Source organism: Erythrolamprus reginae, chromosome 2 (genome assembly GCF_031021105.1).
Source record: "Erythrolamprus reginae isolate rEryReg1 chromosome 2, rEryReg1.hap1, whole genome shotgun sequence".
Taxonomy (NCBI): Eukaryota; Metazoa; Chordata; class Lepidosauria; order Squamata; family Dipsadidae; genus Erythrolamprus; species Erythrolamprus reginae.
In genome coordinates, this window is record NC_091951.1 from 208,350,273 (window position 1) to 208,422,361 (window position 72,089).

A 72,089-nucleotide genomic window follows, 5' to 3' on the forward strand; every position below is an offset into this window, starting at 1 on the left:
GGCAGTGATAGTCCTTGACTTATGACCACTATTGAGCCCAAAATTTTGATTGCTAAACAAGAGTGTTGTTCAGTGAGTTTCACCACATTTTATTCAATCCATGACATCTCCTGGCTCTAACAGTCATGCAAGCAAAAGGTTGCCAGCAAAGTTTCAGGTCAAATATAGAACGTATCAGCTACATTTGCACAAAAAGCTTAACAATGGGGTTAGCAGGTGATACAAACACCTGAGCTTAACCAATAGTGACTAACTTTAACCCAAGCAGCCTGGCATTGTTCTGGTTTCCACTGCTCTTCTGTACTGAGGCCCATCTTGAAACCAGCCAAATACAGCCAACTGCAGGGGAATTGCCAAACCTTGCCAGTGCCTATGTGGAGAAAATAGGTAAGAGTCGCAGAGCAGCCTCTTTCCCAAAGGCAATACCTCTTCATTGTGGCTATTCGTGAGATTTTATTCCACCTTTCTTCCAAAAGCTTAAGGTGATAAATTTTGCCTCTCTCCCCCCCCACCCCCCGTAAGCATTTTTTGAAGCATCACTGAGGAAGGACTTGAATGGAAGTCCGTAAAATCTCTTGTCATTTGTTATGTTGAAGGGAAGGCAGGGACTGAAAGAGAGGTAACACAGGCAGATGTCCTCTGCCCACTCAAGAATGGCTGGAGGGCATTTTAACTCCCTAGACAGGAAAGGCCCTTCTTTTGAAGACATTGGCTTCTTTCCTGCCGTTGAGTCTCGGTAGCCATCAATAGACTATGCAGAGGATTTCTTGTCCTTCAGACAGCAGACCCCACTCATTTACGGCAGAAAAACCAAAACTAGAGCTATACCAGCCAAGGTTTTACAGGCTGCTCCACCATGTTTGTGAAATGTAAATTCTCTACAATTCCTGACTAGTTGCTTTTCGTGTCGCCAGTTCCAAGAACAAAAGTTGAGGCTATTTATTACGTGTCTCATCTGTTATATATTTCCTCTTCCACCTTGTCTATTGTGTGCTTCAGTGCTCACCCTGAATCTACTCCCAATTTACTTCCTGAGGCAGCTTCTGGATTTTATAGCCAATTATCCCCCCCCCCCATCCCTCAAAGTTTCCATTTCAGGTTCAGTTTTCAGTTTACAGTATATTGGAACTGCATTAGGCTGATAGGCCGGCTGTGAGACTAGTGGAAGCGACACCAAAACCCTAGGTTACCAAGACACTGGAATGTGGGGGGGGGGGGGGTGTTCTCAGGAAACCTGCTTTCCTTAGAATGGAAATGAACTGGAGAGGGCAAGACCTTGTGTCCCTTATTTTAGAAACAAGGAAAAGTTTTATGTCCTGAAGAAGCTGGGAAGCTTCCACTCCAGTCCGATAGGGAAGGAAAATGGGAAAATTCTGATTGGTCCCCTGCACGATTGGCTCCCTATTTAAATCCCCTGCCTTTTGTATACTGTTGCTGGAAGTTACTCCCTGTATCTGAAGCCACTCCACCAGTCTCCTGTCTCTTCAGTATTGGAGTTCAACAAAAAGCATTATACGAAAGAGGCAAGAAGTCCCACAGAACTCTTCCTTGCTGCCACTCAGGATTCTAGAAGCTTCTTAGCTGTTGTCTGGTTTTAATATGATAGAGTTTTAGTTATTTCTTTTAATATTAGTATTTGTGCCACTATAATATTGTTTTTATCATTGTTGTGAGCCGCCCCGAGTCTTCGGAGAGGGGCTACATACAAATCTAATAAATTATTATTATTATTATTATTATTATTATTATTATTATTATTATTTTTCAAGAGAACAAAAAAACAAAACAAATAAAAGCCAATTCTACCTGCTAACATGAAAAAAGTAGCACTGGCAGGAAAACTTTCTTTCAAATCCCTGTAGCTCTGTTCTTTCTGGTGCTGCTTGGCTGTGTTCTCTGTGCTTTGCCTATGAAAAAAAAAGCCTATGTAAATGACTGTAACAAAAGCAAACATCACTGTTTGTCCCTCCAGTGAAACAGAAGCTGTGCTCAATGCTCAGATGAACTTGGCAGTGCCAGTTTGGGTCTATTTCTACTCCCGTCTTGGCCCCAGAGTTCCCATGCCTCTCCTTCCCCCAACAGCCTCAATCCGTAGATAAAGGAACCATTCAGCATGATCTTCAATGGAGGCTGAAGTTCTCCCAGAAGAGAAGATTGCGATGAAGAATGACAAACTGGGGGTTGAGAGAGAGCCGGGCCGCCAAAGGCAGGCATCTTGGCTATGCTATTCAATTCCCTTGTGAGGGAGGCACAGGCTGGCTTGTACTCTGCCAGGACTTGCTGTGGGTATTATCTGAACGGCTGATATGGACATGGAAATGGCACTTTGCCTGAATTATACAAGTGTGGAAAACAACAGCTGATTGTTGTTTTCCACATTCTATATTGCAGAAGGCAAAGATTTCAGATTCCTGAGTCTGATGTCTTCCATATGTTGGAAAACTCTCTTAATCACCCAGCAGACTGGCTAACTAGCCCGTGACTTGGTCCAACCCCAGATATTTGGCTGGGGAAGTGTGGAAAAATGGAAATCCAAGAAAATATAACACTTCATTCTGAATCAATCTATTATCATTTGTATCGGTCTGTTTATCTATCTCTATCTTATGGGGCAGGGGTCCCCAAACCTTTTACACAGGGGGCCAGTTCACTGTCCCTCAGGCTGTTGGAGGGCCAGACTATAAAAAAACCCCTATGAACAAATCCCTATGCACACTGCACATACCTTATTTAAAGTAAAAAACAAAATGGGAACAAATACAATATTTAAAATAAAGAAGAAGTAATAAGTAATTAATAATTAAGTAATAAAGTAATTTATACTTCTTTATTAACAAGTAAATTTAAACTTAAATCAACAAACTCCATTTCTCCTTCCTTCCTTCCCTCCCTCCTTCTTCTCCACTTCTCCCCTCTTCCTTTTCTCTCATTTGTTTCATTTTCCTCTCCTTCGTTCTTTCCCTCCATCATTTTCTCATTTCTCTCTCTCTCTCTCTCTCTTTCCATCTCTCCCTCTTCCTTTAACTCTCCCTCTCTATCAGAAAGCATGGGGGGAGGGGCTTTTTGATCAAAATAAAAATATAAGCCTCAATTATTTCAGTTCAATTTTCATATCATTATGTTCATAAATGTTCAAACTAGTTTTCCAGTGGAGAAAGTTTTCAAAAAGACCAAATTCAAGTACCTTAAAAAAATCATTTTGGTCCGGGTCTATATGACCGGAAACAGTCAACGTGATTTTTTTTTTTTGCCCAGAAAAAAATTTCCCCCCCACCCCCACAAATATTTTTATGATGATCAGCCATGTTAAAATGAGTAAATGAATGCATAAGATATTAAAAATATTTTGGATTTGAAGCCTGCGTAAATATAAAGTGAAAATGGTTGCAAGCAGCCAAGGGGGGGGGGGGGGGGCTTATTTCTGATGTTAAAAAACCAGTAAGAATCATTTTTTTCAGTTCCTTTATATTTTTCTTATATTCAGAAATGTTCAAGCTACCAATCCCACACCAACTGCAGTAAAATAGAATGCATTTTGCAAGCAAAACTATCCATAAATTGAAAAGGAATTCACAAAAATGGGGGGGGGGATGCATTATATCAGCAAAATAAACCAATAAGATTTACTTTCTTCATTTCAATTTTCATATCATTGTGTGCAGAAATGTTCAGACTACTTTCCAAGTGAAAAAAGCTTTCAAAAAGACCAAACATAAGCACTGCAAATGAAGAGTTTTCGGTCCAGGTCAGGGTGACCCGGGAACAGAAGAAGTGTGACTTTTTTTGCCCAGCAAAAAATAAGCCCCCCACCCCCCCAAAAAAAAATTCTCATAGAGAGAACCCCTGAAATGATGAAAAGTCATGAAATTTCAAGTTTCAGATATGCAGGGAAAATTTTTTACAGGGACTCAAACTTGGCTTTGGGTCACATACGACCCGAACAGAACAGCAGGGTTAAAACAACTTTCATGCCATTCTCCCTGCCTAAAAAACAAATGTGCTAGGAAAAGGGTAGTAGAGCTCTCTGTCATCAAGTTTTGGTGTTGCAAGAAGTGTGATGGGAACATGTTAATTAGAAAAGTTCTTTTTGGGTAAGTTCTTTCTCTTGGGTTCAGAAGAAAAATAGTAAGTATTATTGTAGATTCCAAGAGTTTAAATGCTAATTTCTTTTTATGAGGATACAAAGTATTTCTTCACCAAGTCAAATTTTTATGATTTCAGGAGAGTTGCTAAGTCATCACTGGGAATCACTTCTCAAGCTGATTCTCCTGAGCCACATACAGTAACAAAAATCCTCATCTCATAAAAAAAAGAAAGAAAAAGCAAACTGCTCACACACATTTTCTTGAGGTTTGCAAGAAAGAAAGCTGACAACCTTTTGTGGTGGCAAGTTATCTGAGGGAAGGTCAGTTACAGTAAAAAAAAAAGTGAACAAAAAAACTGACTGCTTCTAAAAGATTCCTGGCTGACTTGCTGCCATCCTTTTGTTGCTTTTTAAAGCTCCTGTGATTTTGTGGTGAAAGAACAGCAAGTCAGCCATTGTGCAACAAGGGTGCCTTCCCCATTTACTGTGATCAGGAGTTGCATATTGCTGGCTTGCTTTAGATTAGGAGAGAATGACAAGGATATTCAGAAGTCAGTATCTTCCACAAAAGAAATAAATAACAAGTCACTTTGTACATATTTTTGTTTTCTGTATATATGTATCTGTATGTGTATGCATATATGTACAGTATGTATGTATGTATGTATGTATGTATGTATGTATGTATGTATGTATGTATGTATGTATATGATTGTTAGTTTATATGAGTATGTTTTGCAAAACAATAAATTTTCTGTAAAACAATAAAGCCCTACAGGCTTAGGACCAAATTATTTACGGGACTGTCTTCTGCTTCACATATCCCAGCAACCAGTCAGATCCCACAGAGTTGGCCTTCTCCATATACCATCGGCCAAGCAGTACCAGCTGGTGGACCATGGGGAAGGGCCTTCTCTCTGGCAGATCCGTCCCTCTGGAATCAACTCCCCTCGAAGATTTGCACTGCCCCCACCCTCCTGGTCTTTTTGAAAGGCTTTAAAAACACATCTTCGTCGCCAGGCCTGGGGCCCTTGAGTGATAACACCCTGCTCCATTCAATAGTGTGTTAGCAGAACAGATGAGTGATGGATGAATGCCTTTTAATATTTTGGGGGTTTATACTGTATCTTTGTCTTATTTTTGTATGCCGCCCTGAGTCCATTGGAGAAGGGCAGATTATAAATTCAAATAATAAATAAATAATAAATTATTCTATAAGAAAGCAATACATATCTGTGCTCTGTCTTCCCAAGGAAGCTCATAATATTGTAATAACTATTTATTAAAAAAACAATACAGGTTAGGAATGAGTTAGGAATGTAATGGAGTCTGCCAATTACATTCATAACCCGAGGATTTGTTGGAGTGAATCATGTAAAATTAATGTGAAAATTCCCAATTCCCAAATGAATTGGGTTGAGTGACCTCTCAGGGTGAGGAAGACCATGGGGGGGATGCTTCAAACCACACAAGGCGTCCCCCGATCCACTGAAATACTGCTTGCTCCCCACAATTGTTTCCTCCCCCATCCTGCTGCACCAGATCTTCACAGGCACTGGGCCTAGGGAGACTCATTGAGAAGATTTGGCCAGCTGTCTCCTCTGTGCTTGTTCCTGGTGCTCCAAAAGTGGAGCGGTAGAAACAGAGGGAGAGCAGGACAAGTGCAGCTTGCTCAGCTTTGCTGAATCACCGAGTCTGCCCGCCACTTCTGGAGCATGGTGAGTCTCCCCCAAAGATTTCCAGTTTCAGGGCACAAAGTGTTTGCAAACCGATGGGGCGCTTTGAGGCAGTGCGATTTTGCTGCCTCAAAGCCTCTTGTTGGCTTGCAAAGCCTTTTGCCACAGATCTCATCCAGGCTTTGGTCCTATGCAAATGGAGGCCTGGATGAGATCCAGGACAAAAGACTTTGCAAAGGGAACCTTCCTTCTCTTTGCAAAGCCTTTTGCCGCAGATCTCATCCAGGCCTCTGATTGCAGAGAACTGAGGCCAAAAGTACTGCAAGATCACACAGCACCAGCTACCGATCTTTGCATGACCCCACAGTACTTTAGGCGAATGTACCAAAGCAGGCACAGAAACCAAAGGCCCCTTGGATCTTCAGAAGATGAGTCTCCACAGGCGCAATGGGACCCGGCCCCGGCCAGAGTGGGGTGTAGGGAATAGATAGGGCGAATATTGCAGTGCCTCCATGGTCAATTCATAAGGGTGAGACTTCATAAGGCTGCCACGGTGCTGCAACATTCATATTCTTGGGACTGTCATAAGTACTTTGCGAGAAGGAGAGTATGTTGCAAATTTGAACGTTTCCTAAGTTAACTTCTATAACTTGAGGATTATCTGTAGTTAACGTATTCTACAAATTTAAACAGCCTGCCACAATGAGAAAAAACCCCAAGCACAATTGCTGTTAAAATCCAGCATGGTTCATGCTACAAAGAATTTGTAACCATAGCTTGGCTTCAGGCAGAGAATAATTAAGCTCATTTCATTCTCACCTACGTAATGAATAGGTGTGCTGTAAATTACAAATAACCTGTCTATCTTTGCCACTGTAGTAGCCTGTTTCTGTAGTTGCCAGCTGTCTAAGCACTTAAGTGAAAAAGCAAGAGCTGTGACTTCATTTGTTTTAAAGTTCCAGAGCAGTGCATCTTGTGACATATTGGCTACATTTAACACCAGAATCTTTTTTCCCACAGCCTGTGGTCTCCAACTCAGGCAGTACAATCTGCAGTCCAACTATTACAGATCACAATCTCCCAGGGATTGGACACTCTTTTCCTTTGTGCTGGTTTATTAAGTAAGAAACAGACATGCAACTAGGGCCCAACTGACGCTTAGCTGGACTGCATTTGTTTTAATGTGTCCCCATTACATTTCGTATTTTTTGCATCCTCACCTGAATTGCTGCTCTTCTTTACTCTGTTCCAGAGTTTGCTTCCACTCAGGGCTTGATTAATAATTAAGCTAAGTACACAGAAACACAAGGCTAACTCAAGGTCCTATCATTCAGCAGTTCCACAGTAGCTTCCCCTAGTTCTTTTTCATATAGGCAAAGAATAGCCTTTCTCAACATGGGTTTCTCCAATGTCCAGTGTTTACCCGCCAGGTAAAGGCTTGCATAGGGAAGAATTATAAGAAGTTCTCAACTTATGTCAACAAATGGGACTGTAAAAATTGATTAAGTTGTTCAATCATTAAACAAGACATCACAAAACTGCACCTGATTATATGAGGTGTTTTGTTGTGATCATTAAGCAAATCTGTTTGTGATCTTCCCTGCCAGCTTCACCATTGAGTTTGCTTTTTGGAAGCTGGCAAATCAGTGATTATGTGATTGTAGGATGCTCTAACTCCTGTATCCTTACAATTTATATTGACTGGTTCCTAATATGATTTGATTGCTTAGATGTACCCAGACTATCATTAGGTATTGTACATTACGATTCTTGACAAATTTATTTACCACTGCGCCGGGATGGTGCAGTGGTTACAGTGCAGCACTGTAGGCTACTTCAGCTAACTGCTAGCTGTAGTTCAACAGTTCAAATCTCACCACCAGCTCAAGTTTGACTCAGCTTTCCATCCTTCCAAGGTGAGTAAAATGAGGAGCCAGATTGTTGGGGGGGCAATATGCTGATTCTGTCAACTGTTTAGAGGGCTGTAAAAGCACTGCAAAGCGGTATATAAGTCTAAATGCTACTATATTTTATGTACACTGAGAGCATGTGCACCAAGACAAATTCCATGTGGGTCCAGTTACACTTGGCCAATAAAATTCAATTCAATTCAATTCATGAACTAGTTGCCAAGCACCTGGATTGTTATCACGTGACTGATGACAATCCAGGTGCTTGGCAACTAGTTCATATTTAGAATTGAATTGACTGCTGTGACATTTGTCATGTGTGAAGAGAGTCATAAGTCACTTTTTTCAGTGCTATCATAACTTTGAACAGTCACTAAATGGTTGGGCTAGTCTCTGCTCCCCTCCACAATTTGTAGTTCCAATATTTTGCCTGCTTGGAGTCATGCTCAAGGCAATATTGTACCGGAACTTCCTGAGTAACCCACTGGAATGAGTGGTGCTTTTTTTGAGTGGACAGACCGGTATGTAACACGTTAGGAAAAATAGAAGTGGGCAAGCAGCAACAGTGGTGGGGTTTGTTAGGATAAATATTGAGGAGCCAAGATTTTTCAAGGGTCATTTGGGGTATTTGTTTTAATGGGGGAAAAATGTAATTTTTGTGAACTTCCTCTTCTCATGGCTCTGAGTTAAATAATGGAGGCTATTAAAGAAATCTCTAGATCCTTTTGAGTGTTTGGTGATGTATTTTCCCTTTTGTGATGCATATGAGCAGAAGCAAACCTGAACTGGATTCAGTGCACCTAAAAATTCTTATTTTCAAGTAGTACAACTAAAGAGGTATTTTGTAAACATCTGTTTTTAGATTATAACCAGTTGTGAGCTACGAGCCAGAACACTAAATTGTGCTTGCTGCCATGGCTCATAAGTGCTTGTGGGGCCAGCACGATTTTGCTTCTCCACCTGTGGAGGTAGCAAAATCGTGCACAGAGCCGCAGGTGCACCCTTGTTTCGGCATGCGTGGAAGCAAAAAACCTCGCCAAAACATGGGTGCACCTGTGGCTCTGTGCGTGATTTTGCTACCTCCACAGGTGCAGAAGCAAAAATCGCACTGGCCCCGCAAGCAGTAATGAGCCGCGGCAGCGAGCACAATTTAGCGTTCCGGCTCGTAGCCCACCACTGATTATAACTATCTCCCTGTTTTAAATGTAGTTCAAAACCAAACTACAGGGACCCAGAATAAGAATTGTTCATTCCCTTTTTTGCTTATTCTTAAGCAATCAATTTATTTTGTAATAGCTAACACCACCGAAATGTTGAAGCATCATTGAATTACATAAGTCTTTCAATTCTATCTCTCAATCATTTTTTAGTTTCTCTGCCATCCACCTATGTCTAGTAATAACTAATGAGCCAACACAAATCATTGCAAGGCAATGTTGTGAATACCCATCCTTCTTTCTCTTCTCCTTTCCTAAGGTCCTTTGAACCTTAAATTTGTGAGTCCTTGTGCAAAAATTCCCTGAATTTGTAAACACTACTCTCTTATGCACAGAGGCTATTTCCTGCTTGCTTCACTGAAATTGGTAACATTCTGTTCATAAAAATATGTCCTGAGACCCTGGTTCCTCTTTGGCCAATACTGCAGCTGTTTTCAGTGAAAAGTGTGATTAGAGGGAATCATGGCTGGAAAGAGATTACATATCTTTAGAATCACAAAGTTGTCTTCAATGAAAACTAAGTACCAGTATGTTAGGAATGTATTCTGTTTCAGATACCAAAATCATACATATACCAATAATAAACAGAAAGAGATTTGCTCATTTTTAGCGCTCCACACACTTGGCTGACAAGAATACTCTGAAGTCCAGAAAAGGTTATTTCAGGATTATAAACAAACTTTTACCCACTTGCAACCATTAAATTATGTGATTGTCAGTACCTTTATTACAAAAACACCTTTCACATTATAAGGAGCGGAAGAGATCAGGTTTGGAAGAGAGAAAGGTCTCATCAGGTCTTTCATGACTTTTTCTATACCAGTTTTCTGCAATCACGAGATAGTTAGGTCTTGACTTTTAAAAATTTGGCCACACGGCTGTGTGATGCTATCCCAACATAATTGGAAGATGCCTAGAATGACTAGGTTGTTAGGTACTTTCTTCCCATCCTATACTTTCAGAGCTTAATTCCTTCTTAATTCCTTCTCTACAGTAGTACATTTCTGCAAGTGACTTTCAAAGCAGTAGAAATGCCCCATTAAAACAACAGGTACTAAATATTCCAGAGTTGTCATCCTTCTCCAAGCAACACTATCTGATTGCATACTTCAGGGATGAGATCATCTCAATATCAGTAAAGAGGAAGGGCAAGTCTTCCTGAATAATACCGGTTTGTAAAAAGTGGATTTTTGTGTTCTGAAGGAAAGCCCAACAGGAACAGCGATGTGGACATGGTGTTTTCCAGTAGGAGAGAGGCTCAAGAAGAAGCGTAGAGTGGTCTAATATTTTCCGATCCCAATGAAAACAAGGTTGCCCTGCAACAAAGGGAGGGGAGATCTTCAGTGCACCAATAGCTGCTCCTCCTGGTGCTTCCAGCAATTGATGTAGCAGTGGCTGTTGATACAACAGTGATCAAATGCTTCTAAGTAGCCCCAAGCTGGCTATGACTGTGCCACTGTGCCAATGCAATTTGTTTAGAAGTGAATGTCCAGCTAGTTGCTCAGTTGGTTGAGGTCCTGCAACTAACAAAACACAAGTAGTCTCTGTCTGCCTTTGAGTCTTTCCTAGCAATCCGTCTGATGGTCTGAGTTGGGACTGTCCAAGATGCTTGAGGGCATGGGATGAGGCTGCTGCTTGCAGTGAAACATGCTGGAAATATAGAAAGCCTGAAAAGGAAAAGATGCGAAAAATGGCATAAACCACTATGAACAGTAACAATAAAGAAGGTCAGCACAGTTAAGAGACAACATCCAACTCCACTATTAAACTGAGTCTATAGTTTAAATCTTTGGCCAAAATGGCCTTTTCCAACTTTCTGATACAGCTATTAAATATATCCATTTTCTGATTTAGCCCAGGGGTCTCCAAACTTGGCAGCTTTAAGACTTGTGGACTTCCACTCCCAGAATTCCTCAGCCAGCAAAGTTTAAGTCCACAAGTCAGGTTTGGGGACCCCTGGCTAGACTATTAATATCAGAAATAGAAGACACTGATAGAAATGTTATGAATGTCAAATTCCCATAAATTTGCTCTCAGTTTGCGTCTTCCTACATAATTTTCGGAATTTCAGCACATCTCAGCCTTATGCTCACTTTGTTGTGCTGGAGGCAGATGGGAGGGGCTGGAATCACACAATCTGGCTAGGAAATGGAATGAGTTCCTCCAGGCTGTCTACAGACAATACTTACAAGGGTGTGTGTTTCCTGGCAGCTAGTGCTAAGCCCGGTGTCTTTGCTCACCAGTTCCTTTTAACTGAGCTAACCCTCATCCATTTCCTCCGCATCACGGCAACAGAATCCTTATGGATTTTAACAAGCAGGAAAGGGGTAATGAAAAAGAGCAAGTTTAAAAATTAAAGAATTGGAGGGCCTATCTTACAAAGGACAGTGAAGGCATTGTGGGATATTTGATCCGGAGGGAAAAATAGATAATATAAAAGGGAGCTTGATTGAATTTTATGAAATGATACCTATCTGCTATAAGTTCAATATTCAGTCCCTCTCTCACAATGTTTAGAGCATCGTGCTGATTATATTCAAATATAATTGGTATTACAAATAGAGTTGGCAGAAAAACCTTGAAGAGTCACTGCCAAAATGTCTACTAGCACTGACAACCCGAAAAGTGAGAAAAGACAACAGCAGACTCATCAAAAGCAATTTTCTGTAATACCATAGCCAAATGAAATCTGTACACTGAGAATCCACTATTGGGCAAATGGGAACATAGGTCAGTGGCCTTTGAGCTGAGCTTGTGAGTGTGTAGAAATCCCAGACAGATGTCTGACCTTTGAAACAGGATACAAAACCGGATGAGCCTTTGCTGTACTATATAGTTGCCCAATCAGCATGCAATTATGTATTTAGTGCGTAAAAGTATTTATTAGCTGGTCCAAAATAAGGAGTATTTATTGCACAACCCTGCAGACCAGAAGCATGTCTGTGGGCTTTCCTATGAGAGCAGAACTAACACATGCACAGCAATTGGTTGAACAATCAGTTCAACTGCAAATTAGGAAGCCTGAAGCCTGCGGAGAGCGAAAAATGGCTGAAAAGAAGGCAGAAAATCAGCTGGCCAGCGCATGTATGCATGCTGGAATTGACGCAGGGCAACACCTCGCGTGCCTTCAAATGTGGTACAGCATGCCACCTGTGGCATGCATGCCATAGATTCACCATCACTGGTGTAGAATTTAGTATAGAATTAAAATAAGTAAGGCCAGACTCTGCATGCAAGAACATAAAACAATGGAGGTTAGAGAGCAGCTTTCCCCATCTGTTCACTTTCAGATCAGCTGGGCTATACCTTCCATTATACCCAACCCATCATGGCCTATTATTTCCTGGTTTCCTGTCCTGACCCACCCTGTCTTGCCTTGCTCTTCTTTTAGCTTCCAAAGAGAAGCTGTTATCTCCTGCTTTATTTTGGCAATAGCCTCAGTTGAAGTTAAGTTGTTCTTCAGCATCATCACAATACAGGGTCCCTACTGTCCAATATGGCTAACCTGGGCACCTCTTCTTTTCCAGTGGGTCAACAATATTTAGTCAAATAGGAATGACAAATTTTCATCACCCTTACAGTTGCTGCAAAAGTGGCTGGGACACTGTTGCTCACTGCCTTTTCTTTTGTTTGACTGTGAATATTGTTTGACTCAAACTTTTGATTGACTGTGAAATGTGATACACCATTCCTACAGAGGTCCCATTTGGGGTGGGGGGCTATTTTACAACTTTGCTTCAACAGCCAGATCAGAGGGCCCTCAGCTGTCCACAGTCTGTATATCAAAGCTGACATAAGATTTAAAAATGCTTAAAAACTAAACCTCTTAAATCCAATGCTGATTAGGCCTAGCTGTTTGCAAGACATGCTTCCCTGTATCCCCAACCTCCTTTAAACACGTTGGGCAAAACAAGACCAGACTTTATGTTAAGGGAGGAATAGGTAAACCAACCTTTCAGAGTTTAAAAAAATGGCCCCAAAAAGCTTCAAAAACCCTCAAAAATGGACTGGGAACCCCCCCCTCAAAAACAGCCCATAAAGCCTAAATTCACCCCCGAAAAGGTTGAAGAAAGGCCTAAAAAGGCCAAACAAAGAGGCCTGAAAACGAGGCATGTGGAGCCCCAAAATTGGCTAGCGTGTGAATGGGGGCTTCAGCAGTATTCAGTCTATAAGATACAGACATTTTCACCCCCTTTGGGGAAACAAAAAAGTTCATCTATAGTCTGAAAAATACGGTGGTTCCTGCATCCTACTGTTCATCATGCAGTTTAGCCTTCAAGTCTCTTTATCATCTTTGTTGCTCTTCTCTGCACTCTTTCTACAGTCTCAACTTATTTTTTATATCATGGTGACAAGAAATCTACACAGTATTCCAGATGTCGTTTTACTACTGCGCTATAAATCAGTCCTTCACATGATCGTGAAACTATCTCTGTGTTGATACAGTTTATGACTGCATTGGCTTTCTTGGTAGCTGCAGCATCCTGCTGGCTCATACTTAAGTGGTTATCCACTAGGACACATAGGTTCCTCTCACAGTCACTACAGTTGAACCAGATACCACTTATTCTATACCTGTGCATTTGGCTTTTCTTTCCTAAGTGCAAGACCTTACTTTCCCCACCATTGATTTGCTCTTTGCTGGATAGGGCCCATTATTCAAATCTGTCAAGTCTATTTTTCTGTGAGTTCTCCTTCTATCCTCTCATCTAAATCATTTATGAAGATGTTGAAGAGTATTGGGCCTACTACAGAAGTTTGAGGTACCCTACCTCATGCTTCCTTCCATTTAGATGTACTTATTGAAGAATACATGTTGAGTATGGTTGATCAACCACTTGAAAATCCATCTGGTGGTGATGGTGTTTATCCCACATTTTTCTATCTTACCAAGGAGTGTGTGGTCTACTTTGCCAAATGCCTTAATGAAGTCTAGGTAAATAAACTATGTTCATATTATTTCCCCGATCCAATAATTAAGTCACTTTGTCAAAGAAGGCAATAAGTTTTCTCTGGTATAATCTGTTTTAACACACTCCTGTTGGCTTCTGGTAATCACGTTGCTAGTTTTTAGGTGGTTGCAAATCTGCTGCTTGATTATATCTTCTATGATTTTCCCAGGTATTAATGTCAGATATTGATCAACTAACTCCTTCTCCCTCTCTGAAAGGCAGGCAGAGAGGCAAAAGAGGGTCAGACAGACTGTCAAACACAGGTTGTAACTTACCACCCAGTAGGCCACAAGTGCTCCTTGCAGCAGTCCCACAACCACATCAGATGGATGGTGCTGATAGTCTGAAACGCGAGTAAACCCCGTGTACAAGGCTAGCATCAGTAACACAAATTGGACCAGTGGCCGTAGCAGTCGAGCGCCTTGCCAGGTGAATCGCGCCTGCAGGTAGAACTGGGGGACAAGCAGTGGAAACTGAGTATTTAGCAAACAGTAGCTCTACAGAAAGTCCCCTCCCCGCAATTTGTTTCAATCTTCACTCTGGCAGAAGCAATGACAATTATCCAGGAATCTCAGAGTAAAACTCCAGAGAAATTGGAGAAGTGAAGGAAGGGGCTGGCTAGATTCAGCATGGAAAGACAAATAAATGGACCTTTTTACTTATCATAATAGATTAAGTCTTCGGAGAGGGGCAGCATACAAATCCAAATAATAATAATAATTTAAAAAAAATTAACCAATTGATGCCTTATGCAATTACCTTGATGCCAATTTCAGTCTATTATGAGAAAAGAAAGCAGGGATAAAGCAACAGCTTTCACCCTTTTTACCTTCTATATTTTCCAGCTGTAAAAATGAATAATGGCAACATTCTTTAAAAAATTAAGTTACACGATTTATGCAGAATTGAATTTTTTTTTTCAGATTTCATATTGCCTTAAAAATTAGTTGTTCATAACACAGGGGGGTAACACAGATGTGAGAGGGAGATCAGTAGATACTACTGTATTTCCTACATAAGTGTGCTACATTTTGTAGACCCCCTGCATAGTATGACAACAGTGGCAGTGACAGATTTTTAAAAGGTTTATGTTGGACCTATTAGGAAGATTCTTTTCCAATAGTAGAGATGGGGCAACTCAAATGGGCTTCTCGTTGGCACCCACATCAGATCAAGATCATAGTCTGTTTCTTTGGGACATGATAGCCCCTTTCTCATTTTTAGAAAAAAGTCTCAGGCTGGCAGTCTGGTCCATTTCCTCTGCAATTTCCACAAACAACTCACATTTCAACTTGAACATGAATTGGCTGGGGTCACTTGAATGAGCCAAACTCAAATAAATCTATAGTACTGCTATTTTGTTTCAAATTAGGTTTAAACCATTCTCCATTTATACGGCAAATTCATACAATAAATTGGGTAGCGTGATGTTTTTCTCCATAATGGAAATGGCAATTTGGGAGGAATTAGGTTCTGCAAGCCTAGCTTTCCATCCAAATTTCAATTTCAAAGTTTTCTGGGAGGAGATGATTAATATTAAAAACTGAGGAAGTTTGTGGATAGATCTGACTCAAGACATGGGGCCTGATTGCCATCTAGAACAGTGGCCCCCAACCTTTCCGGCTGAGCAGACTAGCAGCACAGCGATGGTCTGCAGGGGAGAGGGGATGGTTTTGCATGTGTGACTGCCGCTTGCACAAATGGAGCTTTGTAGGCTCACCCGCAGCTTGTGTGGCTCGGTTCCCAATGGGCTGCAGACCAGTCCCAGTCTGTGGACCAGAGGTTGGGGATCCCTGATCTAGAAAACCCATCTCCAAGCTCTTCAAAACTTATGCTGGAAATGTAATCAACAAGAGGACATTTTATCACACTTGGTGAATGGGTAAAATAAGCCAGAAGATTTTGGACTTAATTAGATATAATAATACAGAAGATTTTAAGGATTCATATACAATTAAAGACAGAGACTTTTATTTTGGGATAGAAAGATAAGCTGCTGGAAAAAAAAATATGGAACTTTGTTTTTATATTTGATGACGCAAGCAAGATTATTATATGCATAAAGGAAGAAAGGTTTTATTTTACCAACAATGAAGGAATGAATTTGTTGAGCTGGCCAATTGACTGCTGTAGATTTAAATGTCTAAATGTAATGATTGAGAACCTTTTATTTATTGGAAAATAGGAAAAAATGATGTTTTATGGAATTGAAGATTAGAATAAAAATAATATAGAAAAATGTAAACAATGCTGTAAACACAGAGTAAGAAGTTATTTTGTGTTTTGTATCAGGTCACTTATTTATAATTCTTTTTTTCCTTTCCTTTGATTACTGCCCATTGTTTCTGCTATTTTTTCTTTCATTTCTCTTTCATTCTAAATATTAATTCTTGTTAATTTTTATTCTGTCTTAATTTTTTAATATTTATTTTTTAAAAAGTATATAATACCTATCTCTCTTCTCTGGAAGAGGAATGAAAATATGCTTTCAATGTATTTAGACACTGAAAGCTTAAAAACTAAAACCAGAATCTGAAGCAAGAAGAGAGCAGACACTTCAGGATGCCGGCTAACTCAGCACCAAACATTTTTTTCCAACTAGACTCTAGAAATTTCTGTTACCTAGAAGGGTTGTGTAACTTGCATTTCTGCCATTCATATAGGCAAAAACAAAACAAGCTCTGCGGAGATTGCTCCATAAAGCAAATTCTTCATATGATATATCTTCCAACTGTATTTTGCACACCAGTATAAACTGGTGCTTGTCTTAATTGATAATTTTGAAGAGAGCACCTTGCACCTGTGCCACAAGGCTATTCCTTCCCTGGGTTATGCTTAGGCAGCTACCACATAGGGCTTCTGCCTGCATGAGCCTGACTCCTTTATTTCCCCCCTGTGGTTCATGTAGTGGGGTGATGATCTGCTTTCTTCCCAAATATCACGACTGCAAACCTGAAGAGAGGAACTTACCACTAAGTACATCATGCTATACATGGCAAAGGAGGCATGGCCAGAGTAGAAGGATTTTCTGAAAGAGAAAATAAGATATTTCTCTGAAGAGGACATAATATGTACTGCTTAGTTTGGTATACCTTGCACTGACTACACTAAACCATTTTCTTCTGATGTCCTTTTGATAGTTTGATGGGCATCCTTAAAAGCTCCAACCCCACCAACATTAATCATAATCCCTGGACTCAAAGCATTTATTTATTTATTTGATTAATTGATTGATATGCCTCCCCTCTTCGGGGACTCGGGCTGGCTTACAACTATTAATTATTTCATTAAAATCCATTATTTTAGGGAGGCTTACATTCCCATACATTTTCATCAGGCTTAAAGTTTGGAGAACAAATTATTTTGATTATACGGAGAAAAGATTGCAGCGGTACCTTTACCTAAGAACGCCTCTACTTACAAACTTTTCTAGATAAGAACCGGGTGTTCAAGATTTTTTTGCCTCTTCTCAAGAACCATTTTCCACTTACAGACCCGAGCCTCCGAAACTGTAACCGGAAAAGGCAGGGAGAACCCTCCGTGGGGCCTCTCTAGAAATTTCCTGGGAGGAAACAGGGCCGGAAAAGGTGGGGAGAAGCCTCTGTGGGGCATCTCTAGAAATTTCCTGGGAGGAAACAGGGCCGGAAAAGGCAGGGAGAACCCTCCGTGGGGCCTCTCTAGAAATTTCCTGGGAGGAAACAGGGCCGGAAAAGGTGGGGAGAAGCCTCTGTGGGGCATCTCTAGGAATCTCCTGTGAGGGAACAGGGTCAGAAAAGGCGGGAAGAAACCTCAGTGGGGCCTCTCTAAGAATCTCCTGGGAGGAAACAGGGCCTTCACCCTCCCTGTGGTTTCCCCAATCGCATGCATTATTTGCTTTTACATTGATTCCTATGGGAAAAAATGCTTCTTCTTACAAACTTTTTTTTACCTAAGAACCTGGTTACGGAACGAATTCAGTTCGTAAGTAGAGGTACTACTGTATTTGCCAGCAAAGGCTTCTGAAAGTTCTCTTGGCTGCCATCTAATGGCGATACAGATTTCTGTAGCCCAGGTAGATAGATTTAGTATAATGGAATGTCTAACAGTCCCTGAGACCATACAGAGAAAGGGGCAAATATGAGAAAGAGACTCAAGACTAACTCCAGTTTAAGTTGACCTAGAGAAGTGATTTGACAGACTTCTGAGAATTTGATACATTACCCCTCTAGCAATAAAGGTTTTTCCAAAAACCCAAGAGATTCTTGAGTTTGTCAGCCTTGAAAGGCTTGATACACAGTGAAAGCTGAGGTCAGTTTTTACTGTAGCTTTTGGGTCAAGCTAATAATAAGACTGCAATACAATAAATGCATTGTTCTCTAAAAGAAGCCTCAAATGATCCAATTTATCAGTCCTCCCTGTTTTTTTAAAGCATTCTGTCTCCTCTGCTCATGACTACCATCATGATTAAGCTGAGAGCAAACCTATTCAAATCAGAGATAAAGCCAAATAGGGATAGATCAAAGAAGTTGGAGAGAGGTAAACTGCAGGTAGAAAACAGATTCTGCATATGTTTTGTTTGTTCCAAAATGAAATCTGATCCCATTCTTTCTCTGAGGCTGGGATAATGACAGGCTGAACTGCACAGACTTCCCCACCATTCCCTCTAGTTCTGTCTGGATTAACTGCTCATCATCGTTCCAATTTATATGTCTCAGTCCACATAATCTCCAGAATTTACATGGAACACATTTGATGGAGTGTTTCATGTAAGAACCAGAAAAGAGGAATGGAAATGGCAGAGAGGTAGGTTGAATGTTGGGAGAAATATATAATGTTAAAACAAAAGAAAAAAGATGTTTCCTATTCTCAAAAGATAATGCACTGCCTTGGATGGCATAAGAATTGCCTTCTACCCTGATGGCTGGAGCTTGCAGGACTGAGTATGGTTGAATGGGAAATCCAAGGTTTTTTCTATTTGCTTGGATTTGTGTCTCTTGCATGGGATATACCACTTATATCCAGTGATGGGCTACCAAAATCTTTACTACCACACTGTGGGCGTGGCTTATGCATTTTGCTTCAACATCTTTCAGTGCAAATTGGGTGCTCTGGGGTGGAGCTCCAAATTTTGCTACCGGAACTGCATTCCTGACCGTTCCCGTAGGAGCCCATCACTGCTTATATCCTTCTCCACGGGCATAGACAAACATTTTGCCACTCCTTGAGATTGTCCATCCAATTCAGTAGTCTGATTGAACGAAACAAGCTATTGGGGTAAGAAAGTGGCTGCCTCTCTTTTATATTTCACTTCTAATGATCCTTGTGGACAAGCTTTAAAAAAAATTGCTTAAAACTCTCTTCTTTATTATACCAAAATTGTTCTCTTTCTTGGGTTTTGGCTTCACTTTCTCAATTTTGAGATTTCTCTCTTATGGTCTGTGATAAAATAATAAAAGCCAATGGGACCCTCCATACAGAAGTGGGTTTCAGCAGGTTCTGACCAGTTCTGCAGAACCAGTAGCAGAACTTTTGAGTACTTTGGTCAACTCTATTCTCAAGTCCCAGCCGATTGGGAGGAAATGGGAATTTTGCAGTAATCTTTTCCTGGAGTGGGGTAGCAATGGAGATTATACATTATCCTTCCCCTGTCACACCCACCAAGCCAAGCCATGGCTAAAGAACTGGTAGTATTGTTTTTTTCATTCCACCATTGCCTCTGTACCTATTCCAACTTGAGAGATGAACCTGCAACCTTAGTGGCAGAAGCAACTAAGTTGAATTCAGGTTCATACCCAGCACTGATGCCTATAGTTATTGACATCTCTTTGGAAGTTGGAGCTTATTTGTTCTCCTTCACAGTCCAGATCAAACATGGACACATTTTTTGTGGCCGATAGTAAATTTTACATTCTCAGATTGAAGCACATAGTTTTCAGTCAGGTCCTCCATTCTGGAGAGAAAAATACTGACTGCTGATTGGCTAGACTGTCTGGCAGCTCCCTATAAAAGGGCTGGCTGTCAGACCGAGCCTTTGCTGGGGTGTAAATAGTTGCCAAATAAAGAGCTGTTGTTTTGAAGCCACTCAGGTTGCAGGTTCATCTCTGTCTGCCTCTAACGGTCATGCTTTTTCAAAGCTTTTGAGGCTGCAGTTGCACACATTAATAGGTATTTTTGTTTCTGTTGGGGAATTTTTTGGTGGCTCCAGGGCCTACTAAAAGGTACTTGGGACCTGCAGGCTGCTCTTATATGTTGCACACCTTTGAGCTAGACTTACCCAATTCTTATCTTTTCTGGCTAGTGTGTCCCACTGCCTGGGTTGTAAACTAACTTAGCTGGAGGTTATCAGATCAAGGCAAGTTACTGCATGCAGCATCAGAAGGAAAATGGGAAATGGAGATTCATTCCTTTTTCATAAGCAATTTGGTTATGATGCATGTGAAATAACAGGAATAAAAAATATACACACTATTCCTTTCCTGTGGATCATTGTCAATATGCCACTGGGGGGCTGGGCATCGAGAGACTGTCGTAATACATACCTGGCCTCCTTTACCTTAGAGCGGCTACCAGTGCAAACATAGTCCTCCAGGTATCCAGCAGAGCAGACTATTTGAGTGAAATTAGGTTGACAGACAGCCAGAAAATGTGGGCGGAGGCGACCTACAGCAACTTTTGCCATGTTAGTGAGCGACTGACCCACACAGCAGCCAAAAAGGAAGGACCCAATTTCTTTATAGAGTGCAGCCGCATAAGGATGGGAGAGTGCAGAGCGTGAACTGTGAGGCAGATGATACACATGCAAAATTTCACCTATAATGATCTGCAAGAAAGAACAGAGATGTTGTTCTATAAGCAATTCTGAAATCTGGGAGTAGAGATAAGAGAATAAATGTTTCTTAAGTAATGGGATATGCACTGGGAAAGAAAAAGGGGGACCCATCTTTAATGAAAAAAGTAGGGAGCACTGGTCACTTAGACCAGAGGCCATAGAATAATAGGGTTGGAAGGGACCCTGATGGTCTTTTAGTCCAACCTCCTGCTCAAACAGGAGACCCTATACCTGTGATGGTGAACCTATGGCACAGACATTACAGTTGGCACGTGAAGCCATATCGGAGAGCATGAGAGGCGTTGCCCTATGTCAGCTCCAGTGCGCATGTGCGTGCTTGCCAGCTGATTTTCGGTCTTGGGGAAGGCTGTTTTGCCCTCCGGAGGCTTCCGGGAAGTTTCCCTGAAGCTTCGGAGTGCAAAAAACTACACAATGGGCAAACTGGAAGTTTGGAAAAACAGACTTTCAGTTTGCCCATTGGGTTGATTTTTGCACTCCGGAGGCTTCAGGGAACCTTCCTGAAGCCCCGGAGTGCAAAAAACAGCCCAACGGGCAAACTGGAAATCCGTTTTTCCAAATGTCCGGTTTGCCTGTTGTTTCACCATCCCAGGCTTTAGTGAGCCTGTGCGCATGCGCAGAGATGCACAAGGGCAGCACAGGGGGTGCACATGCATGGGAGGGAATGGGTGTGGGCATGTGTGTGCATGCTAGCACACACACACACACATCCTTTTGCTACTTGAACCAAAAAAGTTTCGCCATCACTGCCATATACTATTCCAGACATATGGCTGTCCAATATTTCTTGAAAACTTCCAGAGGCCATTATGTTTAGCTCTTGATGAAGGAAATGTATCCAATTACACAGTTCATTCTTTGATAATTTGGCTATGGGAATTCTGTAGTCAAGAGCTGTAGGAAAAGGCCTAGCATTCCTTCCCCCTTGCCTCCCTGCTGACTCACTGCTAGGAAGGAGATCAGGGTGCCTGTTGAAATGAGCACTGTGTCGTTGATGGTCTCATGATGCTTCAGGGGGTAGCTGATGCTACTGTCATTGCAGAAGAAGCCACGATGCACTGGAGAAACGAGGCTGAATTCGCAGATGAAGAATGGGATGGAGGCTACAGAAACAGGACAAATTATTTTTTCCCCCTTTCATTGTTACTTATTATTTTAATTTTAAATTTGCTTTATCTTTTTTTCTTTTATCAGCATATAAACACACGCCACAGAGCAACAATTTAGTGTAGCTTCTAATATTAAGTAATTAGCTTAAGACTGAAACCATTAGCATCTATTTGATAATTTGATATGAGTTGCAGTTCTTTTTTAATGTTACGTTTACATTTGGATGGAAAAAAACCAAATAATGTTATGGTTGTAATATTGAATACTAAATGATAATTAACATTGATATATTTTCCATTTCCTTACTCTCTATGCCAGTAAATACCATAATACAATGTTAATATTATTTAATGATATCATATAAACATCACAAGGCAATGTATAGAAAAATGTGAATACCAAACTAGCTAACATAAATGTTGGTAAGGTTTGCTTTCAATTTAAATTATAGTGGCTTGCCCTCTCAGTGTGAATGGGAGTTATCTTGGAAGGTTCTTTAGTCGGGCCACTTACTATTAACTATGACTGATGATGTTTCTTAGTTTAGTAATGAAACCAGTGGTGGATTGCTACTGGTTCGCCCAGGTTTGGAAGAACTGTAGCGGTAGGAGGAGAAGCCTTCACCCACCTGCCCAGACGTCATCATGGACGATCTGAAGGTTCTGAACATGCGCAGAAGGGCCACAAGTGAGCTAAGTAAGCACACATGTGCATTCACAGCTCCACAGTTACCGGTAGCAAAGGTAAGTGAAACCCACTACTGAATGAAACATTTGCAAGAAAACAACCAAGCTCATAGAGTACCAAAGACCCCTCACAAAGGGAAAAGAAAACAACACACGTGTACTTTCCCAGTTTGTTGCTTTTCCAGAAGTACAGTATTAGTATTAGCTGTCATGCACTGAAAACAATTCTAGACCTAACATTTTATTAAATTTTATTTATTTTACTTCATTAAACTTTCTTTATGAGAAGAATAAGATATGGATCCATATACATGCAAAATTGGCCTAATTCTTGGGGCCCTGGCTGATCCCCAGTAAGCAGACAGAGAGAGTCCCTGTCTCGGTTAAATTCTTCATGTAGAAAGAAACAGCCAGCATGTATTTCTTGCTCTGAGAAATGCAAAATCTGCCCTGCGGTGGGATAGGGTGAGGGTGGGGTGATACACAGGGAGACAGTATCTACATGGATATGAAATAGATCCAACAATGTTCTTGCAACTCATAGGACCTTCCTCCCAAGTATGCAGCATCTGTAGCCATTTGGACATTTTGGTAATAAATAATACATATAAGAGTTTTAGAATACAGAATAAGCATAGGAGACTGAGAAATGACCTTGGACGTCTTCTAATCCAACACCCTATTCAAGCAGGATTTTCCTTTGGAACTTTAAAGTAAATCTCTCTCTATATGTTATATTGTGGTTTACTCATTTTTTCCTATTCCTTCTGTACTTGAGACCCTTTTACTGTCTAAACCTGGATTAGTTTTCAGGACAAGCACTTCTGCAACTTAAGTTCTCCTCCCTCCCTGAATGCAGCTGCAAAGGAATGAAAAAAATACAGTTTTGATTTACTACTTCTGAAGATGTCATCAGATACTAATCTGAGACAGGTCTCAATGTACAATACATTTTACCATAATTCAACAAACCACAGCTTAAGACTAACAACATTTTATCTGGGATGAGGTGATAAGGCAAACGATTGTTTAAGAAAAGCAAAACTTCTAACTTTTTTTCCTGAACTTCATTGGGAGAAAAGGAACAATAAGTCTGTGGTTCACCATCATAAAATGCAAATGCATTTTTCATCTCAGTAATTAAGTGTACACAAGGTAGGTTATTATTATTAGAGTGAGTTAATGAAATGAAGCTGCTGTTTCCTGATTCGGTTTGCATGGTATGTAAGACCAAATGAAACCAAACCAAACAAAACCACATTGTAGCTGTAATTTGTCTCTCTAGGTCTCATATGTTTTCCGTCACTTGCAGATAATTATCAAAGTGGTGAATGTATCTCATTCAGCCAAGATCTTTTTGCTTTCAAAAACAAAGTGAGTTTGAAGAATGCCTTACATTTGTGGGAAAAAGTAGCTCTAATTGATGTCCATTGGTTATGTTCAGGTTAGCTATGTCAGATACTAGCCTAACAATGCTGCAATTTGTTCTCTCCATGGTTAGCTTTCTATTGGCACTGAATCTTGAACATGATACAAAGGATTGTATGTATAAACCAAGAAAATGGCCTTATTTAGTAATCTAATTAAGTGTATTGTTTGAGTGGAGTCATAATATTATCAAAAAGCCTACCCACAATTCCAAACCACTTTTTTTTTTAAAAAAAAAAGGAACAAAGGAATGAGTGGATGCATTGAAAAAAAAATAGGTAGGTGGGAAACTAACCCAAACCACGGGGAAAGAAATAAGAATAATGATAGAAGGAAAATTTGCTGGTGAAACGATGGTGGTTTTATAGTCTATGTCCTGGTTCATACCTTGTGCTAAGCCATTTTTTAAAAATCATGATATGTGGAATAAGGCCTGCCCAACATGCTATGCATAAACAAGTCTTGAAGACACACTTCTCATAGAGCAGACCTTTACTTCTCAACCTTGGTGAATCGGAAGAATTCTGGGAGTTGAAGCCCACACACCTTGCCATTCGCCAAGATTGATAAATGCTGTCATAGAGCATAGACTTTATCATGCAAGACTCTTTCCATCAGCAGCTACCTTGAGAGTGATCTTATGGCATTCTTATCAGGGGGATTTGACTGAATGGAGAGGACAAGGAAAGGGTGCTTAACATTAAGAAGGTTTTGGAGTGTCAGCAATGGGAATGGGCAGAGTCGAAGGGAGAAGGATTATGCTCCTCAAAGTCAGTGCGGCATCTCTGAACTGAAATGTTTACAAAGAACCAACTGCTGCTAACTCGGCTTCCACCCATCCCCTGCCCCTGCTTCTTCTTTCTACTCTCATCAGATTCCCTGGGTAGGACTGATGAATTCTGCTTTCCCCAAATGCATGTGTGTACAGGCCAGCTGATTTTTGGCTTGCACAGAGGCTCTGGGGGGGATGGGGGAGGGCATTTCCCCCCTCTCCCCGACTCAGGAAAGCCTTTGAAGCCTGGGGAGGATGAAACATGAGCCTACTGGGCCCACCAGAAGTTGAGAAATAGGTTATTTCCAGCCTCCAGAGGGCCTCTGGGGGGTGGGAGAAGCTGTTTTCGGCCTCCCCAGGCATTGAATTATGGGTTTGGGCACTCATGCATGTGCGATACAGCACATACATGCTCTTTTGGCACCCAAGGAAAGAAACATTCCACATCACTGTTCTAAACCAGGGGAAGGCAAAGTTGGCTCTTCCATGACATTTGGACTTCCACTTCCAGAATTTCTCAGCTAGTATGATTGGCTCAGGGATTCTGGGAATTGAAGTCCACAAGTCATAGAAGCGCCAACTTTGCCTACCCCTGTTCTAAACCATTATATTGATATTTCAGCAGGGAGAATTGGAAGAATAGCAAAGGCAGGGTATGTGAGGCAGCCATAAGGGCATACAGCATTTGCACATCCATGTTGTCCTGTCATAACCATAGGCCACCTGTCCAACCACCATTTCTGGATAGCAGAAACAGATGAGGTCATCTTCAAATGATCAGGAAGGAACTGGGGATGGATAGTCTAGTGAAAAGAAGGGCCAATGGGGACATGATAGCAGTATACAGGTACTTAAGGGATTGCCATGGAGAGGAGGGGGGTCACACTATTTTCCAGGGCACCAGAGGGCCAGACGCGGATCAACGGATGGAAGCTGACCAAGGAGAGATTCAACATGGAAATAAGGAAGAACTTCCTGACGGTCAGAGCCATCAACCAATGGAATGGCCTGTCAGCGGAGGTTGTGAATGCCCCTAACTCTGGACATTTTCAAGAGGAGATTGGACTGGCATTTGGTTGGGGAGGTGTAGGCTTTCCTGCTTAAGCAGGGGGTTGGACTTGATGACCTGCAAGGTCCCTTTCAACTCAAATAAACAAACAAACAAATAAATAAATGAATAAATAAATGCCACTCTCTTGGTGTTTCCTGGTTACACATTGAACTTTTTTTTTGTGGCTTCTGCCCATTGGACTGATGAGGTCCAAGTTGCTTGCTTCACTTTTATTTCTTCTAAGTGAGCCCTTGCATTTTTATTAGTTGCTGTGTGTAGCAGCAGGAATGCTGGGCCACCATTTTGGATCTGTATGCTACTCTCACCAGTGTAACTTCCTTTCCTCCCATTTCAAAACAATTTGTTTTGCTTCTGTTTAATTACTTTTTGAAAAGCTATTTTCAAAGTTAAAGTATCAGAAAGCACACCTATAAAGAGATTTGGAAAAATTGTAGTTTCTTTCTTGCATTTCTTGCAACTTTTGTTTCGTTTTCCCTCTCCCTCCCATGGAAAATAAAGCGATTGGCAATGTCTTTCCTGGCATGGGAAGCTGGGAGGGCACAGCAACGGGGGAACTGTCTGGGGCGAGAGTGTGCATAGCAGCCAGCAGTCCAATCTGAATTCCTGGCAAGTTGCTGTTGAAATGTCCCAACCTGCATAGAATTTCTTCAAATTAGCTTAGAGTTCAGCTGGCATCAGCACAGGACAACAGTAGTGCAGAACTGCCCTTAGGCTTGAACTTGGGAAACAGTTTCCCAAATTTGTGGTTTTATCACAATATTTAATAGATTCACTTTTGGCATGTCATTGATTGAGTTGACAAAAAGCACTAAGCCACAATTGGGACTGAATCAACCATAATATTGAGACTAGATTCATTTGTTATCTCGGGGAAAAACAACAATTTACCAATCACAAGATTTGGTTTGCCCAATGCTCAAAAACAAAGGCAAATCAAATGCACCATGTGACATGTCTGAACTGTGTTTCTCTGCCTAATAGAACTTGGAGCCTCCTAGGAGCCAGAATGGGATTCAGGTAGACGAAGAAAATGAGGTTTGCCCAGGACCAGAAATACCTTTTGCAATCCACTAGGGTCAAGTTGCAGACAGCTGGGACAGAACAGTCATCAAGGCAGAGAATGCCACAGAATGACCATCAGGGTTTCTTTGTCAACTACCCAAGCCTTGAAGGGACAGCTGAGCTAGGCATATGCATCCAGGCATTTCCCCAACCCACCAAGTAATCTCCCTTTCTCTAGAATGCCTTGATAAGGCTCCAGTTTGCCAATTGGACTCCTCTGGGAATCCAACTCTCTTGTCTCTTTTAGGAGTAGCAAATAGCAGGAGGCAAAACATGAAGGCAACAGTACATAGAATATGATGGAAGTGAACCAAACAAAAACCTCAGAGACCAGAACCACAAACCTAGAATTAAGATACTAGAAAAACAAGGCAAGGCCTGTGCCGGTCCCTTGAGAGCTCCTGAGCATATTCCTTCATTGAAATGCAATGGAATCAATCTACCCACCTCCCCAGCTGCTGGTTGAGGTGGGATAGCTAGCAGTAGGGTTTCAGGGATGACATGTGGATTATCTGGGGCGGGGATAATAACAGCCCCTGATCCTTTGAGGTCAAACACCAGCCTGCCTCACATGTTTCAGTTATGCCAATATGTGTCTTTTCAATCTTTTAATTTTATTTGACGAGTATTTCTAAGAAGCTACACATTCCCAAGCCTTATCCAAATGCTCCTCCTACCCCCTTTCCTGATTTCCCGAAGGTCTTGTTTGCTAGCTCACAATAAGGTTTCCAGATTCCCACAATAGCCATCTCTTGCAATCATCTCTCTCCCCCCCCCCCAAAGCTCACCTTATATGGTGCCCCAGTCCTGCCATGCACGTAGATCTTCCCTGGCACTTGGAGGGAGCTATTAATATCCACTTCTCTTGGCGCCCTGAGTATTCCCATTGCCTCTCCTGGCCAACTGCCCACATGCAGCCCCAGCAAACAGTGAGACTGGTTGAGCAGTTCCACCAGGTTGAAAGTCCCCATCTGAAGAACTGATTGGATGCACACATGACCTAAGGCACAATGTATTCCATTTTTCTGCTTAGAATAAAGTAGATGGGGACATGGTTTGCCTGTTTGTGTGTTTTGCTCTCCTCTAACAGACTCACTAGAAGTGCAAAACAAGAGCAGCTAAAAAAGTGGGGAAACGAAGTCAGCCAAACAAGCCAGGGGTAGGTTCCTGTTTGTTTTACTGCTGGTTCACTCAGGGACATGCCATGGCGGTGTGCATACTTCACAAAAAGTACTTAAAAAAAGGTTCTGTGCAAGCGCAGAAGCAAAAAACAAGATGGTGGGGTGTGTCAGGCCTGGGTCTCTTCTGGTTCTAGCAACCCAGGCTGCCAACTTACTACTATAGAAGTGGTCCGAACTGGTAGGAACCCACTTCTGAAACAAGCCACGGCTGTTTTGCTTCTTTGCAAGACATAGCTTCCTCAACAAACTAGCTTCCTCAACAAACCATGATAGAAACAGTCTGTGGCTTAGCACAATGCATGAAACCAGCCTTCAACTACAAAGCAACTGTCTCCTACAGAGGGCTTGCTCTGAGCCCTGAATGATAACTCTTTTGACATTATTTGGCAGGGTGTTACTCCTGGTCTCTGAAAACAGGAAGCAGCCTGTCTGGTCCCCTCTCACAGCAACACCCAGGACAGCAAAATTCAGCCTGTGATGTCAGGGAAGGAGGAGAAGGTTCATGAAGAACTGAAAGTAGGAAAGCAATGGAGAGAGGATGGAGGATGCTCACAAAACTGTGTTGGGAACAAATGCAGATACAGAAGCAATCTGGAAATTCCAGCTGGGGATAAAACCAGAATCTTTCTTCTCTTGGAACAGATTTTGCCTACCTACTACAACCTGAACTCTTTTTGTCCCAAGTCAACCTGAGCTTTTATAGCTACAAGTACTTCTTGGTCACCATTTGAGGTACAATCCAATTCTTATCTGAGATACAGTACTTTCTGAATGCCTCTTCCTGCCCACAACCTCTGAGCCAACCCTGTTATCACTGCCAGTCTGCCAAGTTGCCTGAATCCTTGCTCTTTCCAGATCTCTGTCAAATTCTGCAGATGAAGTAGTGGCCTGAACAAGTCAGCTCCTTACTAGCCATTCATATCAGTCCACCTAGACAATTCTAGTGCTAATTTCCTTCTTAGGGTCTGGCCAAATTTCCCAACAAACTGGCTCTAGCATATATCTAATGCTGGGCTAAAACTGTGTAGAGCAGTGATGGCAAACCTATGTCATGGATGCCACAGGTGGCACGCGGAGCCATATCTGCTGGCACGCCAGCCATTGCCCTAGCTCAGCTCCAACATGCATGTGCCAACCAAATGATTTTTGGATCATACAGAGGCTCCTGGGAGGGTGTTTTTGCCTTCCAGAGAGCCTCTGGGGGGGATGGGGGAGGTCATTTTTACCCTCCCCCAGCTCCAGGGAAGCCTTTGGAACTTGGGGAGGGTGAAACACAAGCCTACTGGACCCACCAGAAATTGGGAAAGAGGCTGTTTCCGGCTTCCAGAGAGCCTCCAGGTAGCTGGAGGAAGCTGCTTTTGCCCTTCCCAGGCATTGAATTATGAGTGTGGGCACTCATACATGCATGATAGCATGCGCACATGCTCTTTCGGCACCCGAGGAAAAAAAGATTCACCATCACTGGTATAGAGTCAAAAGAGGATTATTGATAGAACATGAAGGATGAAAAGACACATTCCAAGGTTATAGGAAAGATCACCCAAACTTTCAACTGACCTGCTTTGGTTAGACAAAGTTTAATTCTACTTTTCACCCAGATCTGCCCCAAAGGCATTATCTTATCTGCCTCTGACTATAGATATGCACTTGCCTGAGAAAAATAGACATTTATATTTTATAATATTCTTTTCAAACATAAAAATTCTAGAACCAATGAAATGTATCAAAAAGTTCTGTACTACTTTCTACAAATACTATATCACATGGTGCACACTATTACATAGAATTCCTGCTTTATTATTTGATAATGGGTACCCAGACAGAACAACTATCCATCACAGAGGTTAGCAGCAATAGCTAAAAGTGAATCCTCCTTATTCAAAGTGTTCCTTGACATTTCTGATACTGGAGGGCAGCAGTTGCCTTGTGGTTTTTCTAAAGCGACCATTCCTGAACAATTTCCAATTTTTTAAAATAAATCTTTGCACATGCTAGTAGTTTGACAGTATATGTGCCACAGGAAACCTATTTATGAATGAAATCTAAAACCGGCGTGTCTATTTCCATCTGACATATGGCAGACAGTGTATCATTTTCTATCTCTCTGATGTTTATGAAGGTCCCATTCCTAATTCCTACACAAGGAGAAACAGCATGTTCATATATCTTTATGAAACTGGGCTATATATTAGGGAAAGGGGACTCTTAAGGAAGCATTGATACTTAAGACTAGTTTCCACAGTGATAAAAGATATTTTGGTCTCTGAGATAGAAAGTCTAGATCCAATCTCTTACAATTTATGAACAAGTACAGTCTTCTAGGAAATTTATCTGCAAACATCTAATTCAGAGTTGTTACAAAGACAATAGCTACTCTACCTAAGGACAAATCAGATTTCTCCCACCCCTCAAGCTGTGACTAAGTACGGTATGCCTAAAATCAGCTAATCTTACTTTATTTTGATTTCTGCAGACATTCTCTTCTATAGGCTGTTTGTTGTATACTTATTAAAATGATATTTTCCTAATGAATCTCATTAGACTACAATCCAATATTGTTACAATAATTCCAGAATTCCCACATAGAATTCCTATTAACCTATATTGGGAAAATATAATGGTGCGCTTATGCGTACCGTCCCTGTCCTATTGTTTTTTTTGTTATTTTTTATCATTACTTATCTAATGTTTTATTTGTACAAATTACCACTCTATAATTGCTTGACAAAATAAATAAATAAAATAAAATAAATAAATAAAATAAGTCTATCTAGTCTGAAATTCTCTCAGAGACCTGGTCCTATTCACAGCTAATTCTATGGGAGAAAAAAATGGGTACTTTCCTAGTATCCAATTTTTTTCTGCTTCACTTGTAAAGAGTCACATTTCAAATGTGGTTACATACTTTATAGCTTGTTCTGCTGTAGTTGTGAACTGAAGTGATACCTTTGATCTCTCAAATCTACAACTAGCCACTAAAAATTCATATCTGCCAGGAACTCATTAGGTGACCTCAGACAATTTCTTCTCTTAGCCTTATCTGCATGATGGGGATAACAAGATTGTTCAAAGAATTACAAGATAAAAGATCTGAGGGTCTTTGAAGACTTCAAAGCAGCCTCACAACCTGCTGCCTCCATGATGGAACATCATTCCCTTAAAGTATGGTTAGCATGGGTGTGTGTGCTGATTGGGGAACATGGGAGTTGGTCTTGTCTGGACAATATTCTATATTTGCTTGTGATTATTATTAAAATCAGACTGCTTTGAAGAGGTTAAAAGACAGGCTTCCTTCAAGTCAGTAAAAACTGATATCACTACAGTGGCAACAAACAGTGAAAATAATTCTTTCCCTTTGCTCCAGTCTGCTTTTCTTGTTTTTCCCTTTTGCTTTCCCGGGCCCCACGTCAACTTGGAACACAACAAGCCATCTAATTTGGGCTATGTTTTCATATCAGAACTTTTTACTTAAAAAATAAAAATAAATTAAGGCTTCTTTGGAGACCGACCAGATCACTTTCTAAGTCCCTTAGGAATATTTTCAAGGACTTCAGTAACATAAGGGAGCATGTGTGTGTACACACACACACACACACACACTGTAACTGGGCTCAGCTTTTGTGTTTTGAAATACAACCCTTCAGCCTTCAGAAATGTACAAAATAGTTCAGAAAAAAAAAGTGGCTTATTGAAATGGAAAAATGGAATATCCCCCCTGGAATGAGGACATACGCATTTAAATAAGGGCTCCCGCATTAGGCAAGGGATGGGACGAGGCGGCCTCCAAGGTCTCTCCCAGCCCTAGGATTCTGTCTTTCTATTTCTATCATTCCCTTGTGCCATTCTGATGAATGCCCTTTCTGATGGCTGTACATCTGTCTCCAAGCACCAAGCACTTCTCTTTGTACCGAGCTCACTCTTGTCCTTCTCATTGCTGAAACCCTGCCAGGAGGTGACTGAAAAAGGAAGCAGCCAAAATTTTCTGATAGGCTGGATTTAAACTGAGCTTTCCCTCCTCATCAGTTCTGTCTGAAAGTTTCCTTATTATTCCGATTCATCTAGCATAAAATTGAGGCTGTTTGTGAGCACAAAACCTGGTACCAGGGTATAGAATTTAACTTCCTGGAAAATGCCACATTCATTTTAAAAAGTAGCCTCTAGGGCTGGAGGCAATAATAAATGTGTGGGTAGAGCCTTAGGAAATGTCAGAAGGCAGAAATATGACTGAACTGAGTTCACTGGAGTCTGGACTTGACGGTACCATATGGTTAGCAGACGTGGAAACCTAATCTTTGCCGCCACGAGCAGCAAAAGTGGGTTATCTTAAACTATCACTTGGTCTCCTGCAGCTTCCTTTTTTTTTTAGTCTATGGAGATTCTCAGTCGACCAGGTCATGGCTGCCCCAAAGGTGCTTTTTCAAAAGGCACCTGGACTTTAAGAGGAGGTGGTCGTTTGGCAGCTTTCTTCACAAGCTTCTTGGATGAGAAGCAAAACATCTTCAAGGAAAAATAAAATCCAGTTCCTTTTTTTTAAAGGACCACATCTCCTGCAATAATGGCTCCAAAAATTTTACCCAACCCAAATCCTTGGCTTAATTCTGATGGGATTCAAATAGCCCTTTGTTTTGACCCAAAACTTCCCCAGGTGTTCCATCATATGTTATAAACAAGATTTGCTTCCACAGGGAAGAATCAGATGTTACCAAAAAGGGGTCCAGACTCTCTTGTTTGTTATTAATATCCACGTGGGTTTGTGGATACTTGCAGAAAGAGCTTTGTGGAACAAGGTTTCAAACCTCTTCCAGGCTTAACTATAAGAAAAGTCCAGTAGGTGGTCGGGGAAATGACTAGGGGAGAAGCGATTCAGTGGGTAGAGGGCAGAATTAAGGCTCTGCATGCTGTGATTGCCCATTCTTCTCAAGAATTTGTTCTCATCTCTATACAATTATTAACCAACAAGCAGAAGATCATTAACCAGGAAGCACAAATCTGCAGAAATATTTGCTGTTTTGACTTCCAAACAGCCATATCCCCTTGAATAAAGGAAGAGCTCCCTGTGCCTGAGAGTTCTTAGTACTCCTAAAAGTGCCACATGTAGCTATAAAGTTGGCCTCCCTCACAGACGTCTTCAACATCCAGGGAGCCCTTCTTATAGGTGGTTTCTGAGTTAGCGGAAAAAGCTTATTGAATGTTTATTGGAGGCTAGAGTGGGCAAAGTGACATCCATTGCAATCTCTCCTGATACTGGTCCCCACATATCCCCACCCCCATCCACTGTTACTGCTTTCCCAACATCAACCTCTATAGCAGAGCACATTGCAGAGCAAGAAAGTAGAAGTGAGCCTGATAACTGAGTGTCATATACTTAACACCCTATCAGAAAAGCTATTTCAGAAGACTTGACTTTGCTCAAGAGCTGTCTGCTCCGTCCTAGCCGGGGACCAACTATGATTCATGGTAACATAATTTACACAGCAGATGCTAAGGACTAAATTAAAGTCTTCTGTGGAGGATTAAATGAATATCCAAGCAGTGGTTTCGGCTGCAAGTTCCGACTCAGAACAGCCTTGGACTGATGTAGACATAAGAGCTTGGGTATGCCCAGTTGGAGCACCCAGTAGTGGTTTCTCTGATTCTTCCATAGGATAGATAACAAGTTTGGTCCTGTATTACCAGATTCCCAATTATCCAAACCCAATATAAAATGGACTGCCACATAAATTAAGCATGTACAAATTACCAGAGAAATGATTCAACATTTTGTTTTCTAGATTTTCAGAAAAGGGCCACTTCAACTGCAAGAATCCTTCCATGCTCTATTAGCCACCAGATATGTTGAGTGCAACCTTCATCATTTCTAGCTATTTCTAGCCAAGCCCAGTATGGTGGGAACTCTACACGGTATGGTTTTACTCAGTGAATGATACCAGAGATTGGGAAGCTGGAGATTCCCAGTTCCCCTTGGTTCAGACAAGAAACATGACAGACACAAGAATATCCAGTGATATGAGTAAGGAGGTAGCAGTAGGAGCACAAAATAAGCTGGTCGGTTCACCTCTATTGCGGAGAGAACTTGCCTATTTAATTCCTTCTCATTTCTCATTCCTCTGTGGCAAAAGGTCTCTTGATAAACAATTGTCACATACTAGTAGGTAAGAAATTGCAGAGCCCCCACCCTTCACTCACCCACAAGTAAACACACAATGTCCACAGCCACCAAGGACTTCCTCAGCAACGTTGGTGGAGGAGCAAAGGCAGCGGATTGAATGGTTGAGCTCTGCACGGTCACCCGGACCTCTCTATGTCCACTCTGCCACTGTAAAGGCTGCAGGAGTCGAGGGTGATTGTTTTGCATGGTCTACCCAGGTCAGCTTGCCTTCTGGCAGGATCAAGACGGGTCCAATTTCTGAGCCCCTGCAAAGAAAGCAGAATCCAGAGCTTTGGTTTCCAGGCGGAGAGGTGATTAACTAGGATCATCTAGTCAGTAACTCTCGGAGGAAGAAAAATAAGGAAAGCGATGTCGGGTCCGGCAAAGAAAAGCAAACCTGGATTCTGAGAGTCCTCGGGCGGTTCTGTCCGACCTTCCAAGGGGCCCGGCGGCGGCCGGGTGGGCTGGGCTGGGGCGAGGTTAAACTACAACCAGTAACTTTTCGCTCCGAGTTTATTATCCCAGCGCGCCTCGTCCGCGAAGGAGGTGTTTGGCAAGGCTCTTCTTACGTGAGCTCCCCTGCCACGAGGTGGCAGATCCGGAGCAATCGAGCTGAGCGAACTTTGTGAGGGAACGGGGCAAACTCCTGAGGAAGCAGCTGCTTCGGGGCAGAGACCCACCTGGCGTCTTCGCCTTCAAACCGCGCGCGTCCGAGGTGGCGACGGCATCGCTAGGACGGGAAGGAGGAGGGCTCTCTTCTTTCCTGGCGACGCTCAATCTCGGGTCGGCTCCGCCGGGTCTTTCGCTCCGTTTCTCTCCCTTTCCTGACGCGCCCGCCCTCCCCTCTCTTCTCCTCGGCTGAGTTGCCTGGAGAGAGTCCGAGCGGGAAAGGAAGTCGCGAGGCGGTCGGCGAGCCAATTCACGTCACAGACCCATGGAATTGGATCGCACGTGCACTTGCGCGTAAGCCCCCCCCCCCCCCTCGGCTTAGTTCCGAGTCGATCCACCGCCGAACTCTTGGGAAGCGGCGGAAACCGAGAGGTCGGGGCGAAGGACGAGAGGTCGGGGCGGCGCGCGGTGGGGCCCCGACTCAGGCCTCGGGCCCTCGTCGCTAGGGGCCATTGTCGGAAGCGTCCTGTGCCCGCAGCCGCCGAAAGATTTCCGGGATGGGAGAAACCGCACCGGCTGGCAGCCTTTCCCCCGCTGGTAGCAGAGGCGCTCCTCACGCCTAGATCCGAGGGCGGTCCCTGTCGCAAGGCTCGGTCAGGTGGCGGTTCTGGGAGTTTAAATCGAAGAATCGTCTCAAATCTTCACCGAGGTTACTCCACTCTTTCTCCCCCCTCCCCTTCTCCAAACTCAGATGCTTGCTTCACCGTTTGGCCTGCGTGGGAAACCAAAGGGCACAGCTTGCGTCTTGCTTTCCCAGCAACTTTACTCCACCTGAGCAAAAGATCAGGTGTATCCAGTCAAAGGATCTGAAGGGAAAGGGAATTGTAATTTAACTCATAAAGGGCACCACGGAGGGAAGGAAAAAAAACTTATTGTGGGTCTTCCTCACTTGTACCTAATCAAAGCACAATCCTGATCTTTAACGTTGCCCCGCCCCCTCCAACAAGCCTCTATAGTTTCTTTCCAGCCCATAAGTGACATGGCTTTAAATCGTCTTAATGGTCCCTGCATTTCAATAGTATTTTCCTCAATTTTGAAATGTTTGAAAATGTTAGACCTATAAAGCTGTACATGGCACAGGACCAGATTATCTCAGAGACCGCCTTCTGCCGCACGAATCCCAGCGACCAGTTAGGTCCCACAGAGTTGGCCTCCTTAGGGTCCCGTCGACCAAACAATGTCTGTTGGCGGGACCTAGGGATAGAGCCTTCTCTGTGGGAGCCCCCGCCTTCTGGAATCAACTCCCAGAGATTTGCACTGCCCCCTCCCTCGTTGCCTTCCGAAAGAGCTTAAAAACTCATCTTTGCCACCAGGCTTGGGACTTTTAGATCTTCCCCTGACCACTGAATGCCTTAAGTATGACTGCTGAATGTTTGTTTGATTAATAAATTAATAGTTTGGTTAATCTTTTCTTTTAATTGTTTTTAAATTGTAGTATTAATTGGATTACATTATTGTTCTGTTTTTATATATGCTGTGAGCAGCCCCAAGTCCTCAGAGAGGGGCGGCATACAAATCCAATTAAATAAATAAATAAATAAATAAATAAATAAATAAATAAATAAATAAATAAATAAATAGAGGTGTTACCTCATTAACTCTTAGTTAAGTTAGATCAGTGTTTCCCAACCTTGGCAACTTGAAGATATCTGGACTTCAACTCCCAGAATTCCCCAGCCAGCGAATGAGTTAGATAACTACAGTGATCTGAAAGAGAGGTGGGACTGAGAATTTATTAATTATTAATTAATTAAATTTGTATGCTGCTCATTCCTGAAGGATTCTAGGTGGCTTACAACAATAAAAAATAGTGTTAAAACAGTTTAAAAGCCCATTAATACAATTATATCATGTCATGCAATCTTACTGTGGCCGGAATTAAAGAAGTGTCAATTGCTCACGGCCCCCAGGCCTGCCAGCAAAGCCAGGTTTTCAAGGCTTTCTGGAAAACCACAAGGGAGGGAGCAGTATGGATCTCAGGGGAGTAGAGAGCCAGCGCCACCACAGAGAAGGCCCTCCCCTGTGGCCCCATCAGCAGACATTGCTTAGTCGACAAGACCTGAAGAAGGTGAACCCTGTGGGCTCTAATCGGTCGCTGGGAGCTATGCGGTAGGAGATGGTCCTGGAGAATGGCCATAATATGAGAGATGAGTGATGATTATTACAGCAAATGGGAGGAAAGAGCCTTTACTGGCATTAAGCAGTTCAGGGCTGAAGTGGGATAAAACAAAGCATGAGGGAAATTTTGATCCCCCAAAATGGGTTAATTTCAATAAAGTTTCCAACCAGTTGGTCAATTATTCATCAAAGGAAAAGTCCATTGAATTTACTGTCAAATGCATTATTTTATAACTTCTGGGCAACTTAATTCCAGACTTACCAATGGTATAATCATACCATTATATAATCATGCTGGATGATGGCTAGGTTGGAAGGGATAAGTTGGGAATATAGGGTCACCCAATACTATTGGACAGTAGCAACATAGGAACTGCCAGGAGCAGATGTAATGATAATAAAGATATCATTAATATTGCACAGGAGGAGGCAAGGGTAAACCACTCTTCTATTTAAAAAAACCCACATGGATAGAAAATATAAAACAATTGACAATATGGTACTGGCTCCAAACTTTGAATGGTACTCAACATGCTACTGAGAAAGACCTAAACATCCTTTGAAATATTAATGGTGTTTATGATGTGGCTAGATTTGGAGACATCCAGTTGCTGATGTTGCCATGCAGGAAAAGAAAATCTGAAGTTGCAAAGATGAAATTATAATGGGAACATGAGATATAAGAAGCATGAACATAGTAAAATTATACAGGGAAAAATGAAATGAATTCACTGCTTTAGAACGATTGGCGGAGGTGTGGCGGCTCAGTGGCTTAATGAGATGGTTATTTGCTCTAGAACCACAAGGTGGCATGAGCTCCTATCACTTGGCTCCACTTTTGTCCATCTAGCACCTTGAAAGCATGTTATATGCAAATAGATAAATAGGTACCGCTTCGGTAGGAAAATGAGCTACAGCTTCTTGCAGTATTGACCAGAACCCTGCAGCTACTGGACTTCCTAGATAAGACACTCATTTGGGAGGTGACTTTGAAGGAGGGAGAAGGCCCTGGGCAATGATGCAGGATTGTTTGTCTTGCTTTCTGGTGAAGCTAGCTTGTCCCTATGGTGCATCTTAGAAAGTGCACAAACATCAACTGAATGGACTAGCACAGGGTTAGGCAAAGTTGTCTCTTCTATGACATGTGGACTTCAACTCCCAGAATTCCTGAGCTAGTATTATTGGCTCAGGAATTCTGGTAGTTGAAGTCCACAAGTCAGAAGAGCCAAATGCCTACCCCTGGACTAGCATGTTAGGCAGCCAAAACACTACACTCTTTATTAGCATTGCCATCTTTATTAGCATTGCATGGCATATGCTAAATAAATAAAATAAATTATCAGAGCCAGGGGAGGACTAAGAAAAGAGTGATTTAGAATCATTAGTAGCCATTTGATTGCTGTTGACTCTTATCTAACTCTAACCAGGTGCTGACCATTAGTTGAGAAGATAGTTTTAGCAACAAATTAGCTAATTTAAACCTTCACATGTGGACCTGTTTTTTTGTGCCCGACCTCAACTGCACATTGATATTTTGGGCATCATTGTATTGATGGATTTGTATTGAGATGGATTGAGTTGGACTCTTTCAGTCAAAGGTCATGCTGTGTACTATTTAGGAATGGAAAACAAGAAAGAGCATTGTTTTCATAGTCATGAAAGAATGCATCTTTGTTCTCCCACCATTAATATAGAAGGAGGATAATGAGTCTTGTGATTAAATTCAGTTAGAAATTGACAGAACATGCAGGCAAAAGGTGTTGCTTGTGGTTGGAGACTGCAACACCAAATTTGGGAAAAATATTTAGACCATATGACCTAAGAAATTGAAAACTGATCAGGATTACTTACCCATTCCTGCAATTGACTCCTTTCTTCATTGCCAACATAGTTTTCAAACAATGCCTATATACAGTACATGGATATCATGAGATGGGGTATGTAGAAATAAAACTGATTATATTGTTAATAGAAGGAGGTGAAGGAGTTCAATTACAGCATCCAAGACATGGGAAGAGACTGATGGTGCAACAGCTCATTAAATTGCTCCTGTGCAAGTTCCCAGTTAAGCTGAATTAAAAAAAGAGAGAGAGCCATCCAATTTCTACAATATGATCTTGAACATATGTCACCCGTTATCAATGAGAACATAAGGAATCATTTTGATAGCAATGCAAAGGATCTGCAATGAATATAAAGAAGATGTTAGGGATGAATGTGAAAAGTATGGTAGTAGTAGTTTTAACCATTCAATCATGTCTGATTCTTGGTGATTTTATAGGCATTTTACCATGTCAAGATCAGCTTCTTGTGTGAAAATAGATTACAAAAAAAATCAAGAAATATAAAAAAGCAAACTATGTCAAACAAATGGAGAAAGTAGCCAAGAAAAGAAGAAAACCCAGACCAACACGGGCCCTATCCAGTAGTGGGCTTCTAGCTGGAATGCTAAATTGGGCTCGCCGCCTTGGCTCGTGAGTGTTTGCGGGGCCAGTGCGATTTTGCTTCTGCACCTGTGGAGGTAGCAAAATTGCACATGGAGCCGCAGGTGTGCCCGTGTTTCAGTGAGGTTTTTTTGCTTCCGTGCATGCCGAAACACGGGTGCACCTGTGGCTCCATGCCCGATTTTGCTACCTCCACAGGTGGAGAAGCAAAATCGTGCTGGCTCCGCAAGCACTCATGAACCGCTGCGGCGAGCCCAATTTAGCGTTCCAGCTAGAAGCCCACCCTTGGCCCTATCTAACAAAATGAAATTCAATATAGCCAAAAATAAGGTGTTGCACTTAGGGAAGAAAACCAAATGTACAGGTACAGATTAGATGAAAACCTGGCTTAATAGTAGTAATTGTGAGCAAAATCTTGGTGTCCAAATGGACAATCACTTAAATATGACCCAGAAATGTGTGGCAGCAGCCAAAAAGCCAGTGCAATTCTAGGTTGCATTAACAGGGACAGAATCAATATCACCTGTACCACTTTATAACACCTTAGTAAGAGGACACTTGGAATACTGCTTCCAGTTTTGGTCCTCATGTTATAAGAAAGATGTAGAACTGCTGGAAAGAGTGCAGAAAAGAACAACAAAAATGATTAGGAGTCTGAAGGCTAAAGCAAGAACAGTTGCAAGAATTGGGTATGTCTAGTCTGGTGAAAAAAAAGGATTGGGATGACATGATAGCAGGGTTCCAACATTTGAAAGGCTGCCACAAAGAAGGGGTGAGTGGGTGTCACCCTGTGTTCCAAAGCACCAGAAGGCAAGACAAGAATCAACTGATACAAACTAATCAAGGAAAAAAGCAACCTAGAGAACAATTAATGAGTGGCTTGCCTTCAGAAATTGTGAGTGGCTCATCACTGGAGGCTTTAAAGAAGAGATTGGGCAGCCATTTGTCCAGAACAATAGGATCTCCTACTCCAAGGTTCCTGCCAACTCTATTATTCAAGAAAGACAAAGATCTCAGGAAGCAATTTAACAAAGAATTTCAGACAACTGTTAGAAGAGACAATAAAACAGCATTGCAACATCTCTGAAGGTATTGAAGGTAGAAACAGGCATGGAAAAACAAACCCGTAAATTCAAAAGGAGATTCCAACTTTAAATGGTTATGTTAGAGCAGTGTTTCCCAACCTTGGCAACTTGAAGAGATCTGAACTTCAACTCCCAGAATTCCCCAGCCAGCATTCGCTGGCTGGGGAATTCTGGGAGTTGAAGTCCAGATCTCTTCAAGTTGCCAAGGTTGGGAAAGACTGTGTTAGTTAGAGCAGTGTTTCCCAATCGGTGTGCTGCGGCACGGTTCCTGCAAGTGGGAGCTCCAGGGCTGAGGCTTCAGCCCTGGAGCTCCCACTTGCAGAAGCGGCCCCCCCCGGCTATTGCCTGCCGCTGCCGCTGCTATTGGCACCCTCCCGCGGGAGGCCGGCAAAGGTTGTTTTGAAAGTCGGCCCCCTCGCGCGCATGGCTTCTCGCTAATAGCGGCGGGCAATAGCCGGGGGAGGGGCGGCTTCTGCAAGTGGGAGCTTCAGGGCTGAGGCTTCCACTTGTGGCTGTCCCCGCCTGCCTGATCCGTCCTTCTCTCCGGCTTTCTTGGGGCGCGGCTCCTCCCACAGCGGTGGCTGCAGCGGTGCTGGAGATCCGTCCGCTAGCCGCTCCGAGCGTTGTGGGAACGCCCACCCCTCTCACAGTCCTGCTCGGTCTTCTCGGCCACCTACATGCTGCGGGAAGCCCGGGAAAACCAAGCAGAGCCCCAGGCCAGGCAGAAGAATGCCGCCGCCTTGCTATCCCGCTTCTCTCTGGCTATGCCGTTGCAGAAGCAACCTCTCCCCACCTCACACGCACACTTTCGGCTGGGCGGGGGGCGAAGCTGACCCCCCCGGCTGCCAGCGAAGGAGGCTTGCTTGAGCCTCAGAAAGGAGGCGGATTCAGGCAAAGTGCCCGGCGCAACGGGCGCAGCGTTGGAAAACGAGCGGGCGATGGGGGCGCTTTGCTTCTGCCTTCCTGAGGACAACAGATGACTAATCCTGCCACTTTGGACTGCTGCCAGAAAGGCAGCTCCCCCGTTTCCTCCTGGTGGCTGCAGCGGCACTGGCGATCCGTCTGCTAGCCGCTCCGAGCGCTGTGGGAACGCCCACCCCTCTCACAGTCCCGTCCCGGGCTGTCAGTAAAGGGGATGCTTCCCATCCCCCTGCCAGCTTGCTCAGAACATTCAAACTAAGGAAAACCTTCGCCAGCCTCCACAGAGAAGAAAGGAAGAGAGAGAACGAGAGAGAGAGAGCAACAGAGAGAGAGAGAGAGAGAGAGAGAGAAATGAGAACAAAAAGGGGAGAAAAAAGGAGAAATGATAAAATGATTGAGGCAGAGAATGAGAGGAGAGAGAAACAAAAGAGAGAGAAAGAGAGGTGATTCTTGAAGCATATTGTAAAAAGCACCCAAATAATAAGAAACCCCCCCCAGCCCACACCTGTTTTTGAAAAGAATAAAAGAGAAAAAAAACCCCAGCCCTCAACTGGTTTTGGAAATGGTTCGAGTGTGTACACACACACACGCATAAAGGGGGGAGAGAGACAGGGATGGAAAAAGAGGAGAAGTGAGAGGGAGAAGGAATGAGGGAAAAAGGGAGGAAGAGAGAGAAATGAGAAACATGAGAGAGAAAAGGGGGAAAGACAGGAGAAGTACCCATAAATGAGACAGTGGTATAAATTTCAGGAGGGATGATTGATGATTGACTGTATTTATAAGGGGATGTTACATGGGATTGTATATATGAGGGGGTTATTTATGTATGTATGTATGTATGTATGTATGTATGTATGTATGTATGTATGTATGTATGTATGTATTTATATATTTATTTATTAATTAGATTTGTGTCATTTTGGTTGGTGGTGTGCCCCAGGATTTTGTAAATGTAAAAAATGTGTCGCGGCTCAAAAAAGGTTGAAAATCACTGAGTCAGAGGATACCAATAAACAGAACATGACTGTTTAAAAAAAAATGGAAGGAGTATACAGAAGCTCTGAACAGTAAAGATATCAACATCCAAGATACCTCACAAGATATCCCCTACTTTACAAAAATTATAGTATGAGAAGATAAAGATAAATAAAAAACTCTGGTCATTCCCAAGTTAGAAGGCTATAGGAATTGATGCCACATTCATAGAAATATGTCAAGCAACGAAGAAAAATGAGTGAAGGTTCTCACTAAGCTATGCCAGCAAATCTGGAGAGTGACCCAGTGGCAAACAGATTGGAAGAGGTACATATATCTATGTATCAATATATATCCAGGAATGGAGATATATTAGCATGTGCAATTCTTGGAGAATATCTGAATTTTACCTGCCAGCAAAATAATACTTAAGATCATCCAGGACAGTTTAGAACGCTAGATGTTCAAGATGGCTTTAGAAAAGACTAATTGCAATAGATAATTAAGAAAGCCAAAGAATACCCAAGAAGTCAATATGTATTTCATTAATTCTAGGAAGGTCTCTGATTGTGTGAAACACATCAATCCCTGAACAGAAGATGATGAAACAAATTGGCTTAGATCAGTAAAGAAGTTTAAGGCAAGGCTGTGAAATCTTTTATTCAGCCTTTATATGGAATGTATATTGAAGGAAATAAGACTGGAAGAAGATGAGTGTGACTTTAAAACTGGAGGAAGAAATCTCAAATTCTGTGCTGTGCTGTTGACACTACTCTTATTGCTGAAAATGCAAATGATTTGCAGATTGAAATTCAAGAAGCGCAGTGAAAAAAAAAGATTAAATATAAAGAAGACCAAACTAATAACAGGCATAAGAATAAACAATGAAAATACTGAAGGGGTAGGTAGTCTTTGCTTTTTAGGATCAATCAACAGATAAGAATCAGGAATCAAGACATGCACATGAGTAGCAGTGAAAGCCTTAGAAGATACATTCAGGTGCTGTGATTTGTTTATACCCAAAAAGATCAGATTAATAAATAACAAGTGCCCTGTAACATTTATGGAAATAAAATATAGGCTTTAAAAATAGGCTTTAAAGAAACAAGATAGAAAAGAGTATTGACACTTTTGAATTATAGTGTTGGGGGAGCATTTTGAGAATATCATGGATAGCCCCTTTCCCCCCAAAAAACAATGCCTAAAAATGGACAAATGTGAAATCAAACAAATCAACCCATTTAAGTCTCAAACAATCAGGCTCAATTTATCATACTTAGGGCATATCCTGCAAAGAACTGGCTACCAATGGAAGATAATATGTAGCTCAAGGTTGAACTGTGGGATCCTTGGTGTTTTCTGAGCTTGGCTGGTTTTCCTTCTTCTTTTGCAGTCATTTTATTATCAAATTAGATGTGACCTTACCTACTGGTAGTTTGATAAGAAAACAACCAAGCTCAGAAAGCACCAAGGATCCCAAAGAACTACAGTAGCTGTCTGGAGAAGTCTAGGCAAGGTGAAAGGAAAGAGAAGAAGGGGACAACCAGCAGGAAGGTTGCAATAGCAATTACAGAGGCAATGGGCACTATGATGGAAGATCGGAAGAATCAGGAAGAAAACAGATCAATCTTGGAGGAAAAAAGTCTGTGTACCAGTATATCATTATTAGGAGTTGCTGGTACTTAATTGTTTTTGCTGACCCTCTCTGAAACTCCCATTTCCACACAAACATTTCTGACTGTGAAAACTAGGACTTGTTGACAAGTGCTTTGGTCTTTCCCTGAAATAATAGTTTGCTTTCTGCCAATAGAATAGTCATGTTTCTTCAGAAGTGAGTCAAAGTTAGCTGAGCTTTCATGACTGTATGTCTACTGTTACAATATAAGAAACAGGCACAGATTGAATATAAACAAAGGAACTAATTGGTTTCTTGAATGAATACTTAAGACTGGTGCCACACAAAGGAAAAGGGCCTCCCCCTACTGCTGAGTGATATCTGCCCTTCCTTGAGTCAGCAGAAAAACATGCCAGAATGCATTTTGGTGGTGCCACTACAAGCATTACCTTTATTTAGAATTTTTCTCCTTTTCTTTGTAATGATAAGAAATGTAATTTCCTCCAGATTCCTCCACGTTGTATTAGGGAGACGATTGATGTGAGGGTGAGAACCCACATTTTCACTATTACACTACTTCACTCTTGCCCTAAATCAGAAACAATCCATCAAGTTAAAGCACTTGCACTACTGTTGACTGAGCAGTCATGCCCTATTGCACAATTCTGGTATATCATCAGCATAGCTCTGTTGTGTCCTGCTTTATCACTAATAAGTTTGCCTTCTTCAGGGCTGAGGATGATGAACATTTTATTTCAGTGGCACATAAGAAAAGGATACTGACCAGGTTAAATATATTTGGGATAAACACATCATCATCATCATCATCATCATTATTTAGATTTGTATGCCACCCCTCTCCGTAGACATGTCCCTTATTTGACAAAAAATTAAAAATAGAAATAAAAATCTGTACAGGTACTGTAGCCAATCTTAATCAAAGTAGATTTAGCATTTCTGTGGAGTCTTGGGGCTGATGTATACCTGAAAATAAATCTTAAGTTCCAATTCAGATACCTGCCTGCAGTTATCAAGTAAACACTCATCTGAATGTCTGGTCCAGGAAACATAAGTGATTGTTTAGATTCCCTGGGCTAGGGCCATTGATCACTCCCTCCCCCTTTTCTCTCATCACTGGAAGCTTTCAAGTAGAGACTGGACAACCATCTGTCAGAAATGGTGTAGGGTCTGCTTGCAGTTGGACTAGATGACCTTCAAGGTCCCTTCTAACTCTGTTAATTCTACTGCATACCATTTACTACTGATTCTGTAGTTGTGGCTTGGTGGGTGTGGCGTGGCTTGGTGAGCATGGCAGGGGAAGGATACTGTAAAATCTCCACTCCCATCCCACTCCAGGGGAAGGATACTGCAAAAATCCCCATTTCCTCCCAATCAGCTGGGACTTGGGAGGCAGAGAATAGATGGGGGTGGGGCCAGTTCGGAGGTTCTCCAAACTACTCAAAATTTCTGCTACCAGAAATCTGGCAGGGTACAGTATTGGAGGTACAGTGTAAGACAGAACAAAAAAAAAAGGATTAAGGTGTGTTCATAGCAGATGTCTGGAAAATGGACAAACAGTGTGCTTAGGCAGCTGTGAAAATGAACAAAATTCTAGTCATGCCCCATTTAGAATATTGTGTCCAATTCTGGAGACTTCCCTTAAAAGTAATGATAATATTGAGCTACTGGCAACAAAAATGGTGCAAGGTGTGAGGGACAAAAACAGATCAAGAGAGACTGGAGGAATTGACTATGTACAACCTGAGGACAGAAGAGAAAGGGACATGAATAAAACCTTTCACTATATTAAGGATGTGAGTAGAAGGCAATATTTTAATATTGAGCAAAAAAATCAAGAACGGCGGAAGATAACCTCAACTGGCCATTGAGGGAAGTTCAAAAGTAACAATAGAAAGTATTACTTCACTGAAAGAGTAGTGGGAACTTGGAACCAACTTCCAGCAGAGGTAGAGGGCCAATCTGAGTTTAAAATGCTTGGGATAACCCTAATCCTCTTTAAAGTCAGCATATTGACAGCAACAATCTGGGTCCTCATTTTACTGATCTTGAAAGGATGGAAGGCTGAGTCAACCTTGAGCCACTCAGGATTAAATTCCTGGCTGTGAGCAAAGTCAGCCTGCATTACTGCATTTTAACCACTGTGCCATCAGGGCAAACAAACAAATAAATAAACACAAACAAGCAAACAAATAAGACATTTTTAAAAAACCCTCACTCAATGGTTTTTTTCAACTCCCAGTTTTCTTTCTCTCTCTAAATAGTTCACTATTTTGCTAGATTTCCAATCTTTCCCAAACATTACTGATATTCTGAATTTGAAAAACTCTGAAATATTAGTACTTAAACTCCAGCTGCGTGAGGCAAGTGTAATTTTGTAATTAAAATAATAATAAACTTACTAAATTGTTTAAACAAGAATTTTGCCTAGATTTTAGGAAGAATATTAGCAGATTAGCAGATTTTGAAACTACAGTAGAAAGTCACATCATTTAAATAAGAAAATGGATTTCTATTGCTTAGTAATTATCTAAAGTAAAGATTTTAAGTTTACTATGTAATTTATGGCATTAATTTTTTTTGGAAGTCACTGCTTTTTTCCACTCTGCCCCACCACCACTTTTCCCTTCCTCATTTTCCCATTTATTTTAAATTGTACTTTATTTTTAGAAAAACTCCAATTAAAATTTAAAATGAAAAAAAAAAGATTTTCTAAATCTGATACATTTTATCATTTTAATGACTTACCCTCTCAAGTAAAGAGTAATTCACCTATCTAACCAAGATGTTCTGATCAGTGCAGCTGCCCTCAAATCTGCAAGAGGGAATCTTAATATATGAAGGGAAAAATGTTTGTTTGTTTGTTTGTTTGTTTGTTTGTTTGTTTGTTTGTTCGTTCGTTCGTTCGTTCGTTCGTTCGTTCATTCATTCATTCATTCATTCATTCAATTTCTATGCCATCCATCTTCCTGGAGACTCCAAGGAATCTGAAACCCATTTGACTATAGGAGAAATAAATTTCTTTTACTGTAGACTGTTTTCCTCTTTCTTTTTGCTTAAGTCCAAATGTCTCCAATCTTTGGACACATTTGCACTTCTGAGAGCATATGATATGTGCTGTCACAAAATGATATTACACATTAACTATGAAAAAAATGAGTGTTATTGCCCCCTTTGGCCTCTCAGAATGCTAATCTACCATTTCAGGTTTTTTTTTCCTGGACCAGAATGGGGCATTTCCAAGCAAAGAAGTGATCTGTGGGTATGCTGGTCACATTGGTGCTCCAGCTGTCATGTTCGCCCAGGGATTAGATAAATACAAAGGGCAACTTGCAAGGAATTGCAGAAAAGTCATGTGAACGCAATTCATGTGTATGTCTATGTGTGTCACATGCACAGAGAGTTCCTGTTACTAAATCTTGAATGGAACTGGCATGATTATGATGTCACTAAGATCTTTTATAACAAGCAAATGATTCTAATAGCATGGATCTCTGGAAAAATGGGGAAAAACCAATCTTCCTTGTCTGTGAGGAGAGCAGTTTTGAATTAGAGTTTTAAATTCTACCCTTTGTTTGCTCTGAAGCAACAAAGCTTGGTGGTATTTGGCTAAACAAGTAAGATGGCCTGCAAAGAAGCTGAAGATGTAACAAAAATTTCAAAAAAACATAGAAACATAGAAGACTGATGGCAGAAAAAGACCTCATGATCTATCTAGTCTGCCCTTATACTATTTTCTGTATTTTATCTTAGGATGGATATATGTTTATCCCAGGCATGTTTAAATTCAGTTACTGTGGATTTATCTACCACGTCTGCTGGAAGTTTGTTCCAAGCATCTACTACTCTTTCAGTAAAATAATATTTTCTCATGTTGCTTTTGATCTTTCCCCCAACTAACTTCAGATTGTGTCCCCTTGTTCTTGTGTTCACTTTCCTATTAAAAACACTTCCCTCCTGGACCTTATTTAACCCTTTAACATATTTAAATGTTTCGATCATGTCCCCCCTTTTCCTTCTGTTCTCCAGACTATACAGATAATTTTCAAATAGTGTGTAAATGAACATATTTAAAATTAATTATAATCAATATTTTGCTCCTGAATTCCTTAATCTCTCCACATATCCACATCAGAGGTGGATTCCTCCCAGTTTAGACTGGTTTACCAGAACTGGTAGCAAACTGCTGGTTTGGGCAGTGCCGGTCCGTGGAAGCTGCCATCATATTTTTTCAATTTTGTTTTTTATTCTTTTAGTTTTTTTAATTTAGTTTTTTTCCCCTTTGAAGCATGCACAGAAGCTGAGTTTCCAGCACTGCACATGTGTCACCATCTTGTTTTCAGCTTTTTGGGGGGAGGGGATTTTTGGTTTTTTTGTCACTGCCCATGTGTGTGGCGCAGGAGGAAGCAAACCAGCAGTGAGGTAAATTAGAACCCACCCCTGATCCACATGCTATTTCCTCAGTCTGCTTCATGGTTGCTTAGCTAGACATCCACCTTGCAATTGTAAGATTGCCCACTCTAAACTTCCACATAGCTGACAAAACAAAACAAAACACAGCCACAACTCTGTTCTGTAATGATTTACTTAACAGATACAACTGGTTCAGCCTGTGTTAGTTGCAGTTTGAACCAGTTAGTGCTGACTTTCAATTTTGTTTTGGCTGCTGCCAGAAGTTCCTCTTAAGGACATAATTCTGGGGCTCCTGCCACAGGATATATCAGATTTCCTTCTCACCTCTGTAATTGGAAGGAAATTTCAGATTTGGAACTCTACACCTCTGCTTGTTTTTCAAGTTCTCCCCTTCCTGAAATTAGGAAATCATCACCTGTATTGTGAGAAGGACTGACGTTACATAGTCTTCCAACAGTTTTGAAAAACTACCAAGCCTTAACATTGAATAGATTTTATTCTGTCAGTACACTCAAAGTTGAAAAGCTTATTATTATTTAGCCAACATCCACCTACATCCTACCCCGTTTCCCCCCAAAATAAGACACCCCCTAATAATAAACCCAATCAAGCTTTTGAGTGCATGGCAAGAAGCCCAAGTGCTTATTTATGCAAAAAAAAAAAAAAAGACAGGATTGTTTCCCTCCAAGTTTTTTTATTTTTCTCCTCCACACATCAAATAGTTACATCACCATGAACAAAGCATAATTTAAAAAATCACCGAAAGTATCTTGCTTTAGCATTAATCTAAATCAGTGTTTCCCAACCTTGGCAACTTGAAGATATTTGGACTTCAACTCCCAGAATTCCCCAGCCAGCGAATGCTGGTTGGGGAATTCTGGGAATTGAAGTCCAGATATCTTCAAATTGCCAAGGTTGGGAAACACTGATCTAAATCATTACTATTAGCGTCTGCCAGTCTGGACTTCCATTATCTTTTCACTCAACCCTCCTTCCTCTTCCTCTTCTCTTCTCCCATCTACTTTCTTTGGCTTTCTCCCCCTTCCTTTTCCACCCTCTCCACTCTCTATCTCCTCCTACCTTCCTACTTCCTCTCCTTCTTTCTTTACCTTTCCCTTAGTGAAATATCTCTAATTCTAACAATTGTTTATTGAAACAGACTGGCAGGTTCTTTCTGCAATCTTACAGTCTTGCCAAAACTTTTTGTATTATGTTATTATTTTTAATCTAACGTTAATCTAACATTAAAATTTACTTTGTATGTATAACATTTATTTATTTATTCATTCATTCATTCATTCATTCATTCATTCATTCATTCATTCATTCATTCATTCATTCAATTTTTATGCCGCCCTTCTCCTTAGACTGAGGGCGGCTTACAACATGTTAGCAATAACATTTTTTAACAGAGCCAGCATATTGCCCCACAATCCGGGTCCTCATTTTACCCACCTCGGAAGAATGGAAGGCTGAGTCAACCTTGAGCCGATGATGAGAAAGTGCTACAGATTATCAGTTCTACATCTCTGCTCCCTGCTATTCCCATTGCCTGGGTTAATAATAATACTTCTAATCCCCCCCCCCCCCTTATAAGGCAGGATCTTATTTTCGGGGAAACACACAGGGGTGGGCAACAGCCACCATGGTGTGGAACGCTGTTCCACTGGCAAAAATGGTCCATCGGTGCTGTCAGTGTACACGCCATGCATGTGCCGTGGACACGAGATTTGGCTTCTGCGCGTGTTCAGCAGCCGAATCTCGCTGCCCCAGCCAGCAGCAACAGTGTCCCTCCGAGCTCCAGCCACGTGGCTGTCCCGAGTGAGTTGTGGCCTTCAGGAACACAGCGCTGGAAATACAGTAAGAAGAACAGCAAACATTGACTTTGGTTTGCTGCTTTTTTCATTGGTCCATAACTCCCATATTCTAGAAAGCTATAGGCAGAGCATAACACTGCTGTCTTTAGGTGCAATCTGTGTCTTAACTATGGAGTGTGCAACTTTTGGTTTTTTTTTTAGTTCTCCACTCATGTTTTACCTGTTTTGCATTAAATTTAGACATAAAGACAAAAAGACTCAGCCAAAGGATGCAGTTTGCCAAAAATGAACTTTGTTGGTGGAGAGTTTTGAGAATGTTGACCTCACCTTCTCATCTGCTGATTCCCCTAAATCAGTGTTTCTCTACCTTGGCAACTTTTAAGATATGTCAGCTCTGGAATTCAGGGAGTTGTAGTCTATATATCTTTAAGTTACTAAGGTTGAGAAACACTGACATGATATTGTTCTTGCTTCTTACAGTAGCGGCAATTAAAAAATGCCAGCAATAAGGAATGCAGATTATATTATGCCAAATTGGAATAATATACACTTTCTTGTATGAGTTCAGCCAATTACCATTTATTCAACAAATCATAATTAAGGAATTAGCAACAAGTGTGAACTCTGTCATAGAGCAGTCTAGGCCAGTTTATTTTAATATATTTAATATGTAATAATTAAATGTCGTTTATTTCAGTATACTTAGTTAAAATAATCTCTTGTGTTTAAGGTTTTAATTTATTTGCATGCACTGTCTGATTTGAGATCAGTGGTTACACAGTGCCATCTACTGATAAACCCAGCAAAAACAATGTTGTTCTGGTCAGAAAAAGTTGGAAGTAAGGAAATTAGTGAATCTCAACAACAATGGTAAGAAGCAGTCTGAGCAAAATTCCAGCATCACATCTTTGTTGTTGTGGTCTGAGCTGGAAAAAGAATGAGAGTTCATAGTGATTTTTTCCACTATTCACATGGCAGCAGAGAAAAAGGCAAATTCCATCCTATCATGACAAGAAGAGATTGAAAATTTAAAAGGTGTAGTAATGCCCTTATACGAAAATACAGCATGTACTGCTTGGGGTATAACAGAAAATGCTGAATAATGCTAGCATGTCAGCCTTGATAGCTTCAAGGCAGGATTAGACAGATTCATATTAACTTAACTAAAGCAATTTACTCCCACCAATTTGCCAAAATACTTTTTAACAATAACAGCACCAAGAAAATATCAATAACCAAAGGTGTCCACCAGGGATTTCCCCTAGCCCCTTTAATTTTTATCTTTGCTATTGAAACATTATTGAAGAACATAAGAAATAATACACAAATTCAAGGAGTGAAAATAAAAAAGGAACGCTTTAAACTTCAAGCTTTTGCAGATGATATTGTTTTTATATTACAAGACCTCCTAGATTCAACACCAACTCTATTAAAGAATTACATAAATTTGGAGAGATAACAGGACTAAAAATTAACAATGAGAAAACTAAAATTATAATGAAAAATATGACAAAAACCAGAATACCCTATGGGAATAAACTTTTAATTTAAAAATAGTAAAAATAAATAAATATTTAGGTCTCTGGATCTCCTCAAATTGCATCATCATAAAAAAGGACAATTTTGATAAATTAATTCACGACATACAAAAAGATATAACAAGATGCTCAAAGCTAAATCTTTCCTTGATTGGCAGAATAGCCACAATAAAATCCAATATCCTGCCACGTTTTTGTATTTATTTCAAGTAGCTCCAATAAATTTAAGCAAAACTTTTTTTGACAATTTACACAACATAATTCACAAATTCATTTGGACAAAAAAAGAGAGGCAAGGATCAAATTAAAAAATCTGCAAGATCACAGAACAAGAGGAGGCTTCAGCCTCCCAAACTTTCATTTGTACTATCAAGCTTCAATACTAACTATGATCAAAGATTCGGTAATGTTGAAAAACACAAGACTATTAACCCTGGAGGGTTTCGATCTCCAGTCCGGATGGCACTCGTTCTTAATGATGGACATACACAGAATTCCACATTACTTCAAACACCACTATTTAAGAAAGACAACTTGGCAACATATTAAAAAAAAATCATTATTATTCCACTCCGAAATGGATATCACCTAACAAATTAATCACTTACCAAAATCTCTTCTCCCCTCTGAAAATCCTAACCTATCAACAACTATTGGACGGAAATGATAACTTATCAACAAAGCAACAATTTCATGAAAAAGGGATAATGCTCCATTGGTTAACATACTTACAAATTAACTCTTAACTCATACTTACAAATTAACTCTAAATATAAAGAACATAAAAACAAATTTGGCTTTCAAAATAAGAACCCATTAGACTTAATTTTCTTTGGACCAAGTCCCAAAATGATTTCAAAATTATATAACTATCTACTAATGCAGGGCACTATCAATGAACAAGTTAAAGGATCCATGATTGCTTGGGCCCAAAATTTTGGCTATACAATCAATTTGACTGAATGGGAACAAATCCGGACAATAAATTATTAAATGACATTAGCAACATTATATAAAGAAAACCAATTTAAAATGTTTTACAGATGGCATTTACCCCCCGCCAGACTTTGTAAAATGTACCCTAATCTGTCCCCCATGTGCTGGAAGTGCAAAAAACACCCTGGAACTTACTACCACTTATGGTGGACTTGTCCATATGCTAAAAAATGTTGGCAAGAGATTAAAAACCTTCTGGACCAAGTCATATCGATAAATATAATACCTAAACCAGAATTATTTCTTCTAGGAATCTTTAGGCTACCCCCCCCCCCACAAGAAGATAGGTATCTTATAATACAAATACTAACAGCAGCCAGAATTACCCACACCCAGCTATGGAAATAGGAAAGTACCCCTACCATATTGAATATTATTATTAAAATCATGGAATGTGCTGAAATGTCTAAGACTACAATGGAACTTCAAAACAAAAAGGAATCTGATTTCTACAAGGTATGGGAGAAATGGTACCAATGGTTAATTTAAAAAAAAATACTTAACGATCTTTTCCAAAGACAAGAAACTCAGTTCGCCTTCTAACGTTCCACCAAAAAACAAACAACGACAATAGAGTAAGATTAAATATCAATCACAAACAACTGAAATGTAAACATAGACTTTTACAACATAACTTTTAAATTGTAGTTTGCATCACAAAAACATCTACATCCCCACACAAACACCAAAACCTACTACTATAACCTTGCATCTGATCTACTACCCTTTACCATATACACCTACCACATAACTAAACTATAAAGTCGTATATCTCCGAAATGTCTGCCAGGTTGCAGTCATCTCTTTCCCTCTTTCCCTTTTCCCTCTTCCTAACAAACTAATTTCCCTTTACTGCTTCCATTACTTTATTTATTTACTTTATACTATATGTATTACGGCACTTAATGATATACAATTGTTGTTTCGACTTTTTGATATGTTTCAAACTACGTGCAATATAAGACCTTCCTTTATTGTGTACTCCCATTCCCTCCCCCCCCTTCCCTTCCCCTTTTTTGTTTTCTAATTTTTAAAACTCAATACACTATTTTTTTAAAAAAAAGACAGATTCATGGATGCCAAGTGTATCGGTGCTTATTGAAAGGGATGTCCATGTGCCGCCTCTATGTTGGTTGAGGCAGGCAGGATTCCCTCGGGTACCATTTATTGGGGGTCAAGGGAAAGGGAGGGTTTTGCCTTCTCTTTCTACTCAAGATCCCCATGGGCAATTGGTGGTCCACTGTGTGACACAGAAATGCTGGACTCGATGGGATTTGGCCTGATTCAGCATGGCTCTTATGTTCTTATGTTCTTAATCATGAGGGCAAACAGCTTTCTTAGAAAAAAAAGTAAAATGTTTGGGATGCTTTAAATCAGAGTTTTCAGCCTTGAAAACTAAGATGTGTGGACTTTAGCTCTTAGAATTGGGAATTGAAGTCCCCACATCTTACACCTGCAGGGGTTAAAACGGCTTTAGATTAACACGGGGGCAGGGGAAACATGACCAAGGGGTGTATGATTTAGAGCCAGTAGACAGAATTTCCCTGCTACTCTTAAAATTCTAGGTTCACATAGGCCCAGTAATTTGACTGGGAGGTTGCACTCTAGAAATTACAAAATTTAAGCTTTGAAAATATAGCCATTGTGATTACCCCCACTTTGTAAGCCTCTGTGAATAAGCAAATAAATTCTCAAAGCAATTGATATTGTAAAGCCTTCTAGAACTTTCTGTTAGACACAAGTAACCAGACCTAATTAGAAGATTCAAGCTCATTATTATATTCTGCTTATTATATATAAGTTTCCCCAGAACACCACTCTTAGCCTCAAAACAATATATAATTATATATATATTGTTTTGAGGCTTTAACTATATATATAGTTAAAGACGATAGGTTGGCGGTGGGTGGTGTCAGTTCCGGTCCTCTTGTGACTACGTAAGGACTCAAGACTAATTCTGCTCTCGAGGCTTCCATCCTGCCAGACTGGTTGTTTCCCAACACCTTCTCAGTAACAGAAATAAATCTTCCGGTCACTTAATTCTATTTCTTAGTCTCAGTCAAGCTGAAACTAAGTTAATTAAATAAAAATAGCAAATGGGAGAAAATATTTTACTCAAACTTTCTTAATCCCCCGCTCCCCCAAATAAGTTACTCAGGCCACCTCCACATATAAAAGGAGATGGTCTATAAACACAAACAGAGTTAATTAAAATGGTCTTCCAAGGAAATTGCATGTTCACAAGAATAAATGTTATAGATGACATATACTTACATACACACATACCCCTCAAGTGTCACCCTAAAATCAGTGTACACATACTGATACAAGCTCCCCTATAAAACAACCATTTTGTACCCCATTTTCTTTGCAGTTTCCTCCAAAGGCAAAGCTCTGTGCTTTGGGGAATAAATAATTCTTTTCTCAGCTGCCTGGTTTTCATTTTGCTTATTTTTGCCCAATTTGGGCTTGAATTGGAACCCCGAATTATTCTGACACAGACACACCGGTATCCTATTCATTCACAGTAACTGAGAACAATCAGTTTATGGATAGTTCTCAACAACCTCATTGGTGATACCTCTCACAGTTGCTATGTGAGTATTTTAGCTGGCTTAGGTACAGTAAATTTGATGATGTAAGATGAGAAAATATTTTAAGGTAACGTCATCTCTGGACCCATTCAATTTTATCAATATCTTTTTGTAGGTGAGGTCAATTTGAAAAGGGTAGAACTTCTGATGTCCCTAATTTTGTCCTTAGATTGTAGTAGATAGCAGTTGTGATATTGCTATCTGATTTGAGGTTAGCTACAAAATTTAACAAAAATCTATTAATCCCATTGAATTCCCGTGAAATCTCCACCCTGTTGTGGTTGGCTCTGGCTCAGCTCCTGCCCCAAGGAATGTGGGGGTGAATGCAGGGGAAACATCAACATGTCATAGGCCTGTTTTATTGCCGACAAAGTCAGGTAGTGCAGTTTCCTTGGATGAAGAAGAAGGTGGGGGTGACTTGGAAGAGGGGGGCTTGGCACACAGCCTAGGAAGCCAATCTCCATTATCTTTGGTTGATTCGGATGAGGAAGTATTAGACCCACACATGCGCAGAATTATGCATAGAAGAGACCAATTGCAGAAATATTACAGGAGATAAGAGAGGCCACCTGTGTTTGGGTGGGGCTCCAGTAATTAGAGCTGCTGATATAAATAGCAGCGTGTTGGTTTGGCCATTGTTCTTCAGGACTGTATCTTGCTGTTTCCGGACTTTGTTGATTTTTCACGACTTTGAAACCAAAGCAGAGCAAAGTGTGTGTGTTTCACTTCGTGGAAGAAGAAGGGCTGTGACGTTTCTTCACAGCTGCTAGCTAAGTACTTAAAGATTGATTAAGGGGATTGTACAGACTACCAGGTTGTTTTGGGACAAGTGCTCTTTGCAATACAAAAAGGGTGCTTTGTTTCTTTTGAATTTTTGTGATAAAGAACATTGTTTTTGAACTTTCAAGTGTGTGTGTCTGAAATTTGTACTCTTGAATTTTTGGGAGACTCATACCATAGAGCCAGGCAGAACACACCCAGTATGTAAAATTCTGGTCTTGTGAAAAAGTAATTAGGAACCTTCCAAGTGATGGTATTTTTGATATTTCATCTGATATGTCTGATATTTCATCAATTGTGAATTAGAAAGGCTTCTTGTATTATTTATTTTCACTTTGCATGGATTCCTCCTTTCATGAAATTTCTTTTTATAGTGTTGGCATCTAGATTCAATGCCTTTGTAATGTGAGGCAGCTAAAAATTTAAAACTTATTGAGCATCCAAGATCAAGGCTGGATCCAGAAGTGCTCCCAAACTAGAACAACTATTTATTTATTTTATTTTATTTATTTATTGGATTTGTATGCCGCCCCTCTCCGCATTTATCACAGTTTTGCATTCTTCTTTTGTGGTAAGACAGTACTTATTTATTTATTTTATTTATTTATTGGATTTGTATGCCGCCCCTCTCCATGTACCCAAGATCAATGGCTAAGGCTCATTATAGACATCATGTTGGTGCACATTTCTTATAAAGTGCCGTAATATATATGTGTGTGTAAAAACAGAGTGTGGAGGGATGGGAAGAAATTATATTCTTCAATGTTCCTCTATGAGTTTTCTCCTGAATTTCCTTGGTGAATTTTAACTCGGAAACCTGGAAACTCAGCATCTGTTGTTCCCAGTGACTAAATGAAAATTTATAATTGTAAGCTGAAGAGATCAGATCCTGTGGCCTAGAGGTTAATTCTCTGCCTTACAAGGCAGAAGCTACAGGGGGAAAAAAAAATCACATGTTTGTATTTCCATGTTTGTAAAATCATGAGTGCTATTGAGAAATATTCAGCTGAGCTATTTTAGAAATTACTATTATTCTGTGAAGTTTTGGTCACGCAACAGACATGTATGGAAAGAAATGCCAAAATAAAACCCTGGCAACTCAGAAAGATGTGTTTGTCTAGTAGTTAATCAGAAATCGTAAAATAGCTTCTATGCAAAAGGGAAACAGTTTCAGATCAATCTGCAGTGAAACAAATGTAAAGTGATGTACTTTTGCATTTTTAGTAATCATTGCAGTCACAGATGTGTGTATTTTGAAATCTACAAAACTTTATAATGAAAAACCCAAGTCACCAGACTCAGATGACACAGGAGAGGGCAGAATAGCATCTCCTCTATCCTCACCTCCTGCCATTTTCCTTTGCCTCAAGGGAACTTGATTTTCTTGGCTTCTTATTCCTTTTCTCTGCTTGCTATAAGGGTGCTTACAAGTCAAAGGAGCACTACAATAGATATGGAAGTATATTTTGATGGAGGAACCTGACTAGCAGTTTAGAGAAGCAGCCAGCAATATTTTTACCTTATGCAGAACTCTAATGTTCTTCTCAGTCCCTTTTCTGGCAAGACAACATTTTCTGGCTCTCAAGCCCACCTTTTCTACCTGTCTTCCCCATCTTGTTCATTTCATAGTTATCTGTGAAACAATCCTCTGTGTGCGTACATGTGTGTGCGAGATCCTTGCTAAATGAATGCTAATACACACACACACACACACACACACACACACACGTTTTTCTGTTGAGTCACCGGCATACTGGAATATGGGAAGGCGCTCCCTCCCATATTTGAGTACTGGGTGACTCAACAGAAAAACATGTAATCTTTCCCTGGCTCATCTGCTAAAAGGGAATAGAGCATGTGGCTTAGAGGAAAAATTGCTGCCTAGCAAGGCATAAGCTAGAAACATAGAACACTGACGGCAGAAAAAGACCTCATGATCCATCTAGTCTGCCCTTATACTATTTTTTGTATTTTATCTTAGGATGGATATATGTTTATCTCAGGCATGTTTAAATTCAGTTATTGTGGATTTACCAACCACGTCTGCTGGAAGTTTATTCCAAGGATCTACAACTCTTTCAGTGAAATAATATTTTCTCATGTTGCTTTTGATCTTTCCCCCAACTAACTTCAGATTGTGTCCCCTTGTCCTTGTGTTCACTTTCCTATTAAAAACACTTCCCTCCTGGACCTTATTTAACCCTTTAATATATTTAAATGTTTCGATCATGTCCCCACTTTTCCTTCTGTCCTCCAGACTATACAGATTGAGTTCATTAAGTCTTTCCTGATACGTTTTATGCTTAAGATCTTCCACCATTCTTGCAGCCCGTCTTTGGACCCGTTCAATTTTGTCAATATCTTTTTGTAGGTGAGGTCTCCAGAACTGAACACAGTATTCCAAATGGGGTCTCACCAGCGCTCTATATAGAGGGATCACAATCTCCCTCTTCCTGCTTGTTATACCTCTAGCTATGCAGCCAAACATCCTACTTGCTTTTCCTACCGCCCGACCACACTGCTCACCCATTTGCACAGGTTCGAATCCTAGAAGGGTATGGCTTGGCTGATGAAAGCTAAAAAGCTTGAAATAGATCTATACCAGTCTCCCTTTATTTCTTTATAACTTCTTTGCAAGTTTGGAAGATATAGATATAGATATACAGCGGTACCTCTGCCTAAGAACGCCTCTACTTAAAAACTTTTCTAGATAAGAACCGGGTGTTCAAGATTTTTTTGCCTTTTCTTAAGAACCATTTTCTACTTAAGAACCTGAGTCCAGAAAACTTTTCCAGGAAATTTGAGAGTGGCACAAAGGTCTGGCCAGTTTCCTGCCATTCCCTCTTTAATCCCGGCCATCTCGTGCTTTTCTTGGCTGCCAGAGGAGCCTTTTGGTGGCGCTTAATGAGGCTTTGGCAGCCTAGGGCGAACAAAGCATTTTCCTTTCTCTGGGCGCTTGGAGAGGGAATAAACCACTTCGTTGTGGTGACTCCCTTGCTCTGCCTCCTATACATCTGGTGTGAGGTCACCTCCCAGAACATCTGGGCATGGAAAAGCAAAAGGGATGCTTCACCCCAGCCAGATCAACTCGGCTTCAGCCAAACCGAGGAGTCACCACAGTGAAGGAAAGGCACTGGTTACAAAGCGAGTGAGTGAGAGGAAACGGGAACCCTTCAACATGGGAAGGAAGAGGAAGCAGGTAGTAGCAGCAGCTGCCTTTCAGTCAAAGGAGCGGGAGGTTCCCCCCTCTTGCCTGCCTGGGTTTCTCTCTCTGGCGCATTGTACGAGAGGAAGCCTCGCGCTGTGTGTATGGGAGGCGCATGCTCCTCCTCGCCACCTCACAGTCCCTCTTTTTTTAAGCTTTAAAGTTTTGGACTTTTTTGATTCACCTTACCTCACTTTCTTCCTTCGGCAGCGACTCTCTTCCTCCTCTACTTAAGAACCTGATCACGGAACGAATTAAGTTCTTAAGTAGAAGTACCACTGTAGATAAATTTATGGGGATAGAGCCAGGTCTTAAGAGATTTCTGAGGCATTTGTATATATTTGCAGGGGATTCTGCTCCAAAGTGCAGGAACTGCAAATAAGAAAAGAATTAGAATGTTAAAGAATACATATTGGGCTAATTTGCATGCAACTGAAATAATTCCTTGTAATGATAGGAAAATGGAAACATTTCCAAGGAAAATAAAGGAATTAAATATGTTATGTATTTATACAATAAAATACAAATCCAATATAAGCTATATTAAAAACCCCACTATTTATTTATTTATTGGACTTGTATGCCGCCCCTCTCCGCATTTATCACAGTTTTGCATTCTTCTTTTGTGGTAAGACAGTACTTATTTATTTATTTTATTTATTGGATTTGTATGCCACCCCTCTCCGTGTACCCAAGATCAATGGCTAAGGCTCATTATAGACATCATGTTGGTGCACATTTCTTATAAAGTGCCGTAATATATATGTGTGTGTAAAAACAGAGTGTGGAGGGATGGGAAGAAATTATATTCTTCAATGTTCCTCTATGAGATTTCTCCTGAATTTCCTTGGTGAATTTTGACTCGGAAACCTGGAAACTCAACATCTGTTGTTCCCAGTGACTAAATGAAAATTTATAATTGTAAGCTGAAGAGATCAGATCCTGTGGCCTAGAGGTTAATTCTCTGCCTTACAAGGCAGAAGCTACAGGGGGAAAAAAAATCACATGTTTGTATTTCCATGTTTGTAAAATCATGAGTGCTATTGAGAAATATTCAACTGAGCTATTTTAGAAATTACTATTATTCTGTGAAGTTTTGGTCACGCAACAGACATGTATGGAAAGAAATGCCAAAATAAAACCCTGGCAACTCAGAAAGATGTGTTTATTTTATTTTATTTATTTATTAATAGAGTTGAAAGGGACCGTTAGGTCATCGAGTCCAACCCCCTGCCTGAGCAGGAAACCCTACAGCACCCCAGCCAAATGGAAGTCCAATCTCCTCTTGAAGGTGTCCAGAGTTGGGGAGTTCATCACCTCCCCTGGCAGGCAGTTCCATTGGTTGATCGCTCTGACCGTGTTTGTCTAGTAGTTAATCAGAAATCGTAAAATAGCTTCTATACAAAAGGGAAACAGTTTCAGATCAATCTGCAGTGAAACAACTGTAAAGTGATGTTTAATCTGTACTTTTGCATTTTTAGTAATCATTGCAGTCACAGATGTGTGTATTTTGAAATCTACAAAACTTTATAATGAAAAACCCAAGTCACCAGACTCAGATGACACAGGAGAGGGCAGAATAGCATCTCCTCTATCCTCACCTCTTGCCATTTTCCTTTGCCTCAAGGGAACTTGATTTTCTTGGCTTCTTATTCCTTTTCTCTGCTTGCTATAAGGGTGCTTACAAGTCAAAGGAGCACTACAATAGATATGGAAGTATATTTTGATGGAGGAACCTGACTAGCAGTTTAGAGAAGCAGCCAGCAATATTTTTACCTTATGCAGAACTCTAATGTTCTTCTCAGTCCCTTTTCTGGCAAGACAACATTTTCTGGCTCTCAAGCCCACCTTTTCTACCTGTCTTCCCCATCTTGTTCATTTCATAGTTATCTGTGAAACAATCCTCTGTGTGCGTACATGTGTGTGCGAGATCCTTGCTCACATGTGGGCATGCTAATACACATGAATGCTAATACACACACACACACACACACACACACGTTTTTCTGTTGAGTCACCGGCATACTGGAATATGGGAAGGCGCTCCCTCCCATATTTGAGTATACCGGGTGACTCAACAGAAAAACATGTAATCTTTCCCTGGCTCATCTGCTAAAAGGGAATAGAGCATGTGGCTTAGAGGAAAAATTGCTGCCTAGCAAGGCATAAGCTAGAAACATAGAAGACTGACGGCAGAAAAAGACCTCATGATCCATCTAGTCTGCCCTTATACTATTTTTTGTATTTTATCTTAGGATGGATATATGTTTATCTCAGGCATGTTTAAATTCAGTTATTGTGGATTTACCAACCACGTCTGCTGGAAGTTTATTCCAAGGATCTACAACTCTTTCAGTAAAATAATATTTTCTCATGTTGCTTTTGATCTTTCCCCCAATTAACTTCAGATTGTGTCCCCTTGTTCTTGTGTTCACTTTCCTATTAAAAACACTTCCCTCCTGAAATGTATTTAACCCTTTGACATATTTAAATGTTTTGATCATGTCCCCCCTTTTCCTTCTGTCCTCCAGACTATACAGATTGAGTTCATTAAGTCTTTCCTGATACGTTTTATGCTTAAGATCTTCCACCATTCTTGCAGCCCGTCTTTGGACCCGTTCAATTTTGTCAATATCTTTTTGTAGGTGAGGTCTCTAGAACTGAACACAGTACTCCAAATGGGGTCTCACCAGCGCTCTATATAGAGGGATCACAATCTCCCTCTTCCTGCTTGTTATACCTCTAGCTATGCAGCCAAACATCCTACTTGCTTTTCCTACCGCCCGACCACACTGCTCACCCATTTGCACAGGTTCGAATCCTAGAAGGGTATGGCTTGGCTGATGAAAGCTAAAAAGCTTGAAATAGATCTATACCAGTCTCCCTTTATTTCTTTATAACTTCTTTGCAAGTTTGGAAGATATAGATATAGATATACAGTGGTACCTCTGCCTAAGAACGCCTCTACTTAAAAACTTTTCTAGATAAGAACCGGGTGTTCAAGATTTTTTTGCCTTTTCTTAAGAACCATTTTCTACTTAAGAACCTGAGTCCAGAAAACTTTTCCAGGAAATTTGAGAGTGGCACAAAGGTCTGGCCAGTTTCCTGCCATTCCCTCTTTAATCCCGGCCATCTTGTGCTTTTCTTGGCTGCCAGAGGAGCCTTTTGGTGGCGCTTAATGAGGCTTTGGCAGCCTAGGGCGAACAAAGCATTTTCCTTTCTCTGGGCGCTTGGAGAGGGAATAAACCACTTCGTTGTGGTGACTCCCTTGCTCTGCCTCCTATACATCTGGTGTGAGGTCACCTCCCAGAACATCTGGGCATGGAAAAGCAAAAGGGATGCTTCACCCCAGCCAGATCAACTCGGCTTCAGCCAAACCGAGGAGTCACCACAGTGAAGGAAAGGCACTGGTTACAAAGCGAGTGAGTGAGAGGAAACGGGAACCCTTCAACATGGGAAGGAAGAGGAAGCAGGTAGTAGCAGCAGCTGCCTTTCAGTCAAAGGAGCGGGAGGTTCCCCCCTCTTGCCTGCCTGGGTTTCTCTCTCTGGCGCATTGTACGAGAGGAAGCCTCGCGCTGTGTGTATGGGAGGCGCATGCTCCTCCTCGCCACCTCACAGTCCCTCTTTTTTTAAGCTTTAAAGTTTTGGACTTTTTTGATTCACCTTACCTCACTTTCTTCCTTCGGCAGCGACTCTCTTCCTCCTCTACTTAAGAACCTGATCACGGAACGAATTAAGTTCTTAAGTAGAAGTACCACTGTAGATAAATTTATGGGGATAGAGCCAGGTCTTAAGAGATTTCTGAGGCATTTGTATATATTTGCAGGGGATTCTGCTCCAAAGTGCAGGAACTGCAAATAAGAAAAGAATTAGAATGTTAAAGAATACATATTGGGCTAATTTGCATGCAACTGAAATAATTCCTTGTAATGATAGGAAAATGGAAACATTTCCAAGGAAAATAAAGGAATTAAATATGTTATGTATTTATACAATAAAATACAAATCCAATATAAGCTATATTAAAAACCCCACTATTTATTTATTTATTGGACTTGTATGCCGCCCCTCTCCGGAGACTTATAAAAAGTCTCTTTTATAAGGACTTATAAAAAACTAACAACTCTAAAACAATCATACCAATCTCATATGTTGAGTCAGGAAGGTAAGGTCTTTATAGTTATTTCAATCTACTATGACTTACTAATTTTCTTTTAACCTTTTACCATTTTTAATTCATTTTTAAAATTTTTGAAATGTATGTATTGTCTCCCCCCTTTGGTTTTCATTTTCTATGTAACCTTAAAAATAAATAAAAATAATTAAAATGTATTGGTCATACTAAAAACAAATCCTCCAAAACAAAACCCACCACTCCTAAGAAAAACAAACTAACAACCTCAAAGTCAAATTGACAAGAATATGCAAGTTGACATAACATGGAATTTGTATGGAAAGAGTAAGTGCTCTCTGAAAGTGGAACAGAAAAATGCACCTTCAAGTGATGTTGAGGCATTATAGGTATAACAAGGTATTACTGTAATAGGGGAAACATATTTTGTTCCTATTTTCCAGAAATGATCTACCCTACTTGCCTATTTAGATGACAGAGCAACTTGTTAATGCAAATAACTGTCTCAGTGTATGTTGAGAATATACATGGGGTTATTTTTCTTTTTACTTTCCAAACTGTAATAAAAAAGGGTTTATTGAGAATATATATTCTCTAAGATAAGCTCTTTAGTCAACAAAAATTTGCAAATGGGATTTTGATTAAAACAGAGAAGTCAATTAAAAAATCTAGAAGCACCTCAATAATTTCTGAATCATAGAGTTTCATTCGTCTCCGTAAATAACACATGGAGTTATTGAATATTATACAATGCCAGTTATGCAAGAGAGTAAGTAATGCCTTTCAAAATATGAGTGGAGAGCCAGATTCAGGAAAAATTAAATAAAACATATCTGCATAGCATTTTATTCCTACACACAAAACCAATGTTTCCAATTAGTGATCAGATAGTGAGTGAAAACAGAAAATTTGGTTTAATGTTGACTTTCCCTTCTCCAGAAGCTACATGAGGTTTTCACACAGGGTTGGTGGTTTCCCTATTGAATTATCCACTGGGTTTCACTTTAATTTTGACTTTAAAAATGTAATAATTGGGCCTTTCCCAATTAGGGAATTATGGTACAACTCTCGTTCTTGAGTCAACTGTAAACTTACATTGGCATTTCTTGTCCTCAGTTGCCAATTGCCACCTTCTCCATTATGATATCAAACTCTGAAAGATTCTACTCATCTGGAGAGTGCCCTTGAAGAGTGTTGGGATGAGGGAGAAAATATTACATGTAGTCTTTGACTTACAACAGTTTGTTAGGTGACCATTGAAAATTAAATGGCCTGAAAACAGTGACTTATGACTAATTTTCGCATTTATGACTGTTGCAGCATCCCTATGGTCATATGACCAAAATTCAGATGCTTGGCAACCGACTCATATTCATGACAATTGCAGTGTCCTGGGGTCATGTGACAAGCTAAATCAGTGTGGAAACCCCCTTCACTTTAACAACCGTGTTACTAACTTAACAATTGTATGCCACCCCGAGTCTACGGAGAGGGGCGGCATACAAATCAAATAAATAAAAAAATAAAATAAAAATAAATTGCAGTGGTTCACTTAACAATTTTGGCAAGAAAGGTTGTAAAATGGGCTATAATTCACTTCACACTGCCTTGCTTAGCAATGAAAATTTTGGGCTCAATTGTGGCTGTAAATTGAGGACTACATTTAATGCTGGAGGAATTAAAGATTACATCAAAACAGTTAACATGTTTGCACTGATAACTGTGTAATCAGGGCTAGCAGGAAGTAGAGATGTAGCTAAGATTTATGGAAGACTGTATTATTGAAGGTAATACTTTTCCTCTTGGTTCAGATGCTGATGTTGCTTAGTCAAACATAACCGAATATCTAACAAAGAAAAAAAGAAGCTCCAGGGCTTATTTTTTCCAAGCTTTTTAAAACCAAGGTCAGAAATATTTCCAGCCAATATTTGCAAGTAAAGGAAATGATTAACCTTCCACACTGCACTAATGAAGTTAGTGTCCAGATGTTTCACTACCCAGGTGCCAGTGCTGAAGAGGCATTCCTATCATTGACACTCTGGAGGTTAAAATAGCTGCCCAAAACCAGCTAATATGGGGCAGTATTTTTAAAAAGAGAGATAAAGGCTATATTGATAATGAGTTGAATATATTAATTTCTTTGTTAATTTCTATCCCTATATCTTTTTCTGTTATTCTCTCATAGTTATATTTTACTCCTTTATTTTCTCCTCTAATACATTCTACCTGATTATATTCTTCATTGTGTATTATTGTGTATTGGACAAAACAAATAAATAAAATAAATATAAAGAGATCCTAGAAATACTTGGATTCTCATGACCAAATATATTCCCTTGTCCAGTGAAGGGCTACCAAAATTTTTACTACCACATTGTGGGCGTGGCTTATGCAAGACACTCTGCATTTTATTTCAACATCTCCGGGACTGCCTTCTGCCGCACGAATCTCAGCGGCTGATTAGGTCCCACAGAGTGGGCCTTCTCTGGGTCCTGTCGACTAAGCAATGTTGTCTGGTGGGGCCCAGGGGAAGAGCCTTCTCTGTGGTGGCCTGGGCCTCTGGAACCAACTCCCCCTGGAGATCAGAATTGTCCCCACCTTCCTTGCCTTTGGTAAGTTGTTGAAAACTCACCTTTGCCGCCAGGCACGGGGAAATTGACACCTCCCCTAACTACTGCTTTATGTATGATTTGATTGGGTTGTGTGATTATTTTACTAATAAGGGTTTTTAAATTGTGTTTTTAAATATTGGATTTGTCCATTGTTATTATTGTTGTGAGCCGCCCTGAGTTCTTGGAGAGGGGCGGCATACAAATCGAATAAATTATTATTATTATTATTATTATTATTATTATTATTATTATTATTATTATTATCTTTCAGTGCAAATTGGGTGCTCTGGGGTGGAGCTCATTTTCGCTACCCCATGGCGTCCCCCTCCCCTCGTCCAGGCAGTAGCCCACCCCTGCCCTTATCTATACAGTCTAGGACTAGGGAGGTACTAATACCATTATATAAAATCTTAGTTCAGTGATGGCGAATCTTGTTTGGTTCACATGCCGAAAGGGTGTGTGTTCATGTGCTAGCACGCATGCATGTGCCCACACCCATTCCCTCCCCCCACATATGCACACCCCATGCTACAATTGCGCATGTGCACAATCCTCCTCCATCCCTGCGCATGCGCACATGCCTCACTGAAGCCTACCCTCCTTTTCGTTGTCAGGGATCTTCAGGAACTTGTTCAGCTTTGGACAGTTATCAGGCCGAAGCCATCATTTGGAGTTAGAGACATTGGCCTGCCACAGTAGAATAGTATCATGGGTATTGGGAGGGGTGGTTGCACGAGAGGGAAAGTTACTAGCCACAACAAATTCCTTCCTTAGAGTCCAAAGTCATCCTTTGTTCTGCACCAATGGATGTATGAAGGAGGTCAGTGGTATTTCTGCAACAGGACTGGTCCACGTGATGAACTTGTGGGTATGGAGATGAGGGGTGAATCTTATCCTAGGTGAGGTACTGGAAGGAAATTGGTATTGGTATGGCTACTGTTATGTATCCATCTAAGTTGATTGGCTAGCTCCTCCCTTGTTCCTATTGGTTATTGCGGGTTACCGGGAAGCCTTGTTTAGGCGGGCTTTTATTACTTACCTGATTGGTTGTTCAGTCAGTTGGTTATGGGTATAAATATCCTGTCATCGGCTGTCAAGCCACTTTGGTTCATCTGTTGTTACTTCAATAAACAGTGCTTACCGTTACACTTTCTCGTAGGTCTCCTCGACTTAATAGCTACAGTGTAACCAACATGGCTCTGTTCATTAATCGAGCCTTGGATGAGAGAAATGGACTGGAATATGATTTATTTCTTAGATGCTATTTGGAGCACTGATAACAATTGCAGCCAGGCCTTTCACATTTCAGCCCATTTATTCTGCAGCCGGCAAGGCTTTTCTGAAGGCCTCTGCAGGCGATAACAGAGCTTCAGATTGATCTGGAGGGATCCTTTATATTATTATTTTATTTATTTGTCAAACATGTATAGGATAGTAGCAGTTTGTATAAACATAAGTAAAAAGTAATGAAGAAAGAAGACAATAGGACAGTAGGACCGGGATGATAGGCACAGTGGTGCACAAATACGTCCCTTACAGACCTCTTAGAAACAGGGAGAGGTCAACTGTAGACAATCTAAGGTTAAATTTTGGGGGGTTTGGGGAAGAATAAAATCGCTCAGATCCGGGCCGACCTTGACTCCAATTGGAAAACAGAGTCGACTGACAACGAGTCAGTCGAGGTGACTGGGGCCCGTACTTGTCCACCTGTCTGGGAAGAGTTGATTTGGTGACACCTGATGAAGTGGACAAGGCCATTGGAGCTGTGAGTTCTGCCACCTGTTTACTGGATCCGTGTCCCTCCTAGCTGGTTTCGTCCAGCAGGGATGTGACACGGAGCTGGCTCCAGGAGATTGTCAATGCTTCCTTGGGGAGGGGATCCTTTCCATCACCCTATAAAGAGGCGCTCATGTGCCCCCTCCTCAAGAAGCCTTCCCTGGACCCAGCCGTACTTAATAACTATCGTCCAGTCTCCAGTCTCCAACCTTCCCTTTATGGGGAAGGTTGTTGAGAAGGTGGTGGCACTCCAATCCAACGGTCCTTGGAAGAAGCCGATTATCTAGGTCCCCAGCAGTCGGGTTTCAGGCCCGGTTACAGCACGGAAACTACTTTGGTCCCGTTGATGGATGATCTCTGGCGGGCCCGGGACAGGGGTTTATCCTCTGTCCTGGTGCTTCTTGACCTCTCAGCGGCTTTCGATACCATCGACCATGGTATCCTTCTGCACCGGCTGGGGGGGGGGGTTGGGGGTGGGAGGCACTGTTCTCCAGTGGTTCTCCTCCTACCTCTCCGGTCGGTCGCAGTCGGTGTTAGTGGGGGGTCAGAGGTCGACCCCGAGGTCTCTCCCTTGTGGGGTGCCTCAGGGGTCGGTCCTCTCCCCCATGCTATTCAATATCTACATGAAACCGCTGGGTGAGATCATCCAAGGGCATGGGGTGAGGTATCATCAGTACGCTGATGATACTCAGCTTTACATCTCCACCCCATGTCCAGTCAACGAAGCAACGGAAGTGATGTGCCGGTGTCTGGAGGCTGTTGGGGCCTGGATGGGTGTCAACAGACTCAAACTCAACCCGGATAAGATGGAGTGGCTGTGGGTTCTGCCTCCCAAGGACAATCCCATCTGTCCGTCCATCACCCTGGAGGGGGAATTATTGACCCCCTCGGAGAGGGTTCGCAACTTGGGCATCCTCCTCGCTCCACAGCTCACATTAGAAAACCATCTTTCATCACCTCAAGGTTCGACTACTGTAATGCTCTCTACATGGGTCTACCTTTGAAAAGTGTTCGGAAACTTCAGATCGTGCAGAATGCAGCAGTCATGGGCTTACGTAGGTATGCCCATGTTTCACCAACACTCCGCAGTTTGCATTGGTTGCCGATCAGTTTCCAGTCACAATTCAAAGTGTTGGTTATGACCTTTAAAGCCCTTCATGGCACTGGACCAGAATATCTCCGAGACCGCCTTCTGCCGCACGAATCCCAGTGACCGATTAGGTCCCACAGAGTGGGCCTTCTCTGGGTCCCGTCAACTAAACAATGTCGGTTGGCGGGCCCCAGGGGAAGAGCCTTCTCTGTGGCGGCCCCAACTCTCTGGAACCAACTCCCCCCAGAGATTAGAACTGCCCCTACTCTCCTTGCCTTTCGTAAGCTCCTTAAAACCCACCTTTGCCGTCAGGCATGGGGGAACTGAGACATCTCCCCCGGGCTTATACAATTTATGCATGGTATGTTTGTATGTATGTTTGTTTAGTAAAGGTTTTTTTTAAAATCAAACCGGGGTTTTTTAAATATCTTAAATTATATTTGGATTTGTTATAAATTGTTTTTTATTCTGTTATGAGCCGCCCCGAGTCTGCAGAGAGGGGCGGCATACAAATCTAAATAATTAAATAATTAAATAAATAAATAAACCACAGTCAGGTTGTGCGTTCCAGGCATTGATCACTCTGTTACTAAAGTTGTATTTTCTGCAGTTCAGTTTAGAGTGGTTTACATTTAGTTTGAATCTATTACGTGCTCATGTATTGCTGCGGTTGAGGGTAAAGTAGTCATTAACAGGAAGGACATTTTGGTATATGATTTTATGAACTATATTTAGATCAGATCGGAAGCATCGTAGTTGTAAATTGTCTAATCCCAGTATTTCAAGTCTGGTGGAATAATTTTATTGTGACCAGAGGAGTGAAGGACTCTTCTTGTGAAATATTTCTGGACTCTCTCAATTAATGTCTGATATGCAATGCGGGTTCCAGACAGGTGAGTTGTATTCCAGAATTGGTCTAACAAAGGTTTTGTAAGCTCTGGTTAGCAGTGTAATATTGGTAGAGAAGAAGCTGTGTAAGACTAGATTAACAATTCTTAGTGCTTTTTTGGCAATGTTGTTACAGTAGGCTCTAGCACTTAGGTCATTGGATATGACTACTCCAAGGTCTTTGACAGAGTGAGGATCATGTACAAGTTCATTTCCTCCAAGTTTGTATGTCATATTCTGATTCTTTTTGTCAGTGTGTAAGACAGAGAATTTGTTGATTGAGATTTGAAGTTGCCAGTTGCTTGACCATTCTGCTACATGGTCAAGGTCTTTTTGAAGGGTAGTAGCATTGATGGTGGTATCAAATAGTTTAACATAATCAGCAAAGAGAACACAGTTGCTTATAATATGATCACAAAGATCGTTTATGTAGAGCAGTGCTTCTCAACCTTTCTAATGCCGCGACCCCTTAATACAGTTCCTCATGTTGTGACCCCAACCATAAGTCTACCTCCAATTATCCCAACAGAGATTTAAGCTGATTGACAGGAAGGTCAGAGGGACACCTTCACTGTAAACGTCTAATTGGTCCGATTATAAAAATATGTTCCAAAGTACCAGAATAGAAGCTTTAGATTCTAACACCATGGGAAATTTATTTTCCCATGATCTTAGGCGACCCTGTGAAGCAGTAATTCGATCCCCAAGGGGTCCCAACTCCCAAGTTGAGAACTACTGATGTAGACTATGAAGAGTGTTGGTCCTAGAACACTGCCTGAGGGACACCACTGTTGACAGGAGCAGGATTTGATATGGCACTTCCTATTTTGACCACTTCTTGTCTGTTAGACAGGAACGTGGTTATTCAATCATGTAGTGGTCCAGATATGCCATAGGATTTTAGTTTCAGAAGTAGTTTGTCTTGTACTAAAAGTCTATGTAAATTGCTTCTATTGTTTTACGCTGATCAAGTTGAGTGGTCCATATGTCTTTGCAGTGTAAGAGTTGCAGATTACAGGATAATTTTTTCCTGAAACCAAGTTGTTTGTTGGAGAGTACATTATTAGTTTCTAAGTGGAGTATAATGGATTGGTTTATGATTGACTCCATAACTTTGCAAGTGGTGCAATCCAAGGGATTGGTCTGTAATTTTCAGTGTTGCTTGGATCTCCTTTTTTGAAGATAGGGATGAAAATAAGGTTGGGTGAAAAACTAGTCCTGAAAGATTTTTTAAAAAATTATGCTTAGAGGTTCAGCCAGGGTTGTGGAGAGCTTTTTAACTCTTTGGATTTTAAGCAAAAATATATTGTAGTATTTAGCAGTATTTCAGCCAGAGAATAGTGTATGCCAATTAAGAGATGAGAGGTCAGCATCTATGATATCATAATTGGCTTTTTTAAAGTTGTAATTGGTTATCCCATCATTAAGGCGGTTTCTGTAAGGAAAAATCAATCATGCTATGGTCACTGTTAGAAAAGGGTTCTTTTATTTGTAGTCCATAAATTGAGTGTAAATTGTTGCAGAAGATGAGATCAAGACAGTATTTTCTATAACTAGTTGATGTAGTCCTAGACTGGTAATAGCATTGTAAATGGTTGAATGTATGGATTCAATTGTACATTCATTTAGGGTCCAGTTTATATGTGGTAGGTTTAGGTCACCAAAAATATAAAAGGATGTGGGTAGCTGGCTGCCCACGTTAGCAGTGAGGTTAGCTTGTTCGCATGTGTGATGTCATAATCAGGGGCTCTATAACATAGTAGGAAGCAAAGTGTGGTATTAAAGGTCAGTTCACAGATGATAGTTTCTGGAAGATTGAGTTCATGTTTAATTTGCACCTTTTTTTGAGATGAGAAACAAACCCTTTGTTTCTGCTCCTCTCATCCTGGCAATCATCTTCTATTTTAATTTGTTAATCAGTATAGAATAGAACCACTGGGCAATCTTAAGGGAATTTTATTTTTGATTTATACACCCATGTCTCTCCAAGACTCCGCAGACTGCACTGGTTGCCGATTGGTTTCTGGACACAATTCAAAGTGTTGGTTGTTGTATCCTGTAATGGCTACCTTGTATCTCTGTAAATAGTTTGTTCCTTGTTAAAGCGCTGTCTGAGCTAGAATCAGGAAGTCACTCCTGATTGGCTCAGACGCGGCTGCTCTTACTTTGGCGGGAACCGCAAATGTATAAAAGGAGCGGTTTCTCCCAGGTAGAGCAGACGGTACTAGCTGAAAGTCACTTACCTTTTCTGAGCTGAAATAAAGGTACCGTTCTCACCT

The 72,089-nt window shown here is 41.0% G+C and overlaps 1 protein-coding gene across 2 annotated transcripts; it reads right to left on the reverse strand.

Annotated features, from left to right (window-relative positions):
* Positions 1–9,414: 9,414 nt before the first annotated feature.
* On the reverse strand, positions 9,415–35,689 carry LOC139161878 (phospholipid phosphatase 3-like). Of its 2 annotated transcripts, none has more exons than XM_070741567.1 (7): positions 34,805–35,689; positions 34,163–34,390; positions 21,611–21,768; positions 20,358–20,638; positions 16,810–16,867; positions 14,115–14,291; positions 9,415–10,554 (listed from the first exon to the last, which is right to left on the reverse strand). In XM_070741567.1, exons 2-7 carry the CDS (start codon positions 34,329–34,331, stop codon positions 10,453–10,455), a joined length of 945 nt encoding a protein of 314 aa, XP_070597668.1. In that variant the 5' UTR covers positions 34,332–34,390; positions 34,805–35,689; the 3' UTR covers positions 9,415–10,452. The 2 variants fall into 2 exon arrangements, with proteins under 2 accessions (XP_070597668.1, XP_070597669.1); XM_070741568.1 differs by having other exon boundaries at positions 34,522–34,968.
* Between the last annotated feature and the right edge of the window lie 36,400 nt (positions 35,690–72,089).

Excerpts from the sequence above, each read along its gene's own strand:
- LOC139161878 (XM_070741567.1), bottom strand. The coding sequence starts at position 34,331 with ATGCAAAACAATCACCCTCGACTCCTGCAGCCTTTACAGTGGCAGAGT. Across the intron at positions 14,292-16,809 it reads ATAGCATGATGTACTTAGTG|TTCTACCTGCAGGCGCGATT; the intron begins GTAAGTTCCTCT and ends CTTGTCCCCCAG. Across the intron at positions 10,555-14,114 it reads CACTTGTGGCCTACTGGGTG|GCTTTCTATATTTCCAGCAT; the intron begins GTAAGTTACAAC and ends TTTCCTTTTCAG.